The 72089-nt window shown below is 46.7% G+C and overlaps 1 protein-coding gene and 1 long non-coding RNA gene across 2 annotated transcripts in view; one reads left to right on the plus strand and one right to left on the minus strand.

Moving 5' to 3' along the window:
* The first annotated feature begins 16101 nt into the window (after positions 1-16101).
* On the plus strand, positions 16102-30094 carry LOC119163672 (dual specificity tyrosine-phosphorylation-regulated kinase 2). The gene has a single exon (XM_037415725.2). The coding sequence runs from the start codon at positions 17213-17215 to the stop codon at positions 18848-18850; it is 1638 nt and encodes a 545-aa protein (XP_037271622.1). The 5' UTR covers positions 16102-17212; the 3' UTR covers positions 18851-30094.
* Positions 30095-60201: 30107 nt separating this feature from the next.
* Positions 60202-72089, minus strand: part of LOC142771650 (uncharacterized) — a 310230-nt gene continuing 298342 nt past the window's right edge. The window contains exon 3 of the long non-coding RNA XR_012886050.1: positions 60202-60367. This is a non-coding gene — a long non-coding RNA (uncharacterized LOC142771650). The remainder of the gene's footprint in view (positions 60368-72089) is intronic.

Below are 72089 nucleotides of genomic sequence, written 5' to 3' on the forward strand. Positions count from 1 at the left end.
ATAGCATTTTAATTTGTGTTTGAGAAGGCACTGTGTCTCCATAGTTGCAATACAATTACATAGGAAGACTTTGAACAGCTCTTATAAGAATAATATGCGTGACTGTTAGTGTCATCGAAAAAATAAACCTTTTATGACGAGTTATAAACCATGCGGGCTGTGGAGATGCATGCTCTGGTCATGGGTGGTGCACCTCGCCGTGGCATGCAGTTTGGAATGCAAATGGTTAATGCGACCGCTTTCAAGAAGTCAGGGGGCTGTAATAGTTTTTCTGTATGTCAAGCATTATTTAAAATCATAATTTGAGGCACTTTCATTTTGTGCCATGTTAACTTCCATTGATTTCAAGCAGCTAAAATATTGGCTTTCTGATTCGAAGTAAAGTTAGGCCAGATCTGGGATGTTGTGCCTTCTTGGAGAATAGGGATTTTGATTTGGGAAGAAACCACAGAAGCTGTTACATCACTCTGCGGCATCCTCAGTTCCGTAGCTTGTACTTAGCATTGATCTGATGTTCTCATGTATCTGCTTTCCCACCAAACAAACACACAGAAAACTTCAAACCATAATGCGCCTGTCAAGCTCAATTCAGTAATCAACATAAACGTCACTTTAAAAAGCAGCATTGGCTGTGGCAATGTTTTCTGTTTACATAGGCAGTGGTGACTATGTGTAACCAGATGATTCTTCTCATGGAGATAAATCAGAGTTCAACCTGTCTGTACATCGTTAAGGTTGTTCACAAAATTTAGGGTACAAATTTGCCATTCAGCTATTTTCTTCAGTCATTCGAAATTTTTTTAACGTTGGACAACTAGCAATCTGCTTTGAAGAACACTGAGAGAAGTATAATTGAAAGTTCGACTAGCATTTGGTTGGCACCCGTGTCAAAGAAGTAAGCTAGACAAGTTAACACAGCAGGTGCAATTGAAGCGAAACGGTAGTATAATCGGCTTATACGGGCTTTAACATTGTCTATGCCTTTTAAAGGGGCCCTGCAACACTCTTTCAAGTAGCCATGTAATGCAGCCATTAAAGGCGAGCTTATTGCCTCACAAATTCACCGCCACAAAATTTTGCAAATTCATCCAGTACAAACGGAGTTGCAAAGATTTGTATCACGCTGTAATTGCATTCTCTCTTGCCTCGTCCCGATGAAAGCGCTGGAAACTAAACAGAGAGGGATGGCACGGGGAAAGAAAGACGTCACGCGCACCGCGTGACCTTCAGCACTTTCCTTCTTCTTCTTCTCTTTTTTTTTTTTCGATTACACAGCTTTTCAGTGCAATTGCGCGTGCATGCGTGGGCAAGTTGCGATTTTTCGCGGCGACCCTGTTACAAATGAGCGCGCCATGTTTAAATCAGCCAATGGCTGATCCAACAACTTTTATGCAATGATTTTGGATATCATACGTCATTTCACTAGAAAAGAGAAGGAGATTTTTAGCTGAGTTTGAGAATGCAATGCAAATTGCGGGCCGTGAGCTGCGCTATAATATTTGTCTTGCTATCTATAATATTTATGTTCTCAGAAGCCTCGACTACTGAGTGACAGCGTTTTCTGACCATGCTCAAAAAGTGTTGCAAGGCCCTTTAAGGTGTAATTTTGCTGCATCATAGTAGTCATGTTCAGTTGCGTGAATTTCTTTAACATTGACCAACTGGCACTTTGCTTCGAGTAACAGTTAAGAAAAGTTGAATAGCATGTTTGGTGTGTTGGTGTTCCTGTCAAGAAAAGCATTTTACGATAATGATGGGGGAACAAGCGTAACGTGCAACTGTAGTGTGTAAAGCGAGGTTGGTCGGTTGTTTATTCGTCGTAAAGGCAGCACATCAGGCATGGGAACACAAGGCACAGGGCAGATGCTCAGATACTGCTGTGCTATTTTTACAAGGAACGAACAGTCTCTAGTCGTATTGCTTCTGTCCGCATAATTTACGGCTGTGGCAGCTTTATTTCCTTTTCTGCCAAAGGCAGCTGCTATGCATGTAGTGCTATTGACATGTGCTGGCCCAGCGATGTTCAATTTTAAGAAAACTGCTAATCGATCAGTCCACTATGGTTAGAAAACTTAACGTCGTAGAGCCAAGGGTTTAGTAGAATAGGTTATTCAAAAAGTTTCAGTGCATGTACGAATGGCTTGTTGTTGTAAGTGCAGACTACAAGCATCGAATAACGATGCACTTGACTAGCGAGGAATACCTGCTACGCTTTTCATGGAGTCTTTGGGGGCAGGCCACAGCTGGTGTGGCAACACACCTCATTGCAACCCTTTGCCTTTTTAGAATTATTTTGTTATGTAATGCCACGTAAAGAACGAAAACTTGCCTTCGTGCAGTAGTCACCGTTACACCAGGGAAGGTGCGTTTACATGCTGTAACCTCTTTTGGGGTGTCTACGTATGGTTCACATTGAGCATTGTCCAAGTTCTACTTGCCAATACTCCCTTGTAGAGATGATCCGGGCATCATACGTCTAGATTCATTGCTGGTGCACCTCTCGCGTCGAGTACGTCTAGATTAATCGCAAAGCACGATTTTTCGAGTCAAGTGTCGTGCGTTGGTTTGTCGCTGCGACCGACACCTGCAATCATGCTGCTGCTCTTCGACCACCAGGTTTTGTAAATGTGTGTTTCCAAAGCTCATTGCGAGTTACATGAATTTCGTGCCGCACGCATTTGTAAATCTGTAGCGAGAGTATTACTGGCGAAAAATAGAAAAAAAACGAACTTGAGACATTTTGCAGCTGTCAAAGAAAGAGGCGGTTCAGTTGCACGGAAGAGCCATTAATTAGACTAATGGCAATCCGTGACAGCTTTTGCGCGAGGAATGAATATTAGGTGTGCGACATTTAATTTTACCCTGCCAAGACAGAGACGAAGGGTAGGTTGAGCTTGTGTGGTGTTGTGGAGGACAACCCTTGAATGACGAGTCATCATAGTATCATTTTATCTTACTCTGTAACTGCTTGTGTGTCACATGAAGTGAGAATGTAACGCCACTGTTTAATGGGATACCCCAACTGTCTTGTTGAAGTGAGAGTTGGCTTTATTGTACATGCGCTAGCTTAATGCAGTGACGGTAGTTCTGCGTTGGCAGTCGTTTATATTGTGAAAGTGTACCACTGGTGTGAGTGCGCAGCTGCCGCTGGATTGCTGTGGCATCACGTTATTATGAGCATATTCGACTTTTTTTTTGTGTGTGTTGTGAAAGATTCGAAGTGAGCACTTGAACAGACAACTCCTTTTACAGGCATTTCTTGTTTAGTTTAAGCAGTGTCTTAGCGCACTTGCACTGCTTGACATGTCTCGGCAGAAGAAAAAAGAAACGCATTTTTAGTGAACAACCTTGACTTTTGTGCATTTTTCAATGACACTGTATGCTTACCAGAACATATCCATGATTAGGCGTCTACACCTGCGCCTTCAGTTTTACTGTAGAAGGATTTCACTGTGCCGGTTGTTCAGTGGTGTTTTGCTGTTGAGGCCTAGTCGAGTGGAAGTGATGAACAGCTCATGGCATGGTAAGGCCATTGCCATGAGAATTTGCCAGTCAGAAGCACCTACCAAATGAAACATCGTACTTCGGGGTCCCTTTAAGCACCTTCGTTTGTGCTACTCGCATTATCTAAGTTATTTATTGAGGCACCGCCCCTTTGCTGTACTGATACACACCCATCAATCAACTACGATATGTGATTGTGCGTTGTACAGGTACCGTTGCATCAGAGTAATTAGGAACACCTAGGTGTATTGTGTGTGCGTGTGTGCAGAATGTATCCTGGTGCACATAAAGAGCAGAAGTTTTTTTGTTATTGTTTCTTTTTATGGCGCAAGGTGTGAGACCGCCACAATGGAAGTGACGTGGGCCATGTCGCACACTTCGAGTTAGCATACCACGTCGCCACGCTAACACCTTGATTCTTGCCAGTTTTACAGCTATGCACTTGCTGAGTGTCGGCGGAGCACACTGATTGATGTGAATCATTGCACCTAGCTTAAGACGAAGGTCCACTTAAATGGACCTTGTCAGGGCTCTCGTAGAACGAGTCACCTGTTCCGCAGACGGCACAAGCGTTCGTTCCACATTAATTTTTCTCGGGTTTCGTGCAGCGAAATTGTGCTTAGTGGATGGAAAGTATCTGCAGCTGTACTATGTACTTAAAACAGTGCCAAATTATTATCGGCACTTGTCGTCTCTCAAAACGTGATTTTCACTGTAGAACCTTGCACACCTCGCTGCACCTGTATTTTCCCAGAAGTTTCTGTGGCTGGAAAGTCTTCCAACTTAGACCTCTTTAGCAAGAGACAAGGCGATGATTCTTGCATGTCATCGGAGTCTCGGGTTCCGGTGCTCCGGCTGTTGCGTGCTGTTCCGTTTGATAGCAAATGATCCCGTTACAAAATGCGCCACTTTGATAAGTATGTGCACAATAATTTTCATTGACGAATTTTTCTAGCTTGGCATTTGAGGCATGCAGCACCTGTCGGGTGTTGTCAGGTCGATGGCCCTAGATCACAGGTTTGTAGTTTGCTTTTATTGTAAATATATATATACATGTTTAGTTGCTAAAACAGATAAACACAACATAAAAAAACAAGCTCCCGTGCAGCAATGCAATGCAATGCACTAACGCACAGCCTTTCAGCTAGCCCAACCAATGGATTGCTTGACTTTAGCGTCTTATGTTGTCTCGCTAACAAGCACTCTCGGTAGTTTAACAGCAAATACTACCAAATGCGTATGTTTCAGATGCCTGTTAAGTTGGTTTGAGTCTGTGTAGACGTGTTGAAGCATTATCGATCTTTAATGGCAGCTCAGTGTAAAGGTTGAGTGCAGCTTTAAAAAATTTTTCAGTAGTCATGCATCTTGCAGTCTCTGCACTGAACACACTTCAGAATGTTGCTAGTCAGCTCCTGTTGTGGGCACAAGCATGTTTCGTGTCTTTTCATCTTAAATCAGTTTGGCAATTTTAAACGTGCACAGAGTGGTTCGCTGAGAAGTCACCCAATGTACCTTCATTAGCTGCAGCTGGAACAGATTCTCATAACAAGTTTGTTGCTCAGCAGCAGCTCAGTGTGATTATGTAGTGGAACTGCCATATCAGTGAGACTAATTGTGAAGTGCACTACGGCAAGAGCCAGCACAGTAGGCAGCCGCAAACTGAGTAGGAATAGGGCCACTGTTAACTGAAGTCCTGCATCCAATATTTGAACCATACAGTTTCATTGTACTATATGACGGTCGACGTCATAATTCAGCCATCTTTATATGACCATTCTGGCAGAATTTAGGCCATAATGTGCACAAGTGACTGTAAAACGAATTTACAGTTGGTCCAGGCATTGTAGCTTGGCAGTAGCTGTTATTGATCTTGTACGTGGCAAAATTACGTGACAACCTTTAAAGCATGGAGGAAATCTTAGCAAATACAGATTCTGAGCTTGCATGATTAAAAGGAGCTAAGGGTTTATTTAATCGGAAGAGAATGTCTTCATGCTCCACCAACTACTGAATACTATAGTGTGTCTGCTAAGTTTTAGAAGATTAAACACTTAATTTTTGCAGTGTCAGTGCACTTCCACACTCTGCTTGGGGGCGACGTTGAAAATTTAGAGTCGTTGGTGTCCCAAGTCACACGCACAAGAATGTTAGACAAGTGTATGCACATTTAATTTTGGCAGCGATGTGTGAGTTTGGTTGGCATCGGTCTTGTGGAAATAAATGCCTGAATTATTTACTACCATACATTGCATCACCTGCACTTAAATGATATGTGTAATAAAAACTCAACGGTCAAGTTCTTTTTCGTGTTCTTGCCTGATGGCCCAGGGCCATTTTTTCGCTGCTTTGTCCATATGCATTTGCAAATGTGTTCTTTCTTTTCTTTCTGCAAGTCATTTACGGTCTTTGTAAAAAGAAACACGATTTGCTTGTCATTACAAGAAAAGGTAGCTCTGAAGTGTCTTTTTGTTCAGAGTTCCTTAAACGTAAATGGTGTGTGCTGCTGATGACTGTATTCTGGATCACTATTTTTGTTTTCAAAGTTGCTTTTGTTTTGCTAATTTTAATGCGCTCAATTGGCGCGCGCTGGCCGCCATTTTCGAAGTCTGCACAAGATGGACCTGTGCCATATCACTGAGCGTCACGCTCTCGACAGTCCGTTATTGCATTTCTTTTGCTTTGCAAGTTGAAGATAGCAATAAAAAAATTATGTAAAATATTCCTACTGGCCTTGCAATGTCTTATTTTCAAAACAGCTTATAGAATGTTGTACTGCTGGTTTCAGCTTTGTACTGAACACTCAAGGTTCTTCCATGTTAGAACAGGCAGCCAATTAGATGAGGCATACCCACTTATTGAGCCTGTCTGAGATAGCAAAATAAAAAATTTATCAGTGTGTATGTGAGGGGGTGGGGGGGGGGGGCTCCAGGATTCTTTGATTATCCATCCTTGACAGTTCTGGATTGACACTGCCTCATGCTATGTTCTGTGGCTCAAGGCACCATATTCTAGGCCGTCTGAAACACTCAAACACAGATTAAAAAAAAAAACCTTCCCATGTGTCCTTCTGGTTGTTTGTCTCTGTAGTGCTGTAGTTCTAGTTGTTTGTCTCTGCATTTTTGTTACCTTGTCTAGGTTTGCTTGGTACATATTATTAATATTTTTTCGTGCAGTGACTCTTCTGACCCTGGTTTCAATTCATTGCATTGGAATTGCATAATTCCTTTTGTTCACTTATCTGCCCACATTCAGTCTAAAGTCGTTGCACACACACTTTTTACAAACCTTTCATTTTGACTGCACCGCACTAAAGTTTGCATGAGGTGTGTAACGAAAAACAGAGTGGGGGAGGGATGAGTAATCAGCGCAAAGTGCACTTAGAGACTACACAAATTCCAGGTGATAACGTAACAGGGAACTTAACTGGTTTCAACTGGGTATCACCCGGTCCCAGTTGCACCCCACCTGGCTACTGAATGAAACCAGCTAAATTGGAAACAACTGGTCCCAGTTGCAGTTCTATTTGGGCCCCAGCTGGAGCTGCGAATATACTTGTTCTGAATGTTTGCAATCTGATAAAAAAAAGGATGGAAGTCAAATATTATTTGACATTGTCACGTTTGAGCTAATAGGTTTCATCCAAGAGGTGATTATCCTCATGGAAATGCAGATTGTTGGCCTAGTTGGTTTGCATTTTTTTTTTAATTATACCTATGAAGGATTGAGGACTGTCGAGCAATTCATTCCTTCATGTTGCGTCCTCACTTCAGTACTGTGTTGTTTTACAAGACTGCACGAGCTGGCCCTTAAGAACGATCTGCGAATCTGCAAGGAGCTCATTTTTACTGTACTTGCGCGCCGATAGATGGATTGATGTGGCTGTACCCTTTAGATCGGGCGGCAGCTAACACCACCTAGCCGTAATACTTAATGAACCATCAACTAGATTTATCTTTTTTTCCCCTTAAATAGTAAAGTATAGGACTGGTACTTAGCAGTGAATAGTTTGATTATCACTCTTGCCTTGACTTTAGCCACCAATCAGATAACCTCCTTCTAGTTAATTCTACCCGCTTTAAGTCTATTTTGCCCTCCTTGTCCCTAAACACAACTGCTTTGAAAAACTCTGCGCCATCATCCTGAACTATAGGGTGAAGCCCTTTACAGAACAATATCAAGTATTCGACAGTTTCCTCCTCCTCTCCACTCGCACTGCATACCGTGTCTACCCCTCCGTATTTGGCCCGATATGTTGGTTCGCAATACTCCTGTCCTGGCCTCAAACAGTAGAGAACTACCCCGAGTATTATCATAGATCCTTTCCTTGGCAATTTCCTGCTTGAAAGTTCGATAGGTCTCTAGTGCGGGCTTCTTAATCATGCCAATTCTCCACATGTCTTTTCCACGCGCACGCAAGCTTGCAGTGCCTCCTACAAATGACGCACTGCGCCGAGATGGTCGACAGGCCCGCGGGACACCGTGAGTAAGACCTATGCATAGAGGCGCCTGGGACGTGTAACGCAACCGCCACGGATCGCGTTGCGTGACCCACCGTATAGACATCGCCGACGCGACAGGGAGTTCCACGGCCAAGCAGGCGAAAGGCCTGTCGCTTTTCTTTCGCGGACGTGCATCACCATCTCGCGTTGCCGCCGTCGCCGCTCTGCCCGGACCGGGGAATGACGTCAAATAGGTCAGCGGTAGCAGGAAGGCGACCACAGACCGGGTTGTTGGGGGAGGACGACGGTGGCGTTAAGCCTCCTGGCGGCGGTCGGAGGTGAAATCTCGGTCAAGGTTGAGGTCCCCCGTGCCACGCTCCTTGCCTAGGGCTTGCTCGCGCCCTTCTTCGGGTGTTTGTGCGTCCGGCGAGTGTGTGCGCGAACAGGCGTGCATGTTTGTGCGAAACTCGGTGTATAACTGCGTTCTGCCGCATCCGTTGAGGCCATGGCGGGCAGCATGCAGTCTTGTGAGGGGGACGATGTCGTGATCCGCGTCGTGTGTGGGACAAGGTTTTCGTGTGTGTACGAAAGAAGTCGACTCCCGCTCACCTGCAAGTTCCGGGGCTGCGTAGAAAACTAAAGAAAAAAGACGGAATGGATATGCAAGGAAAGAGACAAAAGTACGCTCGCAGTGTTTGCTGTACGCGGCGGAAGAATAGCGACACGCACAATTTGTGGCACAACAACGTACAATTGCTTGGAGTGCGCGCCCGAGTGTGGTGTCCGTTACAGTGTAATATTTTGTACGCAATGTATATTGGCTGTCCAGAGAGACCTGAGATGCGGCGGTTAGGCTAGGTCTAACTGTCCCCACGTGGGAGCGGCCCGCAGTGTCGCCCTAACAGGTGGCACTTCTCCTGGTCGTTAAATTAAGTTCTTCGTACGTAATGTATAATGCACAGGGACAAAGGGTTTTGTTTCCGCACCCTTTGTCCTGTTGCTTTCCTGTCTTCGTCCAAGCAGTAACGCGCGTTGGTGAGTGCAATGTAACTGGTAGATGACCGAGTATATATGAAAGCCAGCACGCAATTGAAAGAAGATTAGACTTGCGCGAAGAAAAAGTCTCATTTTCAGTGCTGTTTTGTCCTTGATAAAGTTAATCTGAGGCAGGACGTACGGCTTTATCTTGCCGCTACACGTCAACGCAAAGGTGTTGAGAGCTGAATATTATTGCGGGAGTGGATCGATTGTAACGCGCCTTGTATCTTTGCATTCCAGTGAGCCTCCGAACGATGCGTTACGATTTCCGTCCTTTGATAGCGTCCTTTGATAGAATTATTTGTTTGCATGCGGTAGCGTAAAAGAACTCGTTCCGCAGGAATGCCGGCAGCGTTGGTTGTTAGCAAATAAAAACATCGCATTGTCCGTGACCGAAAAAACTTGGAAAGATGAAAATAAGATAATAAAAAAAGTTCGGCCTGCGTGGCACTCTGGTGGTCCACGAGAGAGCCACGATACTGCTTGAAACAGCTTCAAAAAAGAAAAAAACAATATGTCATCTAGGAAATTAAAGGCCAAAAAACGGCGGGAAGGGGAAGATGGAAGCTTTCGATAAAAAGGAAATCCGTAAACGGTGGCTGTGTGCTCAAGCGCACGTTTCGATAGACTTGTCTTCTTCAAGACTAGAACGTGAAATCAACTGGTCTTAGCCACGGAGGCTACTCGTTCCAGCCAAGCCAACTGGGATCATGTCCAGCTGTACTGAAGGTAACTGTAGCAAACTGAAACTTTGACCACGTGGCAATTTCGTGCTCCTTCAGGTAAATTTTAGCAGCTCTGCTTCTTGCACTGAGCCGAAGGGAAGAATCTAGGAAGGCTAGATTTTCTAGCCTCGAAGACGACAAGTCCAATTGTCGAAAAGCCAGCTCGTACACAAAACCCCTGTTTAAAATTTTTAATGTAATATTGCGTGGCAGAAGCGTGGTATCGCGTTAGGCGTCAAAAGTAGGTTGTGCTACGAGCTGGTGTATTAAAGGGACACAATTAAATCGACGTTGATTGTTAAAATGGTGGTCCAGAAACCTCGTAGTGTTACATTTGTGCCAAGGAAAGGCCTATTTTGAAACAAAATCGCGTTTTAGTGGTCCGTTTCGGGTTAGCGCACTTCAAATAACCCGCCTCAAGAAGCGGACCGATTCACGTCACTGTTGCCTGCACAATGTTGCCTGACTTTACTGCGCTAGTAGCAGCGTGAGTCACATCAGCAACAGCGGCCATTGATCAATTTCCCGCCATTGGCTTCGAGATTGAAGACGTTTTTTGTTTCAACTTCGCCCAACTAGATGGCATCACATGTCCCGTGTAACCACGTGAAAATTGAATTTTCCACGGAATTTTTGAACCACACGCGTCATTCGCCATAGTAAATTCCGGCGGTTCTTTTTCCATGAATCAAACAGAAACGAACAAGCAGCATTTTATTGCATCTCGAATGCATGGAAGGTTATTTATTTAGTGCAGTTAGTTCGATTACTAGTGATTAGTTGTAGACGGTCCGTGTGATGTCATCGGGATCAACTTGAGAAAGTCCTACTGCGGCGCTTGTGTTCTTGTGCATTTACCCTAATTTGTCCGTAAGTAGGGCATTGTTGTTGATACTGCTGTCGTTTTAGATGTCATACATTAAACTTTCACACTGATGTAAATATTTATTTGACTTTGCTGTCCCTTTAAAGGGCCAGCAATTACAGAACGCCAAGACATTTTTTAATATGCAACAACAGCGAAAGCATCATCAAGGTGAGCAGCACGTAGATCCTTGTGGACGCATAGTAGCGCTGATTCTCATAAAGAAGAATCATGGCGTGAACTCAACTTGCAGTAGCGGCACTCTGGGAAAGTTTGAAACTGCCAATGTTGAGGACACTGTCGTTAGTTTTTCGCGGCACGGTTGAGGAATGCACCGACAACCGAAGCCGGGCTGGCATTTGAGAAGGCGATGCACGTGGGGTCGGATTACACTACGGCAGATCACTCTTGAAAACGAAGCTTACGCGTCGTGCAAGTTTTGTGCTGTCATGCGTTTTCTTCTGCTAGTTTAAGGTGTTACCGAAAAGTGAAAGTTAAAACTTGAATAAGGCCAGCTACAGCAGGAATTCATACGCACACTCCTAACGTCCGATTTCTGGCGGAATGCACTGGTAAAGTGTACAAGAAGACTGGACAAGAGAACGTAACGTGGTTAAGGTTGCAGTTGGATCCCAAGTGGACGCAGTTACCTTCAATACAAGCGGTCAGTCGGTTTCCAGTTGACTTGACTGGAACTAGTTGATCCTAGTCAACACCCAATTCCCTGTTACTAATTTCTATCTCTGACAGGAGGCGCTTCGTATGTGATGTTCCTGCATGTCTCCCGGCGTCTAAAGTTTCCAGTGCGCGCTGCTCATACCAATAAAATGTTCTAACTAGACCCAATTGTATAAGTTGTTCTCTAGTCTCCCCTTAGCCGCCCTGATTTAGGCCAGCGCTTGTAACCTAAGCTGTGCTAATTGCACGTGCATCATTAGCATATCCCGAATGGCGGAGAGCTTCCACGTTCCCTCATTTTTCTTTCTATTCGCGGATACATACAAACACATGCATGGATGCTAAAAAGATAAATTAATCTACACCCCCCTCCCCCCCTCAACCCGAAATGAAATGTTATAGCTAAGCACCCGGTGCATGTTTTCGTTGCCTGCACCCAGCAGATTTGGCCACAACAACCAGATGGCTTAAAAGTGGACACTTGGAACAAATTTAGCCTGCGTAGTTGATTCGCATTCGACGAAGAGTTCGTATTCGTCCAACCTCGCCTTCGTTAGAGTTCCGAAGTACAAACTGACTACGCAGGAAAAACTTGTGTTGCAACAGGAAATGCGCATGATCCTAAATAATTCTCAATCACGGCGTTACACAAACAGCGGTGGTACAGGAGTGTTGCAAGAGAGCTTGCAAGGGAACCTTTGTTTGTTTATTTGTATTGGCGCTGTGTTCTTCGTGGGGCAAATTAGAGCGAGCGTGAGTTGATGAGTAAGAAGGCGTCGAACGCATGGCATTTGTGCTGTACTTGACATATATGGCGCTTGCGTCAGCGGTCACTTCGAGATAAACGATTCGCATTGTGTCATCACGTCGGGCCTCGGAAAAAGGCTTCGGGCACAGCGGCTGGAGTGGTCGGCACTTGCAGAATGGCTTATTGCCATGGAAATGGCTCGTCTCTCATAAGCGCTCTCGTGTTAATATTTATGCAAGTGATTAGTGTCTTAGGCGCAAACATAGGCCGTTCTTTGAAATAAAAATAAAACGGTCAAAAAGTTCGCGCCCTTTTGTTGCGATAGAGATATAGCCTTTATTAATTTCCGGCAGATTGCTGGGATGGGCTCCCACCTAGGGGCCAACGGAGAGACCGTTATTCCAGAATAGATATGAGCACTGACCGATTTTAGATAGCTGCAGAAATCTATCTATCTATCTATCTATCTATCTATCTATCTATCTATCTATCTATCTATCTATCTATCTATCTATCTATCTATCTATCTATCTATCTATCTATCTATCTATCTATCTATCTATCTATCTATATATCTATCTATCTATCTATCTATCTATCTATCTATCTATTTATCTATCTATCTATCTATCCATGAATGAAATGTTCAGTGATTCACATTTATATAAGAAATGTATTCACGAATGAATGGAGACTGGACTTCGACAACTTCCGTCATATCCACGAAGTGAATGATGATGAGTGGGCGAAGCTACGGAGGTAAATGATGAGGGGGTGAATTCACGCTCATCGCGGAGACTTCCAGTCACCAAAGAGTCTTTACATGCAGGTAGAGCACACTGTGTACTCTATGTGATCTTGACTGGTGGCGGCAAACTGCCACTGTAGAACGGCGTTGGCGCGGGATTGCTCGTTTCTGGTGCTGGAGATGGGGGTCGAATTGTTATCGAACCACAAGTAATCGCAAACCTTGCAGCTGTGGCCGAAACTGCGATCCTGGGTAGCGATCGCTTCAGGCGCTTGGCTGCACCATCCCTCGCCAGCATTCTTCTGCACCACCGAACCCCAACAGAGAGGAGTCAGAATTCTGGGAGGCGGCTCTGCTCGGAGGACCTTCCGGCCCAGCCATGGTCCGGTGTGCCAGGACAGCGGCCACGACCAATGGGGTTCAATGGCTGGGGACTCTACCTAGTACTGTAGGGAAGCTGAGCCACTAGAGGTTGATTACCCTTGCAACCTTTCTGATTTTAATAAATGTTTACCACGTACCACCACCACTTTAGGATCCGCTTGCCGCCGCCCATTCGCGGGCCTTGAGCTCCGGCTTCACTTGTATTTGTGCGGGTTTCACCACCTCTTGATCGGTGGCTTGTTGTTGACGACGAGCCAGTGCCGCTTCGGCTTCTCAGGCTGTCACCTCCGAGTCTTGACGGCAAGTCCGGGCTTCAACCGGGGGCGAATCCAGCCACTCATTTTAGGGGAGTGGTCACCTGAAGTAACATTGGAGAGGGGGTCATGGTCATGTCTTTTTTTGTTTTTACTAGCAGAAAAACCCCTTCATAGCATAAATACTGGTAATGTGTGCTCGTAGTGGTTTCACTCATTAGTCCTAATTGGTGATAGACGGTGGACTAGATTGGTGGATATGTGGGATTTAACTTCCCAAAACCACCATATGATTATGAGAGACGCCGTAGTGGAGGGCTCATGAAATTTTGACCACCTGGGGTTCTTTAAGGTTCACCCAAATCTGAGCACACGGGCCTACAACATTTCCGCCACCATCGAAAATGCAGCCGGGATTCGATCCCGTGACCTGTGGGGTCAGCAGCCGAGTACCTTAGCCACTTGACCACAGCGGCGGGGCAGGTGGACTAGAAGCATTGAAGTGAGAAGAAGGTGGGAGGGAATCGCTCTCCGGATCCGCCACTGGCTTCAACCGCCTTACGAGCTCTCCGCTCCGGCGCCTTTGTCTTCTTCGTTCATATTACTGAAGCGCACAGACTGACAACTGTTCAGGGAGGGAGACAGCTCCTTCGGTGTCATGTAGGAGTGGAGCGAATGCCACACAGCCATATCGGGGGCGCTCGAGTACTAGCGGCTTGCTACGACGCGGCAACAGACAAGCCTCGACCTTCAAAGGACTGTCTACACTCGGGTCATTAAGGGTAACTAGCTGGGTTCCCAGAGAAGGCAAGCGGCTGAGGGGGAGACAGGTGGGCAGATGAGATTAAGAAGTTTGTGGGTATAAATTGACAGCAGCAAGCACAGGACCGAGTTGACTGGTGGAACATGGGAGATATGCCTTTGTCCTGCAGTGGACGTAGTCAGGCTGATGATGATGATGACACTCGGGCAAATTTTCCTTATTGTGGCACAAATTAGAAGATTGTCCATCACACCGGCTGCAATGAGCATGCTTTTGTTCCATTAAAAACGATATATAATTTTAGCTTGATTTTGAAAGTCGAGGAAAATGACCGCTAGCGTCACCCAACAGCGATGTGGTAAATTTACTGGTAGGACGAGAAAGCCCGGTAGAAAAGAGACAATCTACCTAGTAGATTGGCTCTTTTAAAAACAAACATGTATAACTTGAAATTGTATTTTACGCACTTGAGGCAGCTTTAGGTTGCGCCAGAGATTGATTTCGGTGGCGTTGCTGGGTTCGCTTGCCTGCAAACGGCGAAGAAACACCACCACGTTGTCCGCCGGCGCTCATAAGAACAACAAAAAGAGTGTGCGTGCCTTAAATGACCATTAAGGTGTTTTATTAATAAGCAAAACCCGATTAAGCCTGCGAAAGGCGCGCGTGGTTTCAGTTTTTGATTTTTGCTGGCAGTGCAATTGTCATCGCCTCCACCGACCAGTGTTGTGGACCCTCATCCCACCGATGAAAGAAGACCGAACGCAGATCGAAAAATTCTGTTTTAGAATGTTTTACGCACTTTCCAGATTGATTGATATGTGGGGTTTAACGTCCCAAAACCACTATATGATTATGAGAGACGCCGTAGTGGAGGGCTCCGGAAATTTAGACCACCTGGGGTTCTTTAACGTGCACCCAAATCTGAGCACACGGGCCTACAACATTTCCGCCTTCATCGGAAATGCAGCCGCCGCAGCCGGGATTCGAACCCGCGCCCTGCGGGTCAGCAGCCGAGTACCTTAGCCACTAGACCACCGCGGCGGGGCTATGCACTTTCCAGAGAAACCGCTGCAGGGTTAGACACTTGACATGATATGCTTTTTATTGCGACACAAAACAGAAAAGCAGTGAAAGGGGGTGGACAGTATTTTTAAGGAGCTTCACCTCTAACAACGAAAAAGAAAGAAAAAGCTGTTTTAAGCCATACTATAGTGTAATACTACGATGTTATTCTGAACTTGGTCAAAGTCCGCCATTTATCAGCCCTGATTGGCCCAGAGGGCTGCTGTGGTGGCTCCGATACTTTAGGGTGCTATAAAGGGGAACATATTCGACAGAAATTGTCTGGGTAAAAATTTTATTACCAGATTTTATTTCGATGACATATTGTACATGACATTGTTTTTCCTTTTTAACCTGAATAATCATAGATGAAGTGAGCAAGTGCTATAAATTATCAGAGCGGCAACGTACAGCATTGCAACGGGTAAAACCGTATCTTTCGTACAGGCACGCGAAAAAACGAAAAAGAAAACGCTTACAGAAGCATGCTTTTATCGGACACTCTCGTATTGATACCCAAGTTTAAAAAAAGTAGTCGCACGTTCGTTGTGACCAGTGCACACGACTTTTAATATGAGTACCTGAAGTGTTATCGAAGCAGTGTTCGCTATCTGTCGTGCGATAACCGGAGCCAGAGGCAGGCGCGAAGTAAACATAAATACCCCGTTTCACGACGCATCATGCTCCTTATCACTTGCTAATTGCGTTGCGTTAAATCGAGACTAGCGCACCATGTACCTTTTGGCCAAACAGTTTTACTTCTGACGCAGAACTGCCGTTCAAATTTAGAAGGTGAGTGCGCTCTACGATCATGCTCCCTTTTATTAAATGAAATACCGCGCTGATCTGTCTCACTCGAACTCAGCCGAACCTCAATTTCCTCGTTTCCCCGCGCGCCCAACGAACCTTGGGGCAATGACGTTTTGGTTGGCTCGCAACTTGAAACGTAAGAGCATCCATATTTCAGGAAGGTTCGTTCAATGTACTCAAGCAGTACGATGTCCGTAGGAGTTACGGAGCGGCTGTGGTGGTTGTCTGAAAACCGTCGCGACTTTGCGGTCATTGACACGCCTTTTTATTATTTTCTGTTTCGATGAAAAAGCCGGCCGCCACTTTATCGAGACGAGGTGAGCGTTTGTGTGTGGCTGCCAAAATACGCGAGGACGCGCTTGTACTTGCGAGAACTGTGTGTTCGTCGGCAGGTGTAAAGAAGGAGTGAATGCTTGCGCCGTTTCTCTTTTCTGGCGTGGGCCGCTTCTTGGGCTTGCCCTGGCCCGAACAATGAACTCCGGTGTGCGAGGGAAACGAGAGGGGGCTTCCCCGAAGCGGAACGCGTTAAACAAAGGCAGCAGCCACAACAGCTGTGCCCGAGTACCCGCGTTGAGCGCTGTGTGATTGCTTTCCGCTAGGTCTGTGACTCAGATTGTCGAAGAAACGTCGCCGCATGTTTGCATCTTCCTGGAAATAAGACAGCGCCACCACTGAGGCAGGGTAAGCGAGGCACAGTGATTACCTGGCCAAACCTGCCCGTGCTTTCGGAGGAGCAAGACGGTCGAGCAGGGCTCCAAACAAGCCGGGCAAGCGGCCAACAACCGAGTTAGGAAGCCGTCAAGTGGCGCCGCCTGACAGGACGCGATAGAACCAGACGGCGGCGTCGTCGACCTCTCTCTCTTCTTGCCCGAGTGCGTTACTCCTGGAGGAGGCCATTCTCCCGGTTTTCACCAGCTGATTGGGCGGCGGGGCCCAGCGCGCCCGGCGATTGGTTTAATTTGTACCACGTGACGGCCGGGCGCGTGCGCCATTGGGCGTCGGCAGCAGGGGGCGCTAGTGACGTGACACCCTAGCAACAGGGGCCAGCCACAGCGGCCGGGGCAATAATGGTGGCCCAGTGTAGCGCAGCCGAAGCGGCCGAGCGTCCATGTCCGCGCTAGGCCTGGGTCTCTTGTTCGGTGGCGCGGTGGTGGAGCAGGCGGCGGTGGTTGGAGGCGGCCGCAAGCGGCGGTTATGAGTTCCCGGGAGTGCACCGCGATGCCGCTGTCGCGGACGCGGTCCCTGATCGCCAACATGAACGGCTCAGCGCCTTCGTCGGAGGCCGGCTACATCGAGAAAAACGCCGCCAACAACAACAACTCTTCGGCGCTCGGTGGAAACGGCGGTGGCAACGGGTCCAGTCTGCTGCTGCCGCCCATCAAGAGCCAGACCATCGCGGGCTTCAAGTTCCAGTCGAGCGTGCACAAGCTGTTCGACGTGGACCAGAACGGCGACTCGCCCGACAACAAAGCGGTCGCCGTTGTCGGAAGCGGCGGCGCGGGGAAAACATTGGTGGCCACGCCGGAGCAGGTGATGAAGATGTACATGCACAAGCTAAGCCCGTACGAGCACCACGAGATCTTCAACTACCCGCAAATCTACTTCATAGGCGCCAACGCCAAGAAGCGCCAGGGAGCGCCGGGAACCCCGAACAACTGCGGCTACGACGACGATCAAGGTTCGTACCTCCACGTTCCGCACGACCACATCGCGTACCGCTTCGAGATGCTCAAGGTGATCGGCAAGGGCTCCTTCGGCCAGGTCGTCAAAGCGTACGACCACAAGCAGCACCAACACGTGGCCCTCAAGATGGTTCGCAACGAGAAGCGATTCCACCGGCAGGCTCAGGAGGAGATTCGCATACTGGACTTCCTGCGTCGCCAGGACCGCGACAACACGTTCAACCTGATCCACATGCTGGAGCACTTCACCTTCCGCAACCACACGTGCATCACCTTCGAGCTGTTGTCCATCAACCTGTACGAGCTGATCAAGAAGAACAAGTTCCAGGGCTTCTCCCTGCAGCTGGTGCGCAAGTTCGCCCACTCGCTCCTGCAGTGCCTGGACGCGCTGCACCGCAGTCACATCATACACTGCGACCTGAAACCCGAGAACGTGCTGCTCAAACAGCAGGGTCGATCGGGCATCAAGGTCATAGACTTCGGGTCGTCGTGTTTCGAACACCAGCGCGTCTACACCTACATCCAGTCGCGCTTCTACCGAGCGCCGGAGGTCATACTGGGTGCAAAGTATGGCATGCCCATCGACATGTGGAGTCTCGGCTGCATCCTAGCCGAGCTGCTCACGGGCTACCCACTCCTGCCCGGCGAGGACGAGGCCGATCAGCTGGCCTGCATCATGGAGTTGCTAGGCCCGCCGCCTCAGAAGTTACTCGACCAGGCCAAGCGGGCCAAGAACTTCATCAGCTCCAAGGGCTACCCGCGCTACTGCACCGTCACTACGCTACCCGACGGTGCCGTAGTTCTAGGCGCGGGACGGTCTAGACGCGGAAAGCTGCGCGGTCCTCCGGGCTCCAAGGACTGGTCGAGCGCCCTCAAAGGTTGCGACGACCCCATGTTCGTGGACTTCCTCAAGCGGTGCTTGGAGTGGGACCCCGCGACCCGCATGACTCCGGCGGCGGCGCTGCGGCACGGCTGGCTCCGACGTCGGCTACCGCGTACGCCCCAGACCACGGCGTCGGACTCGACCACGGTGACCCAGAGGTCCTCCGTCTCATCCTCGAGGTCTGTGATCGCCTCCAAGGCGACGCGGCTTGGGGACGAGCTCGCGAGTACGCTCAAACTGCCGCAGATTGGCAATCCTGTGTCGTGATGGTGATTCCGGCCCCTATCCCGCTGTGCGTTCGTGGATTCCTCCTCCCCGGTTTCTTAAAAAACTCGTCTACCAAAACGTCCCCTGCCACTCCTCGTCGTCCGGCTTACGATGACGTCAAATTGAGAGACCCACGGCTACTCGACCACTGTGTGTCAAAAAAAATATGGCCTCGTGCAGTGTATTTGATCTCCCAGGGAGAGAGCTTCGGCGGCTTCAGCGGTTCTCCCCATGCGCTGTGCGGCGCCTTCAACGAACGTAGTGTGTTGTTGGGCGGTGGGTTTTGCTTCTCCGTTATTATTATTTTTTTTTCGGGGTAGCCCGTCACAGGTTGTGGTTGCTGCTTAGTTTGGTGGTGTCATCCGAAAAAAAAAAAAAGTGACGCTTGCGCGGCGATTGTTGGTGATAAAATGACCCGCATCGGCCCGTGTTGAGTAGTAAGCGCCATCGCACCTCTTCGTCTTGGGTTTCCGCTACTGCGGCATCACCGACCAAGCACACCCGGCCGAGGCCTTCCCCGCCCTGCATCGGATTATGCACTACTTCATGTGGCCTCCCTCCCTCCAAAAAACACAGCAACTTCGGACTAAAAGAAGGCTGCGCGCATACCGTGTAAATCGGGCAAGTTGAAGCAACAATCTCCTAATTACTCCGCTAGCACATTCTTCCTATGTCTTTTCTCTCTCTCTCTGCTGTTTTTCTGAGATCGAATGAATTCAATCGTATAAACCAATTTACTATTCGCCCGTCAAAGGCTCGATTGTGCAGTGTGGGAAGTACCGGTTTTACACTTTTTTTGTTTCCCCCGTATTGCTGAGATAGTCGTTTTTAAGAGCCGGGCGTATAATTTTATTAATAATGCACGCCTTGTGCAAAAAATCCCCCCTTTTCCCCCTACCTTTTATGTCGCTGTTGCGGAGTTGTTTTTTGAGTTGCCTGCCCGGACCTTGTTGCGCATCAATTCTTGTCGAGTGCTGTATTGTTTTCCTGTACAAATGTGTTTTTTTTGTGTGGGGATTTCAGTCAGGGGGAGTGTTTTTTTTTCTTCCTGTAGGCGGTTCCCCCAAACTTTATTTCATATACATAAGCATGTCTACGAAGGCCTCGCCCCTGTTTTGACCTCATTTGAACTCTTGCATGGCACACTGCCGTTTTTATTTAAAGCCCCATTTTTTATAACGTTATTTTTGTTCCCGCTTATTCACGATGAACTTCCTCGCGGGGCTTGAAAGAGAGACGCCAGGTCTGCTAAGTGCGGCGTACAGATGGTTGTTGCGATCCATTTCCCGATCGGAAAGGGTTTTGGCAGTTTTAAAAACAACCGTTAACGTAAAGGCTTTGCCGCGTACGAGGGAAAGAAACACAGAATGGAGTCCGCAGATCTGTGATATTTTGTGTGTACTGACATGTAGTGGGGGCGCTGGTTCAGGCCAAGGAGGATTCAAGAAACCAAAATGCTGTAGTTGAAGTTGTGTCTCTCAAGCGCAGCCAAGAAACCGCCATCTTACCAGTGCCAGTGTGAAACGTCAGCGTGTAGCTAAAAAAAAAAAAAAAAAACGTAGCGTTTTCCTCACACGTCTAATCCATTTGATCCGCGTAATTTGTTGGACCAGATAGCGCGTGACGTGTGCCTCTGTGTTAGGTTTCCTTCAGAACGGCAACCTAATATTAGAGATCCTGGATTAGCGCAATCTGGAACAGTGATATGTTATTTGATAATTAGCCTAATGTTAACACCAACAAAGCAAAGCCGCGACCAGTAACGAGTCAAAATCGGAGGGAGGCGTACCATGGCTTCACCTTTGCCGGTGTTTGGAGGAAGAAGAAGACGCTTAATTCCACGGCGCAGTCTCTACCGGTAATGCATCGCGACTTCCACTGCAGCATTAAAAAAAAAAAAATCCGCCTTGGTTCAGGCACTCACTCGCTTAACGCGCTAGCCCTAAAGCTAGCGCCAAACTAGAACCAGCCACCCCGCAACATTTTTTGTTTTATTTCGCGCGTCGCATCTTTGTTCTCGTCTGCGTTCATTTCATCTTTCTCACCGAGGCATCGCCGGGGTTGGTTGCCCGCCGTGGCGGTTGCACAGGCACTTTTTTCCCCCTCTGTGCTTCGTCCGCGAACCCCTCTTTCCGGTTATATTTGGGTTGGAGAGCGAGCGTGGAGGGCAAGCGGGCTCGGCTACGTTTTTTTTTTTACTTCTTCGTCTGCTTCATCGTTTCCTCCTTGCCGTGAGGGCGCTACCTCCTCTCCACTGAAGCTTTCCAGGAAGAAATGAAAGATGGCAAAAAGAAACATTTTCGCGTCGCCGCTGTCGGTGCATCGACTGCTCTGGAAACCTTCTAAAGGGCGCATTGTCGCCTAGCCTTTAGCGCAGCGGCTTCCCCCCTTCTCGGTCACCTATAACAGCTGCCGCGTCCTTCTTTCTTCATTTCTCTGAGTGCGAAGAAAGAGGGAAAGAAAATGAAATGTAGTGAAGAGTAGTGAGTTCACCCCCCGAGAAGCGGGTCTTCTCGATCACGGGTGCCATCGCCGCCATGTTGGATGTGTGCGTTCGCTCCAAGCTTGAGTAGGGCAAACGCTGCAGGCGCCAATTCGCTTTTGTTGCATCACTAGCGCCTTTTCTGTTTGCTTCGCCTTCGTGTGTGTTGCCCGTAGTATCTTTTATCCAGCAAATCTTAGTCTTTATTTGAAGCTATCTTGGACTCTCTTTTGTGTGACGTAGGATAAAAATATTGTATCCTTTTGAGTCCGTAGGTTCACTTTTTATTGCGATCGGGGTTAATATGGGTGGGATTTCTCGATCGCGATTGATCGGTGCACTCAATCAATGAGTGAGTGAGTGAAACTCATTAAACAATTGTATCAGGCCAGTTGGGCGCTTGTGTGTTCTGTGTAGTAGTTGCTGCGCTTCCTACCAAGATGAGTGAAACAACTTTATTAGGTCCAAACGCGGTCCCAAACTCATCCAGATCGAGCGTTCTTTCTTCTGTTTTATTTGTGTGGCATGGAAGGAAAATCGCCTGTCCGTTCGATTCCGATGGGCGCCGATCGGGATGGGATTTCTCGATTGCGATTGAACAACAATCGCCTCCACGCGGCACAAAACTAACCTGGATCGAGTGTGGCGAAATCGCGATTTGGTTCCAGATCCGAGATTGCCATGCATACACACATCTCGATCGGGCGTCATCGCGTTTGAAAGTGACAGTGCAGCTGCACCCGATGTCCGGATCGGTCCTTATAGCGATCGAGAAAGTGGTTTGACCTCGTTGATGCATTTCCATTTTTTTCTTTGTTTCGATTACGTCTTCACTTTCGAATTCGCCAGCCCAAAAAAAGAACTCTATGAATGACAATACTCAGCTTTCTTCCCTTCTTTCTGTTTCTCCTAGTTTTGTAGTGACGGCGGCTTTCTCAAGTGAAACCAAAGAAAGGGTTATTTCAAATGAATAAAAAAAAAACAGTGGCAACGAATGCTCAAAGTAAACAAGAAGAGAAAGAAATGTGTGACATCTTGGCTCGATTGCCAACTTCCTTGCCCTCTTTTTCTTATTTTCTTTATTGCACATACACAAAGCGCGAAAATGTTCGCGAAAACGCATCTCCATCACTCTTGAAGGAGGTGGGAAAAAAAAATATGAAGGAACTACTGCCAATGACCTGTGATAACTGCAGACTTATACTTCTCAGTGCAGTGCATGCACCCCCCCCACCCCAATTCCCTTTCTGACTACGCGCCATTTTGTTGCTCTGAATGCACGGGCAATGCTTTTCCTCTGAAGTACAACAACGTTCCAATGGTTGAACTTATAAATGAACTGAGGCTGTTTGGTTTTGGCAGTTGGTCACAGAGTTGGGTCATTATGGTGACGGTCAAGAGTTGTCGGAAGTGACCTGAACAGTTTTAACCTCACTTGTCTCAAGCGACACTACCTCTGCTTTTGTTCGCTTTGCGACTGGAGGACCTCTGGCACTTCAAGGCCGCAGCAGGTCTGCGAACCTTGAACAAAAAGCAAGGGTTTCCAAAACCCACTTTAAAATTGCATAGTTGTTTCTTCTACATCATTGCCCCTATATTCAAATTATATTCAAATATTCAAAATATAAAGCTTTTGCAGCTGCCTGTCCTGAATAGTTTGGCGCAAGCCTACTCAAAATAGCTTTCGATTGCTCTTTCGGGTAGTAGATGAGAGTGGGTTGCCATCACGTCACGGGTAGTTGAATCAAAGCGGGCGTCATCCGATGCCGATATTTCAACCCTTGGTTTCCATTTTGCTGTGGCCTCCCCCTGACTGGTAGTTTAGAGAAGTGGGACTGAAGCAACCGATGCCAGTCAAGGGAGTTCCTCCTTGTCGTGCTCCCCGAGTAATCGTGTCTAGTTAAATCGAAAGTAGATGAACTTGTTCGATAACTGTGGTTGTGAGATAGTGGTGCTCTTAGAAAAAAAAAAAGAAATGGCCATTTTAGTTTTGTGTAGGTATTCTCAATAGATCTGACTTTGGAAAACACTGTTGTTTCGTGTTCTGGTAGGCATAGGTTGTCCAGCGCGGTAAGCTGTGCGTTGTTGTTTGCACAGTGACTGCGGACTATTGTAAAATCTTTTTTTTGCTCGTGTTCACGCCTAGTGCTAGGAGAGATCGCAGCGTGAAACATATTGTCTCTTTTTAGGATTGTGACATCTTACTCTATGTTTCCGTAGAAGTCGGACTCTGTAGATACTCATGTTTCCCCTTCCTTTTTTTCTTATGCAGATGAAAAATTTATCACAGCCATTGCAGCTTTGTGAGGCCTCGGGTACTGCTTGCATTTTCTTTTCTTTGGCACCACGGCTTGTGGGACATCTTTCTAACAAAATGGGAAGTAAAAAGAATAGAACAGGTTTACGGAAAGAAAGACTGGTAAAGTTGACCTATACCCTCCTGCTTACATTATTGAAAGTTGATTAAATTCTAGAAAACTTTAAGGCTGCAACATTGTTCAACCTAACTCAGAAAATTTCATAGTAATGTTCATCTTTAAGGTCGGCAGAAATAAACATCGGAGCATTGACAATGTGCGACTTCACCTTATTACAAAATCTGGCTGTCGTTCATTGCTCGCTATCAAAATGCTCTGCAGCTGACGTACGTGGTTATTGAGCATGAATCGAGCCAGTCCATCACTTTGTAGAATTTAATACGACATTGAATTGGCAGTCAATCCGCATCTAACTGTGATTTCCTAACCGCAGAGTTTGCTCACTTAGTAAAGCAACCTGCCGGTAAAGCTTTGATGCTGGGCTTGAATCCCACATTTAGATAAATTTGTTCACTTCTAGGGAGCTTTCTTTCTGAGAAATCTGTGTAGACATCCTTTTAGCTTTCTGCTACATACGGATGACAGGACACTGTCATCCGTATGTAGCAGAAAGGACAGTTCTCCCCTTATCCTGAATTCAATTCGGTAGGAATGTGTTCTAGTACGTCATGGGTGTCTGCAGAATTTTGTCTTGGAAGGGTGCAAACCCATGTGGCATTGCAGTATGGCTTGGCCTCGTTCACACTTCAGTTTTGTTAACGTCGCTTCCTAGCGCAACAGAGTGGAACACAGGGCTGTGACACGAATCTCATTCACCTGCAAGCTTCACGGAATGCACGTTTGGCAACTCTGGTGTAGCGAGCGGTCGGTGACCGATCGACTGTTGGCAGACTTCCTGGCAGCTACAAAGCGGCACATACGTGTGCTAGACCGCCCGAGAAGACGGTCGCAAGGTTGAAGACCTCGGGCCGACTTTTGATTTGTCAGCTGTAGCTCTTTAAGGAACACCCCCCCTTCCCTTCTCTGCCGGCCCGGCATTGGATCCATGCCCATTCGTATGGAGACCCCTTGCCGGCACATCAGACGAGCCGCTGCTCAGAGTTTAATTTGTATGGCAAAGGGGTGTTGGGCCATGATCCCTTTTGGGTGTGGTTGGGCCTCATCCTTAGCTTGATGCGGAAGGAGCCTTTCTGTGGCCCAGTGTTCCACATTGCCCCCTTGTCCGGAAATGCTGGCAGGTCCTCTTTATCCTTCCGTGGTGTTCTGCCTTTTGATGTTGGCGATGCGCAGGAAAGCTCGGGGCTCAGGGAGGGGGTTCCTATTTATAGCTGTGCCACAGCGTTTTGCTTTTTTGGTTGAGGCCAAGTTTTTCGCTTGTGCTGGGACCACATGCTCTTTTTCTTCCGAGATCTGTGCGTGACCTGCTCACGCGCTTTTGCAGGTCTCACGTTCCTCGAGCGGGGTGAGCCGTGTTAACTCATGAACAACACTCGTGCTTGTTGTAAGTTGTGATGTTACCAGCGTTAAGACGCGCATTTTGTACTGGTGTTGTACTCTGTTTCTCGCGAGCTAAGTCCTTCATGGTCGTGTGGAATGTTTGTGCTTTGCGAGAGGCTTTTTAGTACGCTGTACTGTCTCTTCATGATCACTCACTCCGATTAGCACTGTAAGAAACTTTGTTGTCATTAGCGTAGGTAGCATCGTGCAGAGATGTGAAGCATCGTCTGAAAACTTTGAGCAATGCTTTTAAAAAACATTGGCCCTTCTCTGATGCCACATCTATCTGCACTTTTTCCTTTTTAAGTCTAGCGCCTATTTCAGGTCTTCTCACTCTGGTTGTTTAAATAGGTCTCTATTCACAGCTATTTTTATCCCCTGATGCTAGCTAGCTACTTGTCTGGTAGCGTCGAAACGTTAGACTGTCACTATTGTTTCTGTCAGTGAACGTACACTAACTTGTGGCAACTACTACAGACTACTTGGTAGTAGTAGACACATAGCTTTGAATGTGCGTGGGTCTTAGTGCTGCACGAATGAATTATTTAGGCACGTCTCTCATGAACAGCTGTCATAGACAAACTTCCCATCCTTCAAGTAAAAGAGATTGTTTTCTCGAGCTCCTGAATGGTTGAAGAGCTGATCGATGCACTTTTTGTATTAGAGCAGCCAGCTTATTTTTAAAATTATATGCAGCTCATGAGAACTAAAGTGCATTGCATTGCGGCGTATCAAGCCGCCAAACGATGGTTTATGACGCACTGACTAGAAGCTGAGCTTTGAAACATATGATCATGAAATGACCCTTTGCAGTGTACCAATGCTACAAGTCGTGCTATGGCAGACGCCTGGGTGCAGACAAGGCTGTTTAAAAACAATGAATATAATGTGAGCAACTTGTTTCGTGCAGATTTGCTTAGTGACAACATGCAGCTAATCAGTTGCGAAGCACGGTAAAGCAGTCAAAAGATGGGCCGTGAACTGTAATAGCCATCAGGATAATCTCTTTGCTATTGCAAAGTGAATGCAGCTCTTTTGTAGCTTCAAAGTCCTGCTGTAACAATATCTCGTAAAGCAGTCAAAAGATGGGCCGTGAACTGTAATAGCCATCAGGATAATCTCTTTGCTATTGCAAAGTGAATGCAGCTCTTTTGTAGCTTCAAAGTCCTGCTGTAACAATATCTCGGATTGTGTGAAATCAGATACTGGACACGTATGGCAACACAACCTCTGCGAAATTTCCTGTTTTAAGTGTAAGTGGGCGCATCACAAAAATTTTCAGAAAGACAGACGCCCACATCGCAGCTGCTCTTAACATTGCAGTGCGTATATTGGATAACTGGTGGTTGTATGGAGGAGGTGCCATGGGAATGGATTAGCAGTTAAGGAGTGACTTAAACCCTGCATTCACAAATTCTCCTCGACTCGAATTTCTTCATTCACTAGGCAGAGTTGAGCACTACGCCGCGGCTCAACTGAAAATGACGCTTCACTTCTCGGTAATCTTGACAGATTATCGCTGATATGCAGTGATTTTCTCTGCCTAAAGGCAACCGCTCCCATCAACTTTCTCAATTCAAGGTGAAGCGTCGAGTGAAGGCATGTTTTAGAATATGGGGGTAAGTGTGAAAGTTGGAAGGAATCAAATGGAATCTAATTGCACAAGATGGTAGCAGTTTCATATCGTTGAGAGAGGCCTTTGTCCTGGAGTTGGTATCGGCGTATTCCGTCTGTGAGATGATTGTAACAGGGTAAATTTGGGAGCTCTGTGAAATTCCACATCGGCCTTGGTGTAAGCAAAGGAGTACAAGTTATAGATTGTGCCACTCACGCAAATTCACGTGCCACTACGTTTTCTACGCTCTACCAGTAGCCGCCAGCCTTCATGCCTCAAGGCACTTGCCGTCTTGTATATTAGCACTGTTAAAAATGGCCAGTCACGTGTGTCCCCGGGCCAGATACCAGGTAGTTGCAAGCTTTGTACGTTTCGCGCATCCTCCTAGCTGTGTACGTCTGCCGACACTGCACATGGATCAGCTCTGCGCGTTTCATTGCACTTGTGATGGCGCACCTCGCCGTATTTTTCTTTTTCTCGTTTCGTCCGCTAGCTGCAGACGTGCCGTGCATGCATTTGCTAATAAAACCAGTGGTATTAAGATGCCGTGCAGCTTAGGTGGTCCTGTGCCAGACTTCAGGGACCCTTGTGTGGCTTGCTCAAAAACCGCCATCTCTCTCCCCGCAGTACGCGTTGTTGCGGCAGCATTTAAATAGCTCTTGTCCTGTTGAAGAGGAGAGGGGGTCGATGTGTGTTGCCCCGGGCAGCGGAAGCAGCAGCTTAACTGTTGTATAAGTTGTCGTGCAGCCAGCGCACGCTGATCTCACCAGGGCTGCCGTCTTCCAGGGGTGGGTTCTATTTAGGAAGGGTGTGCACCGGGATGTGGTGGTCCCGGGTCGACTGAGAACGGTTCCGGAACACTGTTTCGCCCTCTTCTGCGGTTGTTATCGACGACACCCTCTCTTTGTTTCTTTTAAGGGACAATAAAAAGATGGATCTTTCTCTCGCTTCAGTGAATTAAGCTTTTGCAGTACCGATTGCAGTGGTGTTGTTGCGAGAATACGCTTGGGTGAGACAGAAAATGTGCGAGAAAGAGAATGCACTGTGTCGTCATTGATAGCGGCCTGCTAGGGACCTGCCCAATTCTGCAGTGGTAAAAACAAGCTACTTTGTATTGAGAAGCTATAAACTTTAACATAGCGGGTTTAAGGAAATTTCGGTTAGCCAGTGTGGCCAAAAGTACGATCAAGAAAGGGTCAGAACTTTGTGGTGTTACACTGGCATGCATATGCGAAAGTTCTAGTGTCGAGTGCATGAAATGGTTCATTTTCTTTTCTGATGACAAATTCATAATCGTGAAATTAATGAAAATGGATTCCTTCGAATGTTTTATCAGTCTAACTGATTTAGCGCTTGCTTTAGTGTTTTTTTTAACATCTTTTTTTGCTTTGCGAGTTCCACTTTGCTTTCCAGAAAGACTCTCCAGTTTTTATTGGCAGCTGTTTCGGTCTTGTCTCCTTCCACCTTGGAAAGAAGAACTGGTGAGGATAGACGCGCACATCACCAGTCTCTCTGGGGGCTCTGCGGGGGCACTTCTCGTCTGCGGAAGGTCGTCGTGTTTTCATTGGCCGCAGACTCGCTCAGCAAATCTGTCTCCGAGAACTGTGTTTGAAAGATGGAGCAAGGGCACTCTGTCTGCGCGGCCGTCTCGGCAGCTGGGCTGCCGCATTTGGAACAGAGAAGCAGAGCAACCGTTTAGGGGTCACATGCATCCGCTAACACTCTGCATTCTGCTGCGAGGTGCTTCTCTCTTTTTCTTTTTTGTGAAGCACTGCACTCTTCTTGGTGTTCTTGCCAAGATGGTGTGACAGGGTGTGGCCTGACCTGCTGCTTTGTTTTCTTTAACTCTCTTCCGCGGTTGTTGCTGGAGACACAAATTGCAGTAGCTGGTACGTAAAATTGGCAGGCTCATTTCATCATCTATACAACATAGGGCACTTGGTCCCCGTGGAGACGTCAGAGATATTGTCGCGGAATTAGCTCTTGCTTTTCTCATCGTTCTTTTTTTTTTTCCTCTTAGGAGCATGTCGTGCGTGTGTAATGCGGGCATGTGCAGCTTCGGGTTCAACGTATGCGATGCGTCTTGTGGGTGTTTGTTAACAGGTACGCTTTTGCTCGTCACCTACGTGCATTTGTGAGCTGTTGTAGTATCTTGAAAATGAAGGGTCGCCGCGGTTGATGCAAATGGTGCAGGCAAAAAAAAAAAAGACACCTTATAGCGCAGCTTAGGAATCTCTACATCCGAAGAGCCACAGTCCTGGTGATAGAATTGTAATTATATTCATATATGCTATCATTTCAATTGGTACGTATTTTTCAGTTATAATATTTGTCATAAAAATTTGCGCAAGTTCGCCGAAGTGCATGGCTGATAGTTACACATTTGTGTAGCAGATGTCTTCATATAAGAAAATGCAACAATGGACATACCCGCATGTTAATTAGTAATCTGCCTGGTCAAAGTACTAAGGAAAGTTGCTATTCTTTGTCTTTATCATCCAATAATCTAACTTTTCAATGAACAGAGTTCTCCCTGTGTAGTTTGAATTGCGGCTAGCCAAGGCTCGCAACCTCGCCTTAAGGGCTGCAATGAGTGCCTACTGCGCGAACTTGCTTGCGCGACTGCATCACTCGCGACGACCCAGACACTTGTTAGGGACCCATAAGTTGGTGCGTGGACCTCTCTGCAACACGCCGCACCGCTTGTACGGTCTCGTGTTGGGCCTCGACACCCTTCTAGGAGCACCCCGCTCTCCCCGAGGGTGTCTGTGGCATTGTTGAACTTTCTGTTCCTCTTACTCTAGTGTTCAAATCTTTAGGTCTCGTACATGTCTGTGTACTACTCGGGAGGCAGGTGTCACACGGTAATTGTGTGCTTGCGCTTTGCTCCCTTGTGTCTTAGACTGAAGCCATTGAACTGTGGTTTTGCACACATTGAGTGTGTGCTTTTTTTTTTTTTTTGTCTCTATCTCACGGTCGGGACTTGGGAGGAGAGGAGACGACGACGCGCTCTCTTTTTAGTCAAGTGCGGGTGCCGCGTGGATTCGTGGCACCTTCAGCCATTGGTGGCGTCGATGTTGTCTGCCGAACCCTGTACAGAGGACGCTTTTGTGAGTGCTTTAGTGAATTGTGGAAATGTTGGCGGTGCGTTGGACCGCCCCTTTAATCTTTTTTTTTTTTGCAAACATAGTGGCTGTGGAAATGGCTTGTGTGTGCATGTATGTGTGTGCGCGAGTGCATTTTAGGGTGTGCACGGTTGCTATGTGAAACTTCCAGCATTGTACATATGTGGACTGGAATTAAACAATGTGTGATGAACTTTTACACACCTAGGCTTTTTTCCATAGTCTTTATTTGGCTTCTGCGGCTGCTCAGGCGACTTGGTGGCTTGGAGCCAGTCTGTCTGCTACGCCTGCCAGTAAAATGTGCATGTTACACGGGAGAGTGAGCAAGGCAGTGGCTGACTGTCCTGAAATTGAAAGAGCTTTGTAATTCGAAGAAGTGCGAGCTCTAGTGCTCAAACAGCCCGCTTGTAGATCACATGACTACACTGGAATCTCGGTATATCATTGTGACTTGCTGGAACAAGCGTGTTCCTGATTACAGATCACTTACGAGGCTTTCAGAGAAACTTTTGTATGGTGTGTCCATCCACAGTACAAAACAGGGTATTATAATTTTAAAGAACCTTTCGTTTTTGGTTAAGTTTTGATGTGGGAAATAAGGTGTTCTACCTTTAAGCTTCTGTTGAGTTTAACTAATGCACCAGACTAGTGTGGCGTGAATAATGAGAAATGAAGTGCGAATTAAGCCAGAATTTTATTGAGCTAGTTCCGACAGACAGTAGGGGCACCAAAACATTTGACATGCTTGTGCGTCGATGTTCCCTTGTCATCCCTATCTATGTGTTGCTGTAACAACTGTGAAATTCCTGTTCCCATTTGATTTGAAATGCAAAGAATCTATACTTTAGTAGGTCATGCATTCACATTCGCCTCTTATGAAGTAAGTCATAGCGGGCTTGCTGTGGAATAAGTACATTTGCGGATTTAAAAGTAAAAGAGGATACTTATTTACTTCGTGAGGCATATTTAGTGATTGGTTACTCTATTTTATTTGCGCTATGCTAGGACAATCGCTGCATCTCCTTTGAAGTATCTAGAGAAGAGACAGGCCTAATATCGTGTAGCTTCTGAACCACTTAACTTCATGGTAAAATACATTGAATGCCAGCTGAGGAGATTCAGTGATAGCAGTTTACACAAGTAGACATATTTAGTGCTCCCTGGTTCGTTCGTAATGGCCGTAAATGTGCCCGGCTTTTCACCGTACGTTCTGATCCACAATTCGTCTCAAAGCATATAAAGCAAAATAGCCATGCTGGCTGTTTTTGGCTTTCTCAGATTTTGTCGCTTAGAAATGTGATGTTAAGCAACATGTTGTAGTTTGTAGTTTTAACCATTCCCCTGGATTTGTTGAGTGCATAATTGCAACTGCTGTGGATTACCAGCAAATATAGTGTATGCTGAATTTCTGGTTATTTGAGAACTATCTTTGCGTCATTTCTGACACTGCAATAATTGATTTTGCCTCTGTACGACAAATCTAAGGGCAATTTTGAGTGCAAGCTTAACGTCACAGCCAAGACGGCCGTGTCCCAGCAGTATCCCTATTATTAAACCTTTTGTATGTGGGTTGGCAGTTTGCGTCTAGAAATTGTGGGGTCATTTTGGTGACGGAACAGAACCTGCGAGTTGACAATGTCCAAGTAACAGCTATCCATACCCAGCTACTTGTTTCTGAAAAATCGCTTATGCTCACCCTTTGAGTTTTGGCTTCTTGATCGGCCGTAAATGCAGTAATTTGACCTGTGGTGAGAACAAGAAAATTTGGCGTGTTTCTTCACATCCAGAACACATATTCTGTGGTCTAGAATCAGCGTGCGAAGTGTTTGTTAGCAAAGTGAGTTTTTGACTTGTCGTACAAAGTCACGGGAATGTACACAATAAGGCACCAACAAATTATACAATGATTTTCAGTTTTCACGTTGCACTCGTCACTCAAACACCCAAAAGCTTGGTGCTATTTGATATCCCAAGACAAAGTCAACTGCTTCACAGAAGCTTCACTTCCCGTACATTCAAATGTGCTTGTTGGATTAACATTTCACTTGGCTTTTGCCACACCGCACCACACATGCCACCGCAGGCTCTTTCACTGAGCGCCACATTGCCGTAAGGCCTATGCTTTTTTTTTTCTGCGCCAACACTGACGGCAGCGCCACCGCGTGTTGGCCCGCGTATGACGTCTTGGCACAATACACAAGACCTACAGGAACAATGCACGAACGTCAGTGACGGCATTTTGAGGTACAATTTTCAGCGACTTCTCACTGTCTCCCTGGTGGACAAGCTAGTCGGGAATAGGCGTACCTTTCGCCGTACTGGCCGTACAACGGAATGCTAGCCTTGATGACGTCGGGAGTATCTATTCGCGTCACGTCAAAGTACGCCGTTTAAATGTATGAAATGCGCGGCCTCGGCTGTGTTTCTGTAGAGGAACAGGTCGAGATGAAAGGTACACCTTTTCACTTACCGGCTGTGCAACACAATGGCGACCCTGATGACGTCAAAAGTATTTCAGCGACGTGGTATACGCCATTTTGGTGTCGAAAATGTGCCGTCTTGTATCTTGCTAGAGCGGTAAATGTGCGGATTTGTTCCTCTTCTGTATTACAGTTATTTTACGACGCGCACCTTTGCGGATATCTTGGAGGTTGAGGTAAAAGAGCAGCTTTTAGCTGTACTGATTTTGCAGCAAAAATGGCGGACGTGATGATGTCAGGAGTGTTTGTGTGACGTAAACGTGCAACCTACGGATTCGCAGGTTTCTATATCGGCAGAATGACCTAGGTCAAAAAGTGGCTTTTCACTGTACTGGCCGTAAAACAGTAAAGGAAGCTTTATGACGTCAATTATTGCTCTACTTAAGGCTCCGGTCAGGGTATGGTAGCAACAGGCTTCTAGTAGAGCACGGGAATGTATTCTGCTTTCAAGCCCTTGCAAGCAGTCACCGGCCTGTTTTCTTTACGCCTTCCTCGCCCAATCTGCGCCTTTCTATTTTAATAAGCGTAAACATGGGGTAGGTCACGTAGACCTTGCAACGTTCAGAAAGAACGCGCATGCTAAAAAAAAAAAAAAGCCCGAAGATGAAACAGAGATGTTTGACTTTGTGTGAAAGGAAAGAAAAAAAAAAGAAAGCAGTGTAGGCGCAGTGCAAACGGAGCATATCGCAACACTTCTTTTCCGAACGCCAGCGTGAGTTAAAGGCTGTTGTCCTAGACGTGAGCGTCAGCGAAACAAACACGAGCGTTAGTAAGCCCATAGAGTGCAGCGTTAGTGCACTGAGCTGCTACTTGTGCAACCGTCTTACGCAGACAGCTAGCTGGCTCAGCGCAGCGCCAGCCAATTATAAAAGCGAGGGTGGCTTCACTACAGTGTTTGTTAGGACAATGGTTAGCTTTTTTTTTCCTTTTGCTGTCTGCTTGGCTATAGTGTATTATGTCTTCAGCAGTGACGAGCACCGTTGCTAAGTTAACTTGAGATGGCCTTAAACGTTGCCTCTAATGATCCCCGCGTTAAAGGGTCTATAAACAAACCCTTAAAAGTACACACAACGAGCGGAGGACACAAGTGCAAAATTAAGGCCCACTTTTTCTTTTTTGACGCAATATTGACGAGAACTAACAGACTCTGCGATGCCGAGGATAGTATAGGTGATGTGAAAAGATGGTGTGTGCCGCCTTTTCGATGCAATTCGTGACGGCAGCGGTCCGTTCACGTGACGTCATAAGGAAATAAGCTCCTGATTGGCTCATACGAGGAACATCAGTTGCGAATTGTCACCTTCACTGCGTTGCCATGTGTACTTGTGCGCCCATTCCGCCTTGTGTGGCATCTCCACCGCGCGCGACCTTACTGATTTCACTTTGTGCGTTTTCGCCTGAGCCAGTGGCCATAACAGTGTGTGGCCGAATGAGCGCGATATCCTGATAGGTTCAGATGGCATAGTTCAAGTGATTTATGAAGAAATAACATGCCAGAAGGATATAACGCCTGTAGCAAGAGTAGTGAAGGCGCCGAAGAAACCACACTCTCATATATGAATTCGGAGTGGTTTACGGGTGAAGGTAACTTAATAGTTACTCCGTACAAACCGGAGGGCACAGAAAAAGGTCGGAGTTACACGAATTCCGGCGTCACACGCAGTAGAATCAGGTTTTCAGATTCGTTCGCTTGTGTGCCCCATTTAGAGATCTAACAAAGAGGGCTTTACTATCCGTGGTGCTCTGGTTTATTAGCCGGTGGTCCTTCAATCGCACCGTCTTTCGCGCGCGTCTCGTTTGTAAAAATAATAAGAAAAAAAAGAATGCTGTTGTGTCTCTTAAGAGCCAATTCCGGGATGACGGCGTATCTAGGTCTCTGCTGCGGCTACAGTAGGCTCCTGTAGAAAGAAGAAAAAGAGAAGACACCGACATCGTGTGTCCGTGTCACCGCTCCATTTTCTGAACGTCCCGGATTCACCGTGGGGGCCGTCGCAAAGCAAAATGGAAAGCCGGTCTCAACAGTGGTGACCGGCCCGCCAGCTGACGGCGAGGGCACGCTACTATGACCGCGGGCCGGCGTAACTGGAGTGTTACGTCCGCGCTCACCGAAGCCCGCCCTGGGTCAATGACGCCACCTAGTGCCGCACCCTCTTTCCACACTTACGTCTTTTTTAGCTGCGAACGTGAGGCCATTTGCAACATGCGGCCTTCGTCGCAACGTTTGTGCGTGCGGGGGTGCGATAGCTCACGCGTTCACACACACACACATTCGCGACGTCCGTCGCTTTTGTCAGACGTGATCGCCACGCGCTCCACTGCGCAGGCGTTGCGATGGTGCTTGCCCGCGCCGAGCTAATACAACAAAAAAAGGAGGAGGCGCCGCCGATAGGAGGGCTGCAAGCGGTGCTGCGCGAGAGATAAGTGTATGCGAAACCGGGCCTCGCCTGTCCGGTTGGCGGCAGGTTTAGGAAACTCGAGCAGTGCCGCTCACGGTCGCCCTCGTGTTTCGCGCGATGACGGCATGCAATGTGACTACGCGTTGACGTGAGCCCTGCCAAGTCTAATGGCGGCCGCCACGGTTTCCGAAGCAGACGACAGGCCTGCGTGTGCCCGGAATCGCGAAACAGAGCCTCGCCGCGGTGCCCGCCCGTCCGACTCCTGCGCGGACTTCTGCCGTATTTAGACGCTCTTTATATTTTCTTTCTTCCCGTTCAGAGCAGAACGTGTACGTGACTCTATTTCACTTTTATTTTTTTTTATCCCGAAAGTGCGGCGCCCACCTCGCAATTTTACAGTCGCATGCAGTGCGATCGCAAACCCGAAATGACAGGCGGCGACGCGGCGCCCGCACCATCGTTCGCACCACCTACGCTCGAGAAAATAGTTCTTTATTCGGGCGCCGTTATTAGTGATTCAACAACGCATTCGAAACGGAAGAGAAGCTACGCGAGACGCGTTAGACTGAGGTACCCGCTTCCCACCCCGTCTCATTTGCTAACGAATCAAGTAGACGGATGATCGTGGGAATAAGGAGCGAAGAGGCGAGGTGGAATCAGCTGACCGCGGAGGGATACAAGACGTTGCCCCACCGGCCTCCGTGGTGTCGTCTGCTCGCGCTGGGCGCTACTCTCCCTTCCCTTGTTGGACCGGTCGTTGGCTGTTGCTGCTTGCTTCGACTACGCCGGGCCGTTTTTTCCATCGCCCTGCACGAAATTGAGAGAACGCCTCGCCGCCGCTGGGTTGTTCCGCAGCATGACCTAGTTCGTGTGGGAGGAGGCCGACGCCGCCGATCGATAAAAACGCCCGACCGGGGTCGCGCCCGGGATCCCATAGGCGGTGACTGCACGTTCCGACGCTGAAGTTGTGCGGCTTTTTTGCTTATAGCCTCGGACCAGTTGCGAAATCGCTGCACCCTCCTCCCCCTCGCTACCACCCAACTCGTTGCATTTTTCCACCACAATGCTTTAAAAGGACACTAATGTGGATGGAATAATACATTTCTATAGACTGATAACTTATACTTTGCATACTCTAGGGCCGTTACTTTCACCGCCATATGTTTATTAAATAATGAGTAGAAATAAGTGCTGCGGGTATAACGTCCTAAAACCACGATATATTATAAAAGGCGTTGTAGTGCTTCGAAAGTTTCGACAACCTTGGGTTCTTTAACGTGCACCTAAACCTAAGTACACTAGCCTCAAGCATTTGCGCCTTCTTGGGAAATGCGGGTGGTATTTGATTCCTGGACAACCGCGGTGGGGTAATACTAATATACGAGAAAATCAATGTCAGATGTCTCACTTTTAAGTTCACCGCTGAAGTCTCCGGTGGTGTCGTCGAGAATTTTAATTTGAAAAAAAAAATATTTGCTACATCGACTCGACGAAATTTTCTGCAACTGGGTATGTTAAGTCTCTCTCTGAGAAGAAAATGGACTATATTTCCCCAGTGAGGAACTTCGTAGGCGAATGTCGTCAAGATCCATGACGCTATACGGCTAGCGGTGCGAGAACCTCAGTATGGCGTCGCCACTGGCGTTTCTTTTTTTGTGCATTTTCTCAGTTACGAAGCGTCTTCTGGCGTCTTTGTGAAAAAGTGATTGATTAATCAGTACGAGAAAAATCGTTTCTCTCATTAGGGTCACTTCAATGCGACACACACAAAAAAAAACGACGTTTCAACTCTAAGTTACCTTTTCGCTAACAGTGCCACTCTACAGCCGCGATAATACTATTTGGCTTGCGAGAGAACGTGCATAAATAAAATGCAGACTGTGACGCCGTCTACAAATTCTCGCACCAGTCCGCTGTGACGTCACGTGTTTCGGGGGTGTGTACTGGAATTGACGTAGTTGTCAGTTAGTAGAATTGAAATATATTGATTTTAAGGGGGCCAAAGGCTTCGCTTACGAAGTTTCAGAAAATTTTGTTGAGGCAATTTGACTCAAGTATGTAGGAAAAAAATTTTTGAAGTTCGTGCCGCCTAAATAATGCAGAAGGTCATGCACCGTGATATCCTTGTGCAGGTATTTCGGTGCAAAATTTCAAAGTAAAGCCGTCACGGTATTTTTTCCTCTTTTCACCTAATATGATGACGGCTTAACAAGAACTTAAATCGTGGTACTGATCCATAGCATCTTAAACAAAAAGAGAAAGCCAACACGTGTTACCCCCCCCCCCCCCCACACACACACACTTGACAACTGCTACTGTAAACGCGGATTTCAATATGGGGTAACACCTACAAATAGGGGCAGCATCCGAAAGAAACAGCGTGATCCCCCCCCCCCCCCCCAAGAAAAAAAACACAAGACACAGAGGCAAACAAGACTTATTATCGACGGAGAAACGTCCACTCATGCATTTGTGTCTCAAAATCATGCAACACCGAAATTACAAAGTTTAGACACATAATCAACGATTTCATCAACTTCTGCAGACGAATAGCGAACATTTGTAACTACGCATGCGCGGCATCTGAAAATTGTGCCTCTTTCCTATAGTCAGCGTAAGTAAATCATGTCCGAGGCGTAAATGACGTCAGTTATTGCTTTATTTCTATCGCGACATCTTGAAACTTCGCTGTCATCGTTCCCGCGAAGGAAATAACATCAGCGAACCTTTTGGTGGACCCTGGCATCAAACGCATTCGCGTTTCTGAAGCCTGGCTCTTTCAGTTCGTCACCTTCCAAAGCGGCAAGCCATTTCGCATCGTAAGTTAGGGAGATGACATTCTATAGGACAAGTGAGGAGTGACTCGAGGGCAAGCATTGACCTGTGCGGCGCATTCTATTTCTCCCCCACCGAGGTCGACACGCGGTGATGATCGGCCTTCCTGACATGGCGCCGCTTGGACGTGAGACGGTTCCAGGACAGCGCTCCCAGAGGTGAACCACAAGCGACTTGAATGACGTGCAAGCCGTACTTGGAATTTCGCGGTGCAGCCATCTCTCCTCGTAGAATTCTTTGAACTGACCCGACCGACTGACGACCTACGAAGGGCTGTTTATTAAAGAGCTTAAAAAAAGGTGGTTATCTCTGTACGTCTCTGTTCGTCTGAGTGCCGCGGACGCCAAGCGACTGAGAACCGTGTGCAGATGCACTTCCCTCGTTCTCCGTGGTGCCTAACGCCGCCGTTTCCGCAAGTCGTGGTCTGCCTGGCGCCACATGCTCATCACTGCAACGGTCTACAGAGTTGATTTTTACGTGGGACTCAATGTCTTCGTGCTGTGCTGTGTGTCGTGCGCGATGTGCAGCGTTTTCTTCCTCGCCATGGGCTGAACTGGGCGTGCCTCTTCCCCCTTCCATGGGTCGGAAACGAGGCGGCGTTTCACCTTCTCCTTTCGGGGGTGCAGGTGAAGATGGCGAAATTCATTCGACTGTCCTGGCCTCCGTTGTTTTTTTTTCTTTCCTGCAGGGAATCCTGGGAAGGCCAGGACATAAAATGCGAGCGCCGAGGCGCTCCTGACATGCTTTTACAAGCTCCTAGAAGCTCCCATCATGCTTCCGTCAAGAGCTTCCATGATGCTACCACCATCATGTAACACGCTACCTGTAAATAGTGTAATTAAAAGTTACTGTTAGCAGCTCCCGGCTCCTGTCCGAGACTCTGGCTGGCTCCGGTTCTCTGGGCAGACCCCCGACTACATCAACGTGCAGGTAAAAGGATTCAAGGGCAAATCGCTACTAGGGTAGCCCCGGACGAGATTGGCTTTTTTTTTTCAGTGGTCGTTTTACTTGTTGCGTAGAAAGCAACATTACTCGAAAGATAACTTTTGGGAGTGCTTCTGTCCGATTTATTGAAGTACACAGTGAACCCAAGTTTGTCCTAGGAAGTGCTTTGCTTGTGGCTGCTGTTTTCGATATATGCGTGGGACATATGCGCTGTAGTGCGTGTTTATTTAGCTTCTGCATGTTGAGGTTAACTGCTTGCTGTTTCATTCACTACTTATTTTTCTGCTGCACAAAAAGCCTCAACGTAGACTACAACGTAAAGACAAATAACTAATTGAGATTTGGTAGTGAATCCGACGAAAGAAAGCATTACTCTAACAACACTACGTTTTGGGGCCATTTCGGTGCCTTTTGCGGGCTTTTTTATTTTGGAGGAAGTGGTGAGTCGATTGAGTTCGAATCTATTGAACCTCGATTTGGTTGAGAGCTGGACTAGTTGGTGACGGAGTTGATGACTCTGCGCCCGTCGAAGGTGAGCTGCTTCACCATACGGTATAACGATCGAATGTGTTGGTTACCCGCCATGTGCGGACTAGTGGTTACAGTGCTGGATTGCTGACCCGAAGGACGCGGGATCGATTCCCGACCGCATTTCGACGGGAGCGATATGATCACACAGACAAACACACACAATAAAAAAAATATAGCGCCGTCCTTGTGCAAGTCTGCTTGCGTTAGTGATCGTCAACGCAATATAAGCTCTGCAGCTTCGTTGATGGAAGAGGTATGAGGAAATCTTTAGCACCGCTACACGGCAGTCCGCAACTGGCGTCGTTATATATATATCGAACCTTTTGACGTCATAGCGGTGACGGTATGGGTGGGAGGCGCTGTGCACACGCTCGTGAGCCCCGGATAATCTGTCACGCATTGATTTCTGCACGTTCCGGTACAACGCAGAAAGTGTCTCGTAGCGCGTTCGTTGCATGGCTGGAACTCCGACCACGTGTGTAGGGATAGATAAGTGGATAGATAGATAGATAGATAGATAGGCAGACACACAGACAGATAGATAGATAGATAGATTAGATAGATAGATAGATAGATAGATGTACTCCTAGAAATGCATATTAAAAAAAGAACCTGTGAGAGCGAAGAAAGAAAAAAAAATTGTGGCTGTTTCGCACAGTAAACACTTATACCTCCTGAGGAAAACATTGCGGAGTCAAAGGTCCCGAGTTCGATTCCCGGCATTGCGATGGAAGCGAAATGTTCGAGGCTCGTGTACTTATATAGATATCTATAATAGAGAAGATAAAATGCTGAAAATTTCCGGAGTCCTTCTCTGTGATGTCCATTATAATTTCATAATGTTGCTACAAGCGCCTCAGTAAGTCGAAGGCGCCTAGCGCTGTGTACAAACATGGAATAGGTCGCTAGTCGGACACAACTGGAAGACAGGAGGCCTACGAGGTATACTGGTGACAGCCTGTGCGACTATACAATCAGTCCCCGTTTTTGCACTTGGCCGTTTTCTCCGTCACCATGGTCACCGACCGTGCGGCTTACGACGTCACTCCAGAAGGCGCGCTCATTGGTGCATGTGCTTGTGTTTATCCGCCTTAGAGGAGGAGGAGGAGGAATTAGCTTTATTTGCAAAATCCAGCAAGTTTAGGTGGCTGAGCTTAGACTTCCCGTGATGGAAATGACGCTGCTTTTTAAAGTTGTGTTCACTACGCTGATGTACATAGAACACGCAAACTACCACATTGATCTACAACCAATGCAAACTATGCACTTGACTCTGGAAAGGGAATGTAACACTTTGCGTGACAACCACGGTAGTAGTTGCTCGCATTATACGATCCGTTAACAGCGCTTACCGTTGATTATCCGCGCACCCGTAAAGCTGCAGTAAAATGATACACGCTTATGGCTGCGGCCCTGGCTCACCGTATTAAACGATTCGCGTTATGAGAAGACAACGTTTCCCCCGCAGAAACATTCGCCGCAAGCGTTACTTATATTCAGTTATTATTATTTTAGAACACTGCCCCGCGCGAGGGTCGTCGAAGCTTAGCGAGGCGAGACCTTTGCGCGCATTTATAAGGACGCAGCAGCGATGCCAGCAATCGAGTGCTCCTGCGTAACACCTGGTTTGTTTTACTTTCACTGACCCAAGCGTTCGTTGAAGGCCTCTGAGGGCGGATGTAAATTTTTATTTAAATTCTTTTTTTTTTCATTCGATTCGCTATCCCGGACGTGAAGTCGAAACGAAACAACGAAGAAATACCGGAAGAGGAAAGTGCTCACGTGTTAATAGCGCTGTGTTGTTAAGGTTGACGAAGAGATTCGCATTTTCACGAGTACACATACATTCCAAGTCAAACACTACCTAGTATTTTTTTTTTGCTGCATGCATGCATGCATGCATGCATGTATGTTGATGTAGTGGATACAAGCCTTGCCGTCGTCTTCGCCTCCTTTATTCTTCTAAGGCCAAGGTGGCGGCGGGGACAGGACACATGATACAATATGTGACCACAATAATGGGCTCAAATTTAAAACTCGTACAAATGCAGGACAAGCTAATTACCAGCGATTATGCGTGGTACCAACTCAAGTTACGCACGCTTAACAAACCGCAACAGGCTAAAATGGCAATCACGAATGAAATGTATTGAATCGAGGTGTCAATGAAAAAATGCATTCGCAATAAAAGAACTGAGATACTGTGCACATGGACGAATCAAGCGCTGCATACGAAAAAAAAAAGCTAAAAACACTGTGGCAAGTGTTATGAACGTTAATAAAAGTAGCGTGCGTTGCATGTTGCGGAATGAGCTGATGTCGCAAAGGTGTTTAAGTGTTTAAATATAATTAAGGTATCAAGCCACCTCTTCATATGACAAGCTACCTTTAATTGAAGTTTCATTTTCAATAAATATAATTTTAATAGTAATAATAAGGGAAAACTAATTTTTATTATCTCCAGAATTTGAATTCAATATTCATGACTGTGGTGTAGAAAAAATTATATCTTCATCTAGTTTCGTTCAATAGTCATGCTCGTTATATATATATATATATATATATATATATATATATATATATATATATATATATATATATATATATATATATATATATATATATATATATATATATATATATATCCAAAATGCGGCCCCGCCGCGGTGTCTAGTGGCTAAGGTACTCGGCTGCTGACCCGCAGGTCGCGGGTTCGAATCCCGGCTGCAGCGGCTGCATTTCCGATGGAGGCGGAAATGTTGTAGGCCCGTGTGCTCAGATTTGGGTGCGCGTTAAAGAACCCCAGGTACCCCAGGTACCCGAACCCCAGGTACCCGAACCCGAATCCCGGCTGCAGCGGCTGCATTTCCGATGGAAGCGGAAATGTTATAGGCCCGTGTGCTCAGATTTGGGTGCGCGTTAAAGAACCCCAGGTGGTCGAAATTTCCGGAGCCCTCCACTACGGCGTCTCTCATAATCATACGGTGGTTTTGGGACGTTAAACCCCACAAATCAATCAATCAACCATCCAAAATGCGGCCCCGTCTAAATAGGAACTCTCAGGCATAACGAAATATTAGTCATGTGACAAAAAAGAGCTGTATACAGAATCAGTGGTGAAAACCCCCAACTAATTGAACGAAGGTCCTCGGCTCACGCTGTGTCCTCAAAACAAAAATCAAAATATTTACACGGCTTCATGACAGGCTGATGACTCGGAGTTGTCCCCGGTGCCGGGCCGAAGCATCGTCGTGTCTCTGAAGAACGACGCTTCCCCGGAGCACGGCCGTCCAGTGCGTCGTCGGATTCCCGTAGTGTCCGGTAACCGTCGCGACAGGTAAACGTCGCAGCTGACCCTTCTCGTCCTCGGGTGCGCGGCCCACCGAGCGTAGCCGGCGGACATCTGCGCCGCCGCAGGTCACAGTGCCCTCCTGGTCGTGTCCGGCAGGTCACACTGCGTTGCTGCGAAGACCGGGGCACTTGACCAGCTGCTCTGCTGGTGGACTCTGAGCGAACGCCTCGCCGCCAACGCCGCACGTCCACGCCTTGGTCACTTGTTCCTATTTTCTGGCTCTTGCCCACTAAGGGTGATTGGCCAAGATGTCGGTTGTCAATGCAAGAGAACAATGCAGGCTAAAGTCAACTCGAGTTCCTTGAAGATGCGCATACCCACGCTGGGGGATTGGCCGAAAACCGGATAGTTTTCATCGAGGACTTCTTTAATAACAGGTTACGATTGGTCTATTCACGCGAAAGAAAAAAGAAAGATGAAACAGGACGAATTTGATAGTTTATTAGTAGTTAAACTGTAGTGTAATGCAACGAAGTGGCGCATTTGAATTAAAAATGAATTGGGGAAAGTAATAAAATATACAGAAGAATCATTTCAACACGTACAGCTCTTTGAACATTTGACGACCTCCTGCAATGCGTCAGAAATCTTCTCGTTGCTGTGTTCTGTGACCCCTAGTTAAATTCCCCATATTTCCCTTCGAATAAAAACGACGTGCCAGAAATGGACAGGAAAGCGCTTACCTGTTAGCCGAACCGTGTTTTCAACGCAAAGAAATTCGTTCGCGAGTGCCATCCCATTGGAAGTCAGACATAAATGTGTTTAAAGCTAGGAAACAATGCATCTCCAGAGCCACATTTTTTTTATGAGACGCATCGATGATGGCGTATGTACAATACGGCACGACGCCGCCTACGCCACGAAATTGCGAAACAACTCAAGCCCCTTCTTAGCATCTTAGGGTCTCGCGAGTTTCTCGTTGCGAGTCTGCTCTCAGTTTCGAAACATCGACAACGACTCCGTATACCTCCGCAATTGACCCCCCGTTACTTCAAAGCGCAGTAAGATATACGCACGCACTTCATAATGCGCGGCGCCGGCTAGAAGGAAAGCTCGTAGGCCGCGAGACCGGTGACCTTGCCATAGAGAGTTACCTGTACGGCGGACCCTGCAAATAAATACACAAATACATCGATGGGTGTGCGACGGCCAGCGATCGTATGGTCGTGCTCTTTACTTTTTACCTGGCCCACGCACTCTATTTTTTCCGCCTTTAGCCGAACGCCGTGGAGCGGAGCGATCGCTCGCTTCGTGCTTTCTATCTCGGTCATCTGGCATTCGCTGGTTTCGCCATCTATTGTGTCCCTTTACGCCTGCGTTAAGCTTCCCCGCGCTGCACAGGCGTTCGCAAAGAGAGGGTGGGCGCTCCGAGCCACCCAGCTTCATACGTTACCTTTATAGGGAGAGAGGGCTAGAGGGGGGGTGCAACGTCAGCCCCATACACAGATCTGATAGGGAGGGAGGGTGGTGCGACGAACCTCCCCCCCACCCTGAAAAAGAACCCTGCGCACGTTTATGCCGGAGTGCCTGTGGTCACTGGACTCCGAGATCGCCGAGACGTACAGCTTTCGTTGCGGACATAACCTCCAAAATGGCGGCGCGCGCCCCCCCATTTCGGAGGTTATGGTTGCTGATATATCGAAGAGGTCATCCTGTGTGCTGTTGTTGGCGGTCAATGTGCGGATGCTTTCTGCGTCTGCATTCCCGTCTAAGATGGACGAGGCGCGCATTTCTTTGCGGGGATCTCGGAGGCGACGCGTTGTAGCAGAACGGAACAGATACGGGATCATTGTGTCCGCTCTGCGCAGCGGTCAATGTGGAGATTTGTTTGACTTGTGTGTTAAAGTTCAAGATCGATGACGCACGCGCACCTTTCTTTGCAGAGATCTCGGAGGCGACATGCTGGCCGCATAGCATAACGGAACAGTTACGAGATCATCTTGTGTGCTGTGGACAGCAGACAATGTGCGGTTGTACTCTCTGTCTTCTCATCTGCCAACGATCGCCGAGGCACACGTTTTTTGTTGCGCAGATCTCGGAGGCGACATGTAGGCCGCTTAGTTCCAGATATAATCAGTGGGTCATCCTGTGTGCCGTGGACAGCAGTTATTGATTGATATGTGGGGTTTAACGTCCCAAAACCACTATATGATTATGAGAGACGCCGTAGTGAAGGGCTCCGGAAATTTAGACCACCTGGGGTTCTTTAACGTGCACCCAAATCTGAGCACACGGGCCTACAACATTTCCGCCTCCATCGGAAATGCAGCCGCCGCAGCCGGGATTCGAACCCGCGCCCTGCGGGTCAGCAGCCGAGTACCTTAGCCACTAGACCACCACGGCGGGGCGTGGACAGCAGTTAACGTGTGCTTGTCTTCTATCTTCTAATCTGCCTATAGTTTCTACACTCAGTGTAGGGTAGTAAACGCCACTCCTATAGTGCTTCACCTGTCTCTTAATTTCTTCAAAGAGCACATAAATTTGCGCGAGTTGGCTGTAGGCTTAGTCTTGGGTAACAGTGCGGTACATTCAAGGACAGAAGAACGTAAGAAGAGACGGGACTGTGACGATTTCCCTCCGGCGCTGTTACCCAAGATAACGCACAGTGCGATCACGTGACACATGCTCAACACCGCGGTGACCGTGCTTCGAAAGGGTCACATTTCAGTAGCCCTGGAGTGGAGACGGGGTACGTTCAGTACTAACATGTCCTTGCATGGCATTCACTGTTTCATGGATAGCCCTGCAGAGGTGATAACGGACTTGGAAAGGGCCAATCAGAGTTATGAGCCACTTGTACTGCTACTGATCCTTGTAGTAGTAGTAGTAGTAGTAGTAGTAGTAGTAGTAGTAGTAGTAGTAGTAGTAGTAGTAGTAGTAGTAGTAGTAGTAGTAGTAGTAATAGTAGTAGTAGTAGTAATAGTAGTAGTAGTAGTAGTAGTAGTAGTAGTAGTAATAGTAGTGACTACTAACTATAGACTGCGTAGGAGTTTCGGTGTAACTTTGACCTACATTATTATACTATTCGACAAATGAAGCAATACTGGCGAAACTAGCGACAGAGTTCTATTTTTGTCTGTCTAACTCGATGTAGTCCATCTAGTTCTAGCGTCCCTTCTGGAAGTCAAGTCCACGTGCGCAATTGTGTTTTCCTCTGGCTTTCCGCAATCGTGGAACAAAAAGAAAAGAAATGCTGTTGTTCTCGGTGATTGCGGAAGTTCCTTGATCTGTCGAGGAAGCAGCGCTTCGATGAGCTTGAGTGCGCTACGTAGGCGCTCAAGTTTTCCGTCACTTTGGTGCAAACAACCGCGAGTATATCGGGCAGTACTGAAACGACAGGAAATCGGACTGGTCGGTTTGGATTCGCGGTAAAACGAGGCATGCGCGCATACACGAAATGCAAGATGTCGAGAAAACGTACTCAATATACGTACCCCCATGTAGTATAGCGTAGTAATGTCATATATTGTATTCTTGACCATGTACTGTGCCTATGTTCTGACTTTGAACAAGATCGCAGGACTCTCCAGTATGTCTTGAGGTGACTTGAGGATGATGGTCCCTTTACTCAGACGAGCATCTTGGGTGCGCGGTATAAAAGTACATCAGCCCAGAAAGCTGCTCGAGCCCTTCTACAAGTCTTGAGGGCCACATCACTGAGCGACCGCCTGTGAAACCCTGCAGTTTGTGTGTGGTGTGCAACTTACCATAGCAATAAGTTCTTGTAGGTCCGTGAGCAATTAATACTTCTCGTGCCACAGCAAATAGTCATACCGGCTTATATTTACGTTCATACGAACTTAACAGTTATAGACCCATTGTCTAACAATATACGTAGAGCCGTACGTGCTAGCCCAGTTTTTACTCGTAACCGTATTCGCACGTACATTACAAGTTCGCTTACACAGCGGACGTCATATACTTGTCAAGTCGATTGACGTAAACATAAGCTAGTCCCTGACAAGGTATCAGAAACTCTTCCCGCCAGGTGACAAACTACTCAGCGGGGCAATGACACGGTAAAATATAAAATTGCAAATAGACAGAAACGAAGCGTTAATTGAACAGTGAGAGAACAGCGAACAAACCATTAAATTCGTATTGCAGTCATTTATTGTAGTGAGAAACCTATTGTTTAACGAAACACGAAACAGCGGGTCATAGAAGAAATATTGTTGATGTATGAAATGTATGTATGTTCGAAACTGATCTTTCAGAACTATAAATGAAAATAAAATAAGAGAGAACATCTTTACAATGGAACAAAAAGATGTTTTAATAAAATCAGGGCGTTACACTATACAGATATGAATTTGTAAGCCCTCAAAAGGTTGCATAGCCTATCTTGCTTATTTTGTTATAGTACTTTAGGTGGAGCTTATATGTGCTCAAATTTTGTGATGTGTAGATCCCAGCCGCCAACGAAACACTATGTATCTTTGTTTTGATTTGCATAAAGCAATTAATAGTACGTAACCTCACAAGTGACACCACAGTGAGAAGGGAGAATCGGCCGTATAGAAAAGTCTAAAACAACAGCAACAATGCATTCGGGGGTCTATGAATGTTTCTGTGCAAATCAAATTGCCGTGTTTACTCGCATACTACAAACGATATCCCGGCTGCGGCGGCTGCATTGCCGATGGAGGCGGAAGTGTTGTAGGCCCGTGTGCTCAGATTTGGGTGCACGTTAAGGAACCCCAGGTGGCCGAAATTTCCGGAGCCCTCCACTACGGCGTCTCTCATAATCATATGGTGGTTTTGGGACGTTAAACCCCACATATCAATCAATACTACAAACGATGGCTACAATTGGCATCATCATCATCAAGACCATAATCATCATCAGCATTACCATGCCCGTTGCAGGGCAAAGGCGGCTCCATGTTGCGCCAAACAACCCGGTCGTGTGCTTTTTCTGTAACGTTATATTGACAAGCTTCCAAGTCTCACCTGCCCACCTAGAATTCTGTCTCCTTCTCACACGTCTGCCTTCTGTTGTAATCCAGTCAGTTACCGTTAATGAGCGGCGGTTAGCCTACCTACGCGCTGCGTTTCCGGCCTATGTCTATTTCTTCATTGTTGATTTAAACTATGACACTATTAATCTCGGTTTGTTCTCTGACCCACTCTGCTATCTTCCTGTTTCCTAAGGTTACGCCTACCATTTCCTTTCCATCGCTCACTGCGTCGTCACCTATTTAAGTTGTCGCGTTGTGGGCTGGGACATGATGGACGAATTCGCCCTTCGGCGACTCTGGCGTTCAGAGGCAAGCAAGCTTTACCATTCCAGACAAGCAAACTGCTCGGCGTCTATGACCAAATAAAAACCTTCATCTGTAAGGCTGTGGCGCCTTCTCTTTACTTATTGACTTGACTTGTAGCGCCCTCTCTTCACTTATTTGGGACTGACTAGACTTGTTGCGCCCTCTTTAAACCTATTCTGACACTTTGAGCGTGACGCCATGGCCTTCGAGACTGCGGGCGCGCTATGTGGTTCTCGCGCGCCCGCCATCTTGGAGGCCGCGGTGACGCCAAGCGACAGTATTCAGTGATCTGTCCGTCTGTCCGAGGCCTTGTAACGCTCATCAGCACTCGCGTCCTCCACTACATTGTCCCCCGTCTGTGTTCGAGCTGCACACTTACGCCGAACACTTTTGAAAGGGGTCACGAACCCTCACTCGGGCTCAAAAAAATCAGTGTTTATGTCTCCATATCTCCCTAGCTCGCTCGAATTACGAGAATCAGTTGAGAGATTCTACGCAGGGGACAAAACCTTTTGCCGTCGTTCTATTGATTTCGAAATTGCCTTAATTTTAACTTGATCGATTGCAAAGTACTTGTTGAAGTCAGTAGATTGATTGTGGAGGTTCTTTATTGTAACGTGCAGGAGCTTCTTAATATGTGACGTGTTTGAACTGCCATTGCCAGGTCTGTACTGTTGGGATTGCTATCGATTCTTGGTAATTGCAATCGCGCAGATCGGTGCGGTCTCATCAACTGTGAGGTCCAAGGGACGGCTTTGTGCTCTCCCATGGTAGAGTACGAAGTGCTTTAAATCGTTAAGTACTTTTTCTAAACACACATTTGACTTTTGTTTAAGTGGTACTTTCCGACTTAGACGGCTTCCTGCTCTCCCATATAGAGTACCACATACTCTAAATTGTTAAACACTTATTCTAAACACACAAATAAAGAGTCGAAACAATAAACGCTCAAACGCTCAAAGGCGAAACAATAAACGCGATAGCAATAATTTGAAAGGTCATGCGCGTAATGGGAATCAGATCGAAACGTGTCCCGTGTTTTTCGTGTACAAATTACGCACGAAACGTACTCACAGCTGCGGATACACGCGAATAAGCGTCTCACTTGTTCTTCGCTGAGTCTGAAAAGCGCGCGCTTTTCGTGAATAGAGACTGCAAGGATTGCAGTGATCTTTGTGCGCCCGGTAACTACAAGCAGAATCGTTCCACGTAAAGCCCGAGGCCAATCAAGGCGTACGATTTTCCCCTCCTCGCCACCGCAAGATAAGGGCGCGCGAGGGAGCGTCGCTCCCCTTCTCTTAAGACGGGCAATGTACGCGTGGGAGATTAGAGCGGGCGCCGCTGCGCGATGTGGCGATGTGCGCTCATTACGCCATCTTTCTGGTAATGCCGAAAAACAGAGCAGCGGCAAGTGGTAGATATAAATAGCTTGCCGTTTGGATGCTAAAAAACGTTCTCCGGTGTGGCTGGCTCAGTGGTTAACGCCTCGCTTACACGACGCCGAGGTCCCAACGTTCGATTCCGTGCCGGCTTTTTTTTGCGTTTTCACACACACACACACACACACACACACACACACACACACACACACACACACACACACACACACACACACACACACACACACACACACACACACACACATATATATATATATATATATATATATATATATATATATATATATATATATATATATATATATATATATATATATATATATATATATATATATAGTAATGAGATCTAACAGACAGCAATGCCAAGGAATGTACAGGGGAAGTTACTAGAACCAATGGAATGTAAATAAGAAGAAAGAAAAGCGGATGAAAAAATAACCAGCCGTGAGCAGGCTGGTTACTTTTGCTCATGGCTGGTTATTTTTTCATCCACTTTTCTTTCTTCTTATTTACATTCTATTGGTTCTAATAGCTTCCCCTGTACATTCCTTGGCATTGCTGTCTGTTAGATCTCATTAATATTGTGTTAAAACACGGAAAAACGAGCCCTTAGGTATACGCTTCTTTCCTTTATATATATATATATATATATATATATATATATATATATATATATATATATATATATATATATATATATACGGTGCATGACATCGATGCCGGCGGCAAAATCTAGCCGAGAATGTCCATATAATTGCTGTCACAATAAAAACGACGTCTGCCCTTTTTTTTTTTGAGAGCTGTGGGTAACGTGTCATTTTCTGGGACGGCTTTCAGCTCTCCCATAGTAAAGTACCGAGTACTCTAAATCGTTAACCTCTTTTTCTAAACACACACGTGACACACGATAGAATAATTTTTTCTAAAGCTCAAAATCGTGATGCCTAAATAGTCGACAATAATTTTAAACCATGAATACTTCTGGAAGCTTCTCGCAAAGCTTCTTTGCAATAATTCAGGGAATTTAGGGCTCCGGAAATTTCGACCACCTGTGGTTCTTGAACGTGCACCCAAATCTGAGCAAACAAACAAATCAAATGTGGTTAGAATTAGCGAAGAGGAAATCAGGTGGGGCAATTGCCTACAAAATATTGCCCTCTCTATCTCTATACCTTTAATCCTATCCTTTTAATACCTCCTTTACCCCCATCCCTCGTGAGCTATTGAGGCGTGGCGCTCTGATGCAGACAGTTACGGGGCTAACTTTTCTCTTTAAGAATCACATAAGAGAAAGGCTAGATACACCAGATACTTACAACATCCTAATCACGCACACATGTTTCAATGTAAACTACCAACCCAAACAGATGCACCCAGGAATGGAAAATGTGACAGTAGCACCGCTTAGTTTCTTAAATCATGTCACTAGGAAGCGTGAAAAAAAGAAAAAAAAAAAGCTGGGAGACTGGCAGGGGCGAAGGGTTGAAACCCTAAACCTTTACTTGAACCCTCCTCTCTTTGGATATGCTACTAGCAACTCACTAATACCACGATACTTCAGTTACGACAAACCACAGTTAAAGGAGTACTGATATCAATTTTAAATATTTCTGGGTTGTGGCTCTAAACAGAAACGCGCGTGACGAGAACCCCCAAAAGAACGTCTTCGTGCTTTGGAATGCACAGATTATATTTTTAATACCACTACTTTGATGTAGCTATTTCGGTTTCGGTATTGAGAGCGCGGCTTCGCATTCACATGCCAAGAGAGGTACGTCTGACGTCATGGAAACACTGCAACTCACGAAATACCAGCTAAAGCTGCCTGTTTGCTGTCAGTCGCACGTGAATCACGTGAACAGTGACTAGTGACAATATTGATTGTTAGCCTAATTGGTATTTGCTTGATGACATGCTTTGGCTGCAAATAACACAAACACAAAGTAAACGAACACACAACGACAAGCACAGGCGGCACTTACAACTTTAAGTTGGAAGTGCCGCTTGTGTGAGTTGGAAGTGCCGCTTGTGCTTGTCGTTGTGTGTTCCTTTACTTTGTGTTTGTGTTATTTGCGGCCAAAGCATCTCATTAGGCGATTAGTGAGTTGTAGTCCTAAGACTAAGAGTGGGTTTTGTGATTTAGGCTTCACGGTGGACGCAAATGTCACCGACCCAAGGAGCTCTGATACGTAGTCGCGATAGTGTCCATTGCGGTGGGGATGGCTTGCTTGACGAACTTGAAAATCAAATTACAATATTTTGTACGCGGAGTCTGGCTGCTGTTTGTGAAGAGCGATGCCACGAAAACGGAAGATGTCGCTCTTGATGTGCCTCGAAATCGTGTGAGTACTGCTTTAACGTTTATGCCTTTAATCTCGAAACTAGTTTTGCCTGACTTACTTCATGACCGAAACTTAGGATAACTTTTCGCGTGTTATATGTGTCAACTGCAGTTGGCGCTAACGGTAGTTCACTCCGGTTAAAGGGCCAGTCAACAGGCTCCGGCTCTGTTTCTTTTTTACGGCCCACAGAGAAGCTCGGTAAACCGTAGGGTAGACCGCGGCTATGACGCTTTCCAAATAGTACAGTGCCGCGCACCGCGCAGAGCATCCATTTCGACAAACCCTCGCTCCTTTCATACGCCTGACCGATCCTCCTTTCACGCTTAGTGACGCAAAATTGCCGAGAAATGACGTCACGTAGCACGGAGCTCGTCGATTGGTCTAAACCAGCCACGACGACGGCCTACGCCTTTCCCTCCCTGTGAGAGAGGAGGATGGCGGGGCCGCGCCAAAGTTTGAAACCAGCTGAAACCAATGTTGTAATCCCTGTAACTTCCTCAATACAGCACTTATTAAATATTGCATCACAATGTTAACTAAGCAAAAGTGCACATATTTCTCTTCATAGCAACTTTTGGACCTCGGGATTGCTTACCTGCCCTTTAACTGAGGTTCGTTGTAATTGAGGTTAGCGTGCCCGTGTTACAAGGGCATAAGGCGGGGGTGCTGTGGTGGCCACCAGCAAATCAATCAAAGAAGACGTGGGAGTTCTCTCATAACCGGCTCTCTCCTCCCCTGCTCATCTACACAGCACGCGGGAAAAGGTAAGGGTGATGAGTGCGAATATACAATAATAGGGTTTGTTAAGAATTAGTAATCACGCCGTCCGGTCGCCTGTCTTCGTCGCGCAAACACCTTCCTCGTTGCAGGTGAGTCAGACGGCTAGCAGACTTCAAGAAATTAAAAAAAAAACGAGTGGAATTTCGCAAGTACCTTAAGAGTTCGTTGTCAATTTACAAGTGAATGGCATTTGTCAGAACTCTGACGAACTTAAGGGTGTACTAACTCCAAATCAACAAGAAACAAAAATTTCTCCCGGTTAAAAAAATTCAGGGCTGAAAGCATTAAGGTAGCTTCTGTGAGGCGTTGTATGTAAAAGGGGTGGTGCCATCAAAGTTTGTGGCTATAAGAATCCGGTAGGGGCTTCTTTACAATTTCGACAACAAATTCAAAAGCAATCCATTTTGTCAAAATTATAAATCCTCCGTTTTGCGATTCTAAAGGAATCGCGAAATTGTGCGCCAAGGCTCGGACACACAAATTCACCATTTATTATTCGGGGATTGGCTGAATAATGTACACGCTAACTTTTATACCATCTTGTCAAGCCGTGGCAGTATAGCCGATGCTGTAAGGTGTTCGTCTGCAAACCAAAAGGTCGCTGGTTCGAACCACGGTGGCAGTAGTGTTGCAAAAAAAAGGCGATAGTGCGATGAGGATAAGAAAGTTAACATGGCGAAATTTATTGTCTATTTTTTATACATAAGCTGGAGGAGTGAGTAGACCAAGTTCTGAGCACGGCATCCTGTGTCGTGGCGGTATAGCCCAGTGCGTATGGCGTTCAGTTGACAACCAAAAGGTTGATGGTTCGAATTTACAGGGCTGCGAGTGCCGGAACCAGAGGATGTAATTCAGATACATTATTGCCAAAAAAAAACCGAAGTGCATGTGGAAACATATACTAGAAGTACAATACGGTGTGCCACACTGAGGGCTGAACTATAGGCCTGCAGTTGCCACAATCGATTTAGGTAAATGCTTTAATTTTTAGTTGCAAAAAAGGACAATTTTTTTGTAATTTTAGATTTCAGAAGATGTGGCCGTATTTTAATTATATCGACTCCTATGGCTTTCCCGATCACAATGGTAAGTCTATAGCTTGTGGAAAACTTGTTTCTTTTTTTTCATCTAAGAAAATGTGGGAGCATTTTATTTATATCGATTCATAAGGCTTTCCAGATCAGAAAAGTAAATCTATGTATAATTCTTTGAAAAGTTGGTATTTTTTACGTCCAAGCAGTTTCGATCAGAAATTAAGGGTAAGAGAAGCGGCGAAAATTCAAAATTGGAACAAGAAAACATCTCCTGTTGCACTTTCAGTAATGTAGAGACCCAGCCTTTCAATATATTCTATATTTCGAATTTTCTTTTCAAACTGATCACGCATTTCGATCAAGAGTCTTTTACCCGTGAATATCAGAAACGCAGACCATTTCCTATACGATTAACCTTTGAAAATTTTCTATCTTTTTTTGGCTCAAAAAACGTTAAATAGACGAAAAAAAAAGGCTCTGGTTGTATTTTTGTCATCTGATGTATGCACAATATTGCGCTCTATAAGGCTTTCTGCAACCGATGAGCCACATACACAACGATTCTGGCGAAAATAAAAAAAAATAACATATTGTGACATCCTAATAGCAAGGGCTGCATAATCATTTGTTTTGTTTTGCAACGGGAGCATTCCGAGTGACGGGTTCTCTTGAAGAGTTGGCTTCACCGCAACAAATGTCGAAAACCCTCGAAAAAGTTGAGGCCCTTATCGCCTATGATAAGGCCCAACTTTTGTCTGACGTCACACATTGCAGCGAAGGAACAACTTTGCGTTCGCTCCGTCTCAAATGTGGCATCTTCCACTCAAAAAAAAATTTTCCACGGTCTGTATTGATGGGAAGCCGACTTCCTGTCGCGAATGGTGCGCCGAATGTGTGACGTCAGACAAAAGTTGGACCTTATCATAGGTGATAAGGGCCTCAACTTTTTCGAGTGGTTTTCAACATTTGCTGCGGTGAAGCGAGCTCTTCAGGGAAACTCTTCACTAGGAATGATCTCATTGTAATACATAACAGTTGATAATGCTGGCGTATGAAAACAGGAGTCCTTATAAAAAATGCTTAGGCAGGGGCACTTGTATAAAGTAACTGTGCAAAGTATTAGAAACGTCACTAACGTTGGGGTCATTATAACGCAGATTGTCTTTTCACTGCATAATTGTGCAGTTTACAGGGTTCGCAATTAGCACACCTGTGAGGTGGTTTCTATCAGGCTGTGTATAAATAGAGGGGTAGCGAAAATTCGTAATTTTCAATTTGAAAAAATGTGGGAACATTTTATTTATATCAATTCCTAGGGCTTTCCTGATCAGAAAGGTAAGTCTCGTAATTTTCGATTTCAGAAGATGTGGGAGCATTTCATTTATATCGATTGCTAGGGCCTTCCCGATCTGGGAAGAAAATCTGTATATAACCCTTTGAAAACCTTTTATTTTTTACCTCCAAGCAATTTCAACCAGAAAATTAGGGTAAGAGAAGTGGCGAAAATTTAAAATTGTAACAATAAATATTCTCCTTTTGCACTTTCAGCAATGTATAGACCTAGACTTTCAATACCTTCTATATTTCGATTTTTTTCCAAACTGCTCACGCATTCTGATCAAGAGTCGATGGCTTGCGAATTTCGGAAACGCAGATCATTTTCTGAACAAATACTTTTTTTTTAATTTCGTGTCCCTCTTTTTTTTTTTTTGGCTCCAGAAACGTTAGGTGCACACACACACACAAAAAAAAGCTTCTGGGTGCATTTTTGTCAAAAAATGGGATCTGTCGTCTGACGTATGCACAATGTTCGGGTCTATGAGGCTTCCTGCAACCGATGACCCACATTCACAATGATGCTGGCGAAAAAAATAAAAAAATTGTGCTATGTTATTAGCAACGGCTGCATGATCATTTGTTTTGTTTTGCATTGAGAACATCCCGAGCAATGGGTTATCCCGAAGAGTCGGCTTCACCGCAGCAAATTTCGAAAACCACTCGAAAAATTTCAGGCCCTTATCACCTATGATAAGGCTCAAACTTTGTCTGACGTCACACATTCGCGACAGGAAGTTGCCTTCCCATAAACACAGACCGTGGGAAAATTTTTTGAGCGGAAAAGGGCACATTTTAGACGGAGCGAACGCAAAGTTATTCCTTCGCTGCAATGTGTGACGTAAGACAAAAGTTGGGCCTTATCATAGGCGATAAGGGCCTGAACTTTTTCGAGTGGTTTTGGACATTTGCTGCGGTGAAGCCAGTGAACTTTTCAGGGAAATCTGTCACTCGGGATGCTCCCATTGCAAAACAAAACAGATGATTATGCAGCCCTTGCTAATAATATGACACAATCTGTGTTTTCTTGTCTTTATTTTCGCCAGGATCGTTGTGAATTTGGGTCGTCGGTTGCACGAAGACTTATAGCCGCAAAATCGTGCAGATTCAGATAACAAGTCACGGTTTCTGACAGAAATCCACCCAGAAGCCTTTTCTTGTGTGTATTCAACGTTTCTGGAGCAAAAAAAAAAGAGACGAATTTTCAGATTTTATTTGTAGAGAAACTACTCGGCGTTTCCGAAATTCGCAGGTAATCGACTATACCCAAATGCATGAGCAGTTAAAAAATCAAAATTTTATTTATTTATTTATTTATTTATTTATACAATACTGCAGGCCACAAATGGGCCCAAGCAGGAGTGGGGGTGTTACAGAGCCGTTAGAACAATTATACAATCTTTAGCGAGGTAAAGAAGATAGTGGTAAAGAAGATAGATATAGAAGATAGTGAAAGCTTGGGTCTGTATCATTGTGGAAAGTGCAACACGAGAATTTTTATTGTTTTGATTTTAAATTTTCACCACTTCTCTTAACCTAATTTTCTGGTCGAAAATGCTTGGAGGTAAAAAATAACGAGTTTTCAAAGGGTTACATACAGATGTACCTCCCAGATCGGCAAATCGCTAGGAATCGATATAAATAAAATGCTCTCACATCTTCTGAGATAAAAAAAAATTGCGAGTTTTAAAAAGGCTATAGACTTACATTTTTGATTAGGAAAGCGCTAGAAATAGATACATATAAATAACGACCACATCTTCGGAAATCGAAAATTACGTGTTTTTGCTACCCCTTTTTATATACACCTCATAGAAACCACCTCCCATATGTGCTAATTGTGGACCCGGTAAACTGAACAACTATGCAGTGAGAAGAAAACCTGCGTCTTAGTTAACCTAACACAAGCGACGTTTATAGTGCTTTGCACAGTTAGTTTATTCAAGCGCCCCTGCTTAAGCATTTTTTATAAGGTTTACCGTTTTCATGCGCCAGAATTATCAGTTGTTAAGTATTACAATGAGACCATCCCGAGGGAAGAGTTCTCCTGAAGAGTTGGCTTCACCGCAGCAAAAGTCGAAAACCACTCGAAAAAGTTGAGGCGCTTATCACCTATGATAAGGTCCAACTTTTGTGTGACGTCACACATTCGGCGCACCATTCGCGACAGGAAGTCGGCTTCCCATCAATACAGACCGCGGGAAAATTTTTTTGAGCGGAAAATGCCACATTTGAGACGTAGCGAACGCTAAGTTATTCCTTCGCTGCAATGTGTGACGTCAGACAAGAGTTGGGGCTTATCTTAGGTGATAAGGGCCTCAACTTTTAGGGGCGAAGCTCCTTAGGGCGTGGGCTGTGCGTCCCCTGTAGCCTGTATGTAGCCACCTCTAGTTTAGTTCTTGCAGTGTTCACTAGATGGCGGTACCGTCCCCTGTATGTAGCCACCTCTAGTTTAGTTCTTGCAGTGTTCACTAGATGGCGGTACCGTCTCCTGTATGTAGCCACCTCTCGTTTAGTTCCTGTAGTGTTTACTAGACGGTGGTACTTGTAGCTGATGATGAAAAGATGCAAGATGTTATAAACTAGAAAGCGGTACTTGTAGTTGATGAAAGACGCGAGATCTTATAAAATGGGAATGATGTCACATATGGCGCGTGTCATTGGTTGAAGGCAATCGTTCGATTTAGTGCGGCGAAGTACGCTAGGGGGAGCGATGTAATAAAATCGAGTGGGCAAAATGTACAGAGGATTCATGGTTTACCAGGTTTACCTCCGGAGCTTCGCCCACTCATCATCATTCACTTCGTGGATATGGCGGAATTTTTTTCGAGTGGTTTTTGGCATTTTCTGCGGTGAAGCCAACTTTTCAGGAGAACGTTTCACTCCTGATGCTTCCAATAACATAACAACCGATAATAGCATAACAACTGATAATGCTGCCGTATGAGAACTATAATCCTTGTAAAAAATGCGTAGAGAGAGAAGCTTGAATGAAGCAATTGTGCAATGTATTACAAATGTCGCTTCCGTGATGTGCGCTAAGGCGCAGATTGTCTTTTCACTGCATAATTGTGTGGTTTACAGGGTCCGCAATGAGCACATCTGTGAGGTGGTATCTATGAGGCTGTGCATTAAAAAGGGGTGGTACTATCAAAGTTCGTGACCATAAGAAGCTCGTTGTGGGATTCCTGACCATTTCGATGCCAAATTGTGAAGAAATAATTTTTGTCAAAACTCTAAATCTCCAGTTTCGTGATTCGTTTGAAATCACGAAACTGCTCATTTGCGACCGCTATAGATTTACCCCTTTCTTCAAGTAGGCCAGGAAACTACGTGCATCAAGGTTCCGACACACAACTGTGCCATTTAATAATGAAGAATGGGCTGTGTAGTGCACAGACCAACTTTTTAACTGTCGTACCATGTCGTGCCAGTAGTCGAGTCGGTGAGGGAGTTGGCTTGAAACTGAAAGGTCGCTAGGTCGAATCTTGCTGCCAGTAGTGGTGAAAAAACAAGGCGGTGTGGTTAAGGTCGCTAATAAGCCGAAATTTATTGTTTACCTTTAAAATTTACCTGCTGTTTAGTGAGCACACCAAGTTCTAAGTACTGCATGCTGTGTTGTGGAGACAGTCGAGGTCGTATGGTGTTCAGTTCGTAACTGGAAGGTTGATGGTTCGAATTAAAGGGTTGCTAGTGGCGGAACAATAGTAAGTCATCCAGATTCACTTGTGCCAAAGCCGAAATGCAGGCACTGTCCCATACTAGAAGTATAATACTGAGGGCCACACGGTGGGTTTGACCTATATGCCCAAAAATACGACCGCCAATCAAGGCAATGCTTTTATTTTTCATTAAAAAGTTGCTTTTTTTTCAAAAAAAAAGGGGGGGGGGCTTGATCTATGGCAGCTGCGGACCCTGAGATTGGGGGGCACCCCCAAGCCGCCATGTAGCTCAAGCGCCCCCCCCCCCGCCCCCCGAGCGATATAAGCATCACCATGCCGTGGCACAACAGCCAAGCCCGCTCGCACCTTTAACCCGGAGGTACCAGGTGAGAGGAGTACCACTTAAGGATTGAGCCAGGTCCGCGTAATAATTTACCTCTGCGTTTGAATCCGGTGGCCACCGGCCTGCACTAGGACAGAATCAAACCATCATTACCTGCCTCATTGCCAGCAGACGCTCTATCGTATTGCTACCTTTGTGGTGAGAATTTCAAGCACAAATAATCGGTGTATATTTAATCAATGTGTTACCGAACTTCAAAAAATAAAAGTTCGAAAGCTCTAAGGATTACTTTGGAAAATTGAGGCTGACTGCGGGATTCGAACCACCGCTCTTCCGATTGTAAAACGAACACATTACCCCTCGGCTACTAACATAGCTTGACTGGCAGGTTTAAAAGTTAGTCTGTACATTACGCAGCCGTATTTTGTGTCCCTGTTCAAGGGCCCAGAATCCTTTCTGGTGTCCGTTAAGAAATAGTTTGAAGGCATACAAATTGTTTGTGATTAGGTATACCGTAAGTGGTTATCTCAAAATCCTGTAATTTCAAATTTTCTGAAGTTATGCTGTATCGGTATAAAACCACCTTTACCGGCTTCTTCCAAAAAAGAAAAAAAGGCTTTTGGAAATCTTCTGATTCTCGATTTCGCGAAGCATGATCGTATCTGAACGAAATCGACTCCTAGTGCTCTTCCTATCAGAAAGGTAAGTTTATAGCATTTTGAAAACTTGTAATTTTCGATTTCAGAAGGTATGGTGGTATTTCATTCAAATCGATTCTTAGGGCTTTTCCGGTCAGAAAAGGTAAGTCTTTTAAAGGTGCCAGAGGGGCGGCTTTCAAAAAACCGTAATTTTTGATTTCAGAAGCAATGGTGGTATTTTAATCCTATCAATTTGTTCCCCGTTCAAAGTCAGGACATTGCTGGTTGAAATAATATATATATATATTGGAGTTTTTGAAATTTTAAAACATGATAAATTATAACCATGTCTTGATATGACAAAAATCTCCACCTCAATCAGTAAATTAAAGCAATTGTGGCGGCTCCAACGTGGGAACGAGCGCTTTCAATTTGTTTATGGGCCGAAATACATCAAAGAGTATACTTCACCACAAAGATATGATGGTTTTTGATCGAAAATGATAGGAGTGAAATTTAATCAAATACGGTCACACTTTCATAAATTTGAAACTAAGAGTTTCCCGAAAGTTTATTACCTCTTTGGTCGGAAATGTCCTAGAACTGGATCTCAATAAGATACTGCCATAGTTACGTAAATCGAAAATTAAGAGATTCCCGAAAACTTACCTTTTGGATCTGAAATGCCCTAGGAGACGATTTCATGCAAATACGACCACACATTCGGAAATTGAAAATTACGAAATTTACATACACCGTGTTAGCGCGCTTATCTATTGAGAGTGGTTCAAGAGATGTTCGACAGCTTTCTATGTGATGCGATTTCACCGCAAACTTTGCGTTGAAGCGACGCTGTCCGTAATAAGGTAATTCCGGTAGCTGCAGAGTCCTTGTTTGCAAAGGAATTACCCTTTCTTTGTATTTCATTCCAAAGCGTTGTTGTCGCACTCACTGCTTGGTTCTTAAGGGGAGGCTTTGATCTTTTTTATACTTTATTTCCTCCATAACCAGTCATATCATTCGACGGATGTACGGATGGACGGACAGGCACATAGTTTCCGCTTGAGTCGGTTGTCTTGTTGTCCAGCATCACTCCTCCTGGTGCGGAAGTCTGTTCGAAGGGCGTCAGAGGGGCGCCATCTGTAAAAAAAATAAAACGTAACGTAAATAACAAGAAAAAAATCACAGCGCTTTGGTGTATGTATTATAAAAGGTAAGTCCGTCGGTAGCAGTGACAACGTTTACGACCAGAAAAGGGAAAGAGATCAGCCAAAGCCATATAGCATGAAACCCGTTCGACTGACATTAGTCGGGTGGCTGTAAACAGACGACAGATCGGGTCGTCTGCTTCTACTGCGGCAACGCCACGGATTTTTGTTTGTATATACAAAGGGTAGCTCTAAGCACACAACAAATAGCCACTTCTGCGGCTACTAAAGCGTAGTCTAAGCCAGAATTCGGCTAGCAAGACGAAAAAGCCACTCCGGTTTCGAGACTTTTGTTTATGTGTGTAGGGTGTCTATAGCATACAGGGCAACTCCAAGCAGACGACAGATAGTGTCTTCTGCTTTTACTACGGCATAGCCCGAAGCAAGAAGCCAAAAGTCATCTAGCGAGACGAAAACGCAGCTCACGCTTTGGTATTTTTTTTTATATAGGGCAGATGGAGAGGGAGCCAAGCCCGTACATAGCCGAACAAGGTCACCCGTGAAGCCGTTGGTGGAGGAAAAAAGGAACAGTGGGGGGATGTTCACGCTCCATTGAGCCAGCTACCGATGCGTCCAGAATGGACGAAAGCGCTTGGCCGACGACTAGCCGGCAGCGCTTCTGCTGTAACTCTCTCACCACCTCCTTTCTTCTGTTGCGTACTTTCGTCTTTATGCCTTTCATTTTGAGGCGTGGTCGATAAATAGACGACCGACCGAAGGGCGACCTTAGCAGTCGACTGTTTTCTATTGTTTAACGACTCGTCCCAGGGGCGTTTCGTTTCTCTTTTCTTTCTGGAAGGGTGGGGGGTGGGGGGAAGCTCTCGGTTTGCAGACGGTTCCGTTACTTTTTCGTCTGCTAGCCAGCTGGGCCTAAGTCGTCGTCTGCTAGAGCTGCCTCTGCACTTATAGTTCCTGGTTTCGTTTCCTTTCCTCTATCGTCTTCTGCCACGCATCCCCCTTTTGTTTTTTCTTCTTTTTTCGTTGCAAAGCAAATACGAACGGAAGGAAAATAAAGCGTTTGCTTTTGGTGCCCACTACATACACGCACCAGCTCAGAAAATTACTACCACCCATCGTAAAACAGCGGGACACAGTGGCTGTATTTACGCCCTGCTGCTCTTCGATGTAGTAAATACAGTTCATTATGGTGAAAGCTGCAGACGTTTCCCCCCATGACGTCATCGCAGACATTGTTGTAAAGCAATGAAAATCTGTATACCTCACGACTCTCCTATCAGAGACGAAGATGCGAAAGACTCTGAATAGAACTTTACGCGCGTGACGTCGTTCTTTTAGGCACTCTCTTAGAGAGAGAGAATAAACTTTATTGGGTTCCAGCATGCGGGATTCCCTCCGGCCGCGCAGGGCGTGGGGTTCACCCTATCTCACGTTACACTAGAAGTCCTAATGTCACGCGGGCCTAGACCTCAAGGCCTTCGTGCCCCGTCGCCGCTCGGGTTACTGAGGGTGTCCCCCTTTCGCCTTTGCAGCGCCAGTGCGACCTCGAGCTGCCGGACGGCCCTTCGCTGGTCTTCTGGGTCCGTAGACCCCACACGCTGTTCTACTAATGGCCCGTGCAATGTGCAATGTCAGTGCACATTAATGTACACAGAGAGGTTGAAATTTTCTGAGCCCTCCGCTAGGCGGCACGTAAAGTCCCTGGTCAGACTGGAAAGACAAGCTAGTCGATGCGCATGCGTAATGGAAGTTTGAAGCGCCACCTGGGGCCCGGAGAAGTGAGCGCCACACCAGCGATGTAGTGTTGTACCCCCTCTTGTTCCAGTTCGCGCTTGAAATTTTACTTTAAATGTCGGATATTCTTCTTGAAGAACTGTGAGAATCGAGAAGTGGCTTGGCACGCTATAGTGACACGGGCCAGCCGGTTGGCAATGGACCAATAGCGAACCTTGACACAGCTGATCTATCAGTGGCGTCATGCCTCTCTGAATCACGTGACCCCGAGTATATGAGGTTGAAGCTTACTCTCCCGGGCATTGTTGGCTTGGGCCACGGCTGTGCATAGCTCGGACGATGACGCCGTGGGCTCGGCTGCGCACTCGCTGTGCTGGTCTTTCAACATGACCTTTAGGATGACGTAAGCGCACGCTAAGAGAGTGCCTGGTAACACCGGACCGTCCGCGCTGTCTGCGTCACATCCCCAGAGTATGTGAGCCAGGGTGGCTCTCGCGCACACACTGCGCGAGAGCCACCCTGGCTCACATACTCTGGGGATGTGACGCAGACAGCGCGGACGGTCCGGTGTTACCAGGCACTCTCTTAGCGTGCGCTTACGTCATCCTAAAGGTCATGTTGAAAGACCAGCACAGCGAGTGCGCAGCCGAGCCCACGGCGTCATCGTCCGAGCTATGCACAGCCGTGGCCCAAGCCAACAATGCCCGGGAGAGTAAGCTTCAACCTCATATACTCGGGGTCACGTGATTCAGAGAGGCATGACGCCACTGATAGATCAGCTGTGTCAAGGTTCGCTATTGGTCCATTGCCAACCGGCTGGCCCGTGTCACTATAGCGTGCCAAGCCACTTCTCGATTCTCACAGTTCTTCAAGAAGAATATCCGACATTTAAAGTAAAATTTCAAGCGCGAACTGGAACAAGAGGGGGTACAACACTACATCGCTGGTGTGGCGCTCACTTCTCCGGGCCCCAGGTGGCGCTTCAAACTTCCATTACGCATGCGCATCGACTAGCTTGTCTTTCCAGTCTGACCAGGGACTTTACGTGCCGCCTAGCGGAGGGCTCAGAAAATTTCAACCTCTCTGTGTACATTAATGTGCACTGACATTGCACATTGCACGGGCCATTAGCATTTAAACTTAATCAAAATGCGACCGCCGCCGCCAGGGATTGAACCTGTGACCTCCGGGTCAGCAACCAAGCACCGTTGGGGCCGTTCCATGCACTTGCCGCACAGCCGCAACGCATGTGCCGGCACCCCCAACCGCACCCAAGCGGAGGGCGAAAGAGCGTCGCCAATTGGCTTATTTGTTTCCCGCTTGCGTGCGGCAGGGTTCCCGGCACGTGCGTTGCGGCTGTGCGGAAAGCGCGAGGCACGGCCCTTACCGCTACATCACTTTCTAGCAGATCGGTTGCTAAAATATTTTGGAGCCAAAGACATGCAGATCGTTTGCGATCGACATACAGTGTTTCTTTATTGACACTTTTATACAATATTGATGAACAAGTAAAGATTTGCTGAAAAGCTCTTAACACAAATATATTAAACTGGTCGACTCCCATATGCCCTGAATCCCGTGCGGTGCGGTGCTGCATACATGCGAGCACCGCATCACGCATCAAGTTGCATGCAAGTTTGCTCATCGGAATGCCACCGAAAACGGAACACGACCCTAGATGTTCATTTCTTATAAGAAACTAATTTTGTTCATTTCAGGAAAGCTAACCAGAAGGACAGTGCGATATCCTCCCAGTGTTTTACTTGTTCTCTTGATCCCCTTTACGTAAATTTTTCTATGCTGAATCTATCTCGTTCTATCGGGTGTCTATATACACCGAAAGTGTTTACACCGAAAGTGTTTACACCGAAAGTACAGTATACACCGAAAGTGTTTACGATTTAGAGACACGCGTCCGCAAAACTTTCATCGGCTGCACGTGGACAGCCTAACCTGACAGACGTACGTTCTCTGTCTAGTGGTAAAAAAAAAAAGAATGTGTCTCCCGAAAGCGTTATGGCTCTCACGGTGCTGCACGGTTTTGCGGGGCTAACGCTTACGCAACCAGAGCCGGTGTAAAGGCACACGCCCCTGGTGCAAAGCAGCGACGCGGAAACGTCGTTAACTTTGTGCGGCGCATTTATCGTTTAAACCCCCAGCTTCAGTCCCACGTGCAGTTCGTCTGACACTGGCTCATACCAGGTTAAAAGGGTAGTCCCGCAGCAATGCTTCCGGTAGATATATCTTTCCGGTGTGGAATTGCTTGCGGCGCGCTTGGCCGGACTAAAAAGGCTGGAGGCATGAGGAGCAGGAGGAGGAGAAGAAGGAGAAGAAGAAGAAGAAGAAGAAGAAGAAGAGTGGGCGACGGCCTAAGGGCAGACTCTGCACAAAAACCCAGTAGAGTCAATAATAAGAAGGCAGACGAAATTGCGTCTCTGTCTTTATCTCCCCCCCCCCCCCCCCCCGAATCCGTCTCACACTTGTGCTCGCTTTCCTAAGCGTGTAATCCACGATGTTATGATGTAACTTAGTAACCGCACAGTGGTGATAGTGGAGGGAGGGGGGTAGTTGCCCTTTTGTGAGCGGTAGTTGGCTGCTTGAGCGTATTATACGAGGGTGAACCGCGGAGGACGCGGCGTGGGGACGCCAACGCACAGAGAAGCGCGCGCCGGCAAATGTAATTACGCGGGATACACATTGTATCGTTTTGCACCGCAATATGCTGCGTAGTTCATATTGCGTAGTGCAGCGTCGTTGCGCAGGGAGTCAAGCTTGTCAGAAATGGGTCCACGTGAAGAAGACAAAGAAAGAAGACGCTATGCTGTGGAAGCCACGAAGTTATGGGGCGACAAAATGGCGTGAAAGAATGCTCTGAAAAGGAACTAAAAAATTTGATACAGAGGAAGGTTTGTCCTTAAATCTCTCTATATACAGATCTATAGATCTTCCTATATATAAATTTATAGATCTATCTATAGATAAATATATAAATGTATCTATAGATAGGTCTATAGATCTATCTATAGATTCATCCATCCACCTATCTATCTATCAATGCAATACAAGGTTATAACTTCACTCTGTTTGCTATAGACCTTTGAACGGAAAGAAAGGATCACCATTTTTTCTCGACTATTCCATGGGAGTACGAAATTTGATGTCGCAGCCTCAGAGGTGCACTTTTGGTGGGTCACTTGTATGAGCAACAGCCCCAAGAGGTTTAAGGTGACAACCAGGGAGCTTACGTTGACACCGTGCATAGTGGCTTTGGCGTACATGGAACTCATAGAAAGTATGTTTGGGCTTTCTGCTATAGGCGTGTATATTTTAATTCCATTGCATGGTAAGGTAAGTCACTAAATATTTTCACCCTTCATGGTGATCTCAAGAGTACGGTGCATAACTACTGACCAGAAGGTTGCGGGATCGAATCCCGGCCACGGAGGCCGCATTTTCGATGGAGGCGAAAATTCTCGAGGCCCCTGATAGAGGTGGAGGTTAAAGAATCCCAGGAGATCTGAACTTCTGGGACCCACCACTATGCGTCTCTGATCATCTTACCCTAGTTTTGGGACGATAGATCCCTATAGTTATTATTATTAGTGCTGCTTTCTGGCGATATGTAGCGAAAAAATAAGCGAAATATGTAATGTTCCCTGCCCCGTTTGCGGACCGATTGCTAATGGTTTCCTTTATCATATCATTATCTGTTTGCACTGCCTTTTACGTGTTTGTTCAGGAAACGCTGCTGTCGAAACTGATATCAAGTATTTGCTGGCACCGTTCCTAATTATCTGAGGTCAGTTTCCCGATTTAATCGAAACGGGTTTGCAATTCGCCCTATTGTCTGATTCGTCAATGGCTGCATCTTCTACCGAAGCCTGCAACAGTCTTCTGAATCAATCTAGAGCTACAATAACATGAACTCGACTACACGGGGCTACTCCGTGACGCCTAGCACAGTGCTGTTCGGAGGACGACTGAATTATTCCCAGTGTGCCTTCCAAGGCAAAAACCCTGGGTGCCTCACAAAACACGAAAAGGGACCGTCGTCAGCATCCACACAAATGATACTGTCAATTTCAGTATAGTTAAACTCCAGCAATACTAGATAGTAATGATCGAAGTAGTAGAACTGATTGATTGATTGATTGATTGATTGATTGATATGTGGGGTGAACGTCCCAAAACCACCATATGATTATGAGAGACACCATAGTGGAGGGCTCCGGAAATTTCGACCACCTGGAGTTCTTTAACATGCACCCTAATCCGAGCCTACGGGTCTACAGTATTTTCGCCTACATTGATAATGCAGCCACTGCAGCCGTAGCAGAACTATTATTAAATCAGTAGTAGTAGTAGTAGTAGTAGTAGTAGTAGTAGTAGTAGTATCTGATACTAGTAACAATCTTTGCATCAATTCTTAGCAATAAAATAACAATCATAGTAGTTGTAGCAGTATTATTATTCCTTGTAGTAATAATAGCAGTAGTAGTACTAGTAATTGTAGTTTTTAGCATCAGTAGAACTCGCAGCAGCGTGCAGTTTTTTTTGTTAATTTTTGTTGCAATTGTCTTTGCCATGGTACTCTACGTTTCTTACGTGTCTTTTTTTTCTCACTCTATTATCTTTTATTTTATTAGTATAGCCTTCAGAGAGTGAGCATAATGGCCTCAAAATATTGCCCCATTATGTCGCCCCTATTGCCCGCCAGTGTGCCAGCCATTGTCGTCACGTGTAAATATCGCAAATACCCGTAAATACGCGTTTCCTTGTAAGATTATTGGTGGAAGTGCTGGGTACACCTATAGCTGGTTGTCCCAGCGAACCAACACGGAACTTCGGAGCGGTCGTCACCTTTTTTGCCCGCAATTACTCAACAGGCCAACCCACAAGAGCAACAGCAGCCGCAGCAGCAGCAGCTGTCTGCTCCGATTCTCCTGCCTCCACTAGACCCCGGAACCTTCTCGGCCACCGCAAGGACAAGGTGAATGTACAAGATTGGGTCGAATTGTACGAGCGCGTAAGCGAATACTATAGGTGGGACCCCGCGTTGATGCTGGCCAACGTTGTATTCTACTTGCGGTACACGCATCTGGTATGACAAGCTCGAGTCGGAGTTAACCAGCTGAGAAATTTGCAAATTGAAGCTTGTCGAGTTATCCAGCAGGCCATTTGGCCGACAGCAGGCCGCGAGAAAAGACCTGGAATGCCACTTGCAGACATCGATGGAATAATATGCGTCTTATATACAGGACGTACTGGACCTTTGTCGAAAGGCTGATGAGAACATGGGCGAAACTGACAAAATTGCCCACATCATACACGGAATTGCTAACGACGCCTTTAACCTGTTGATTGTTAAAGATTGCGCCACCCTCGACGCGGTTGTGAAGGAATGTCAGTGCTTCGAGCATGCCAAGAGCCGTCGCATCAGCCGCCTGTTTGCGCGTCTGCCTAATATTGCAGGCACATTGACCTGCGAAGACTCCCCCAAGTTCACGCAAGCTACATCATCGGACAATGTCACCCGACTCGTCTACCGTGAGCTTGAAGCGATGGCTCGTGCAGCCATTGCTTCCGACGGCCCTCAAGATAACGCATTCATCGTCTCCCTCATCCAAGCCGTCGTTCGCCAAGAAATATCAAATCTCGGCATCGCACCTGCTTGCGCTGTTCGCACTACCGAGAGTTCGGCTTCGGTTAACCAGATCCCGGTGCACCCTTCACGCTACCCTTCCTCTTATCGGAACCCTGCTGAATAAAGGACGTCGGATGACCGACCGATCTGCTTCCACTGCTCTCGCGCCGGACACATTGCGCGCTACTGTAGCAATCATTGAACGTCCAATTCATCCTGGAACACTGGGACATGGCGTCACTTTGAAGGCAACTCTCGCTGGTTTTCTACTACATACGACCAACAGCCCGCTGCGACTAACGTTCAGGGCCGAAGGTTCAGCCAGTCACCATCACCCCAAGGCCGCCGATCTCTCTCGCCGATGATTCCTCGATCCAGGTCCCCTGCGCGACCTGGGTCCTCAACTTCGTAAAAATAGACCATGCAGCTCCCGGAGGTGAGAGAGAGAGAGAGAAGCGAGAAAAAAGGAAGGCAGGGAGGTTAACCAGATGCTAGTATCCGGTATGCTACCCTGCACTGGGGTTGGGGAATAGGTGGTTGAATTGAATAGGGGGAATAGGGCTTGGGGGAGCCGGAGGGGACGCTGCATTAACGACCCGATCTGCAAATCTTCCGGTGACGATTCCTATACAAGCCGCAATATTTTGGACCTTTGGTGGATGACGTAACCGTTGCAGCCCTCATGGACACTGGTGCACAAATTTCAGTCATGATCGCTGCTCTCTGTAGTAAACTGCGCAAGGTCATCACACCTGCTCTTATGTGTGCAGTAATGCTTGCCGATGGGAGCACATCGACAGTTCTGGGCATGTGCGCCTATCGCGTGTGTATTGCTGGTCATCGGACTGTCGTATTGTTCACCGTGCTTGAGCATTGCCCACATGACGTGATTCTCGGACTCGACTTTCTTTCTGTGCACTCCGCCCTTATCCACTGCTCGACGGGTCTTCTTCAGCTAGAACTGCCTTTTGACGCCACGTTGCCCATGATGCTCAAAGCCGCCTTTGTGCCACCAAGTTCCTGCATCTTCCGCCGCAAGCCGCAATTTACGGTGCAGCTCATGTGTGATCCGCCTGTGCGCGATGGTGAATATGTCGTTTCACCCATTACCGACGTTGTGTTAAAGCATTCCATTGCTGTCCCGCACACCGTGGTGAGAATACGCCACAACCAGACCTATTTCTCTCTTTTGAACTTTGGCTTTACCACGCACGTGATGCCTGCTGGTATTAAACTAGGCGTCATGTCGTCTTTGCAAGTGTGATATCTCTGAACTGTCAGCTGAGCAACCTACTCCGCACGTCAACTTGCTGACGGCGCCCAACCCTTCAAACATTGACATTGCCAAAATGATAGCGCCAGATCTTTCACACTCCGAAGCACAAGACCTCCACCGTCTCTTGACATCCCATGCGGACATATTCGATCTTGACAACCGACTTTTGGGCCAGACATGAGTTGTGACCCATCACATCAACATCGGCGATGCCAATCCCAATACATCGCCGCCCTTACCGTGTCTCCGCTGCGGAACGCTCTGTCATTCAGACAGACGTCGAGAAAGTGCTCGCCAAAGGCGTCATCGAACAGTCATCTAGCTCGTGGGCATCTCCGGTCGTGCTTGTCTAGAAGAAGCACAACACATGGCGGTTTTGCGTCGACTATAGACATCTCAACGAGGTTACTAAAAAGGACGTTTACCCCTTACCAAGAATAGATGACACCCTTGACTGCCTTCATGGCGCCAAGTTTTTCTCGTCCATTCGCCTTCGATCTGGTTATTGGCAGATCATTGTTGACCCACGGGACCGAAAAAAAAACAGCATTTGTAACCCCCGATGGGTTATAATAATGTAAAGTAATGCCGTTTGGGCTTCGCAATGCGCTGGCCACCTTCGAGCGCATGATGGATTCCCTTCTGCGCGGCTTCAAGTGATCTACTTGCTTGTGCTACTTAGATGAAATAACTGTTTTTTCACCGACATTTGCGAGCCATCTTAAGTGACTGTCCAGTATTCTCCAAGTATTCCGCAACGCTGGTCGCCAGCTCAACTCCTCCAAATGCCGTTTCGGCCGTCACGAAATAACTGTACTTGGTTACCTCGTTAACGCATCTGGGGTACAGCCCTATCCGGACGAAATTCGCGCAGTGACTCAATTTAACGTACCCTCTTTTGCTAAGGATGTCCGGAGCTGCCTTGGTTTGCGCTCCTATTTCCGTCGCTTCATCAGGAATTTTGCCGATATTGCGTGGCCTCTCACCAAGCTTCTGAAAAAAGACGCCCCCTTTACTTGGAATTCGCCTCGAAGTGCTGCATTTTCGGCACTCATTGCAACGACTACGCTAATATTAGCCCACTTCAATCAGACCGCACCGCCAGAAGTTCGCACTGACGCGAGTGGCCACGGAATTGGTGTTGTTTTAAATCAGCGTCAGCATGGACGTGACTGCGTCATCGCCTACGCCAGCCGCCTTTTGTCACCTGCCGAGAAGAACATTTCCATCACCTAAAGAGAGTGTCTTGCACTTGTTTGGGCTGTCGCTGAATTTTACCCGTACCTGTTCGGCCGCAGTTTTACTGTTGTGACCGATCATCATGCGCTCTGCTGGCTTTCGTCGCTCAAGGACCCCACGGGACGTCTCGGTCGTTGGTCTCTCCGCCCCCAAGAATGCACATTCTCGGTCGTGTATAAATCTGGTCACCTCCATCAGGACGCCGACTGCCTGTCATGGTATCCAGTGGATCCGCCAGACGCCACAGAGAGTTACTGAGGCTTGCGTCTTATCAATATGATACTTTCTTGATATCGCTTCTGAGCAACGCCGTGACCCGGATTTCCTTCCCATCATTGAAAGCCTGAGTTCCGCTACTCCACTCACGTCTCTGAACTTTTGTTTTCTCGATTAAGGGGTTCTCTACCGCCACAACATGCGCCCTAATGGTCCTGACCGCCTTCTCGTCGTGCCTTCCCATTTGCGTGTAGATGTTCTCCGACAGCTTCACGATGAACCTGCCGCCGGTCACCTGGGAGTCACCCGCACTTATGATCGCGTCCGGCGCCGTTTTTTCTGGCCACACCTATATCGCTCTGTGCAAAAGTATGTCGCCAGCTGCGACCTTTGTCAACGTCGAAAACGACCAACAACGCTGCCAGCTAGCCTCCTTCACCCTATTGAGATCCCTCCTGAACCATTCTACCGCGTAGCTAGGGCTCGACCTTCTCGGGCCATTTCCCACTTCTGTGTCCAAGAACAAATGGGTTGCCGTGGCGACCGACTACGCGACACGTTACGCGATGACCCGCGCTCTCCCAACCAGCTGCGCTACCGATGTCACCGGCTTTCTCCTGCACGACATCATTTTGCATCACGGTGCTCCTCGACAGCTCGTTACTGACCAAGGTCGATACTTTATATCTCGCGTCGTCCAGGACGTTCCTGTTCCACGAACCACAAATTCACAACGGCATACCATCCACAAACAGATCGGCTTACAGAGCGCCTGAATCGCACTATCACCGACATGTTGTCGATGAATGTTTGTGCGGACCACCGCGATGGGGACGCAACGTTACCCTACGTCACCTTCGCTTACAACTCCTCCATACATGACACCGCAGGCTATTCCCCGTTCTACCTTCTTTATGGACGTGAACCCTCTCTGCCTTTTGATACACTCCTTCCCGCTGGTTCAAGCTCCCCTGTCACGTACGTCCGCGATGCGATAGAACGAGCCGACGCAGCACGACAGATCGCTCGAAAACGGCTCATACCTTCTCAAGCCACTCAGAAAACTCGGTACGATCGCCACCACCGTGAAGTCTCGCATACACCTGGTTCTCTTGTGCTCTTGTGGACCCCATGGTTGTCGTCACATCGGCCTCTCTGAAAAGCTCTTATTTCGCTATGACGGACCCTACAAAGTCCTACGAGATACAGCGTACTCAACGCCACCACCATCTACTGTTGTGCACGTAATAAGACTGAAGCTTTTTGTGTCACCCAACACTTCCCTTTCGTGACAAGCGCCGGGTCGGAGCTTTAACGCCGTGGGGTAGTGCCACAAGGCAGTAGTGGGATTGGGACAAAACGCGGTAGAGGGTCCCTGCCCAGAAGAAAAGACTACGAAGTGAAGAGAAGTTATATACGTAAAGAATCAGGTTATTGCTCTATTCTAAGAATAAATTCGTTTCTTTATTTAAATAATTGTATGCATTAGATCAAGCACCACACTTTCGAGGTTATCCGTAATCTTTCTATTATAGCTCCATTATTCGAAATATGAACAATAATTTTCAAAACCACTCGATTCTTGGC

This window comes from Rhipicephalus microplus, chromosome 9 (genome assembly GCF_043290135.1).
Source record: "Rhipicephalus microplus isolate Deutch F79 chromosome 9, USDA_Rmic, whole genome shotgun sequence".
NCBI classification, from domain to species: Eukaryota; Metazoa; Arthropoda; class Arachnida; order Ixodida; family Ixodidae; genus Rhipicephalus; species Rhipicephalus microplus.

Bases quoted from the DNA above. Each gene is read 5' to 3' on its own strand.
- LOC119163672 (XM_037415725.2), top strand. From the start codon at position 17,213: ATGAGTTCCCGGGAGTGCACCGCGATGCCGCTGTCGCGGACGCGGTCC.